Genomic DNA, 72,089 nt, shown 5'->3' on the forward strand with positions numbered 1-72,089 from the left:
TTACCATGAGGTCACTTACACTTCCCGTGAGACCACTTGCACTTGCCATGAGGCCACTTGCACTTGCCATGAGGTTACTTACACTTCCCATGAGACCACTTGCACTTGCCATGAGGCCACTTACACTTGCCATGAGGCCACTTGCACTTGCCATGAGGCCACTTGCACTTGTCATGAGGTCACTTACACTTCCCGTGAGGCTACTTGCACTTACCATGAGGCCACTTGCACTTTCCACGAGGCCACTTGAACTTGCCATGAGGCCACTTGCACTTGGCATGAGGCCACTTACACTTGCCATGAGGTCACTTACACTTCCCATGAGACCACTTGCACTTACCATGAGGCCACTTACACTTACCATGAGGCCACTTGCACTTGCCATGAGGCCATTTACACTTGCCATAGCCATTTACACTCACCATGGGGCCACATGCACTTGGAGGCCACATATACTTTCTATGTATGAGTCGACATAAGCTTGAAATGAGCGGACATACACTTACCCGAATACCTTGACACGGGCTATTAAGGGACAAGTGCTGCATCTTGCCTCCTGTTGTGGTATTGGAGGGACGGTGTCTTGAGAGACGTGCAGCTGACGTTGCATCCTCTGGTAACGAAATTGAATACATCAGCAGGGTGCTGCCACCCTGTTCTATATTACAGTTACACAGAGGGAACAATACGCAAATAGCCTGCACACAGGAGACTGAAACTTATGGCCACATTTCGGCCCGACTTGAACCGAAACGTCAATGGTCCCAGTCGGCCGAAACGTCGTCATAGGTGCAGGTTATCTGTGTATTGTTCCAGTCACTGTATCGTGTCTTTGTGTTCTCTGAAGGAGCAAGACCTAATTGTTGTAGTCACGATGTTGTGCCTTTTTATTATTCAAAGGAACAACCTAATTGTTCCAGTCACTGAATTGTACCTTTTTTTTATTCCTTGAAGGAATAAAAGCTAACTTTGTTTGTGTCACATTCCTTCACGCAGGATAAAAGGCTCACGAGAGGTGTGGCGTTCCAGTATTCCAGTAAGGGTTCATCAGCTACGGAAGCTTCGCTGGTTTCGCCCCAGAGGAGCTAGAACAGGCTGAGGCTTCCTCTCTATTGTAACCAGCACGGCCCCATGAATGCGCTTACGATTCCCACACACAAAGCCTCGGGTTCGATTCCCTTCCAGCTTCACGTGAATTTAGTGACCGTCATTTATTATGACTTATTGGAATAGATAACAAATCCTTGTTATTAATCATGCCGAGGAGCCAGTGGTATATCCTCTCTGATCCCTAGAAGCTGTTAAATCTCAGCTCGGGATAAAATTCCTCTCGCCTGTGAGTGCTAATGTATGACAGTCTTATGCTAAGATGTAGCCCAGGCAGCCAGTTACTGAGATGTGGCGCAGGAGACAGCCAGTTACTGAGATGTGGCTCAGGAGGCAGCCAGTTACTGAGATGTGGCGCAGGAGGCAGTCAGTTACTGAGATGTGGCCCAGGAGGCAGTCAGTTACTGAGATGTGGCCCAGGAGGCAGCCAGTTACTGAGATGTGACGCAGGAGGCAGTCAGTTACTGAGATGTGGCCCAGGAGGCAGCCAGTTACTGAGATGTGGCGCAGGAGACAGCCAGTTACTGAGATGTGGCTCAGGAGGCAGCCAGTTACTGCGATGTGGCCCAGGAGGCAGTCAGTTACTGAGATGTGGCCCAGGAGGCAGACAGTTACTGAGATGTGGCCCAGGAGGCAGCCAGTTACTGAGATGTGGCCCAGGAGGCAGTCAGTTACTGAGATGTGGCCCAGGAGGCAGACAGTTACTGAGATGTGGCCCAGGAGGCAGCCAGTTACTGAGATGTGGCTCTGGAGGCAGCCAGTTACTGTGATGTGGCTCAGGAGGCAGCCAGGTACTGAGATGTGGCTCAGGAGGCAGCCAGTTACTGCGATGTGGCCCAAGAGGCAGCCAGTTACTGAGATGTGGCGCAGGAGGCAGTCAGTTACTGAGATGTGGCCCAGGAGGCAGACAGTTACTGAGATGTGGCCCAGGAGGCAGCCAGTTACTGAGATGTGGCTCTGGAGGCAGCCAGTTACTGCGATGTGGCTCAGGAGGCAGCCAGTTACTGAGATGTGGCTCAGAAGGCAGCCAATTACTGCGATGTGGCCCAAGAGGCAGACAGTTACTGAGATGTGGCCCAGGAGGCAGCCAGTTACTGAGATGTGGCTCTGGAGGCAGTCAGTTACTGAGATGTGGCCCAAGAGGCAATCAGTTATTGAGATGTGGTTCAGGAAGCAGCCAGTTACTGAACTGTGGCCCAGGAAGCAGCCAGCACTGAGATGTGGCCCAGGAGGCAGCCAGTTACTGAGATGTGGCCCACCCAGGCAGCTAGATACGAAGCACTGGCCCACAAATTTCACCCCTTTGCACAAAGTCTCACAACACTGCCAGTAGTGATAAGTATGGTAAACATACTCACTCTTCCCCTTGAAGTTTTTCTTTCAGTATATTACTTCATCATGACTTAATAAAGCCCTCAACACAGCGAAACATTGTCAACATGAAAGTCTTGCTCGGTATACCCTTTAACTTTAGCATACAGAAGTGACGGAAGTATGTCGTCCCTCACGAAAAGTTAGTAATTTTTAATATGTATTCGTAGAGGTTCGCCGGAGCCATCCATTGAGCTTGTGTGGTATTAGTTCTCTTGTCCAGACATGGCTTAGTTTACGCACACACACACACACACACACACACACACACACACACACACACTGCCCTGTCTATTATGTCTTTGTCTATTATGTTGTCCTATTATATACTGCCCACGTTGTTATTCCCATTTAGATGAAGGAGCAGTTCAGAAGGGGATTTGGAGGGAGACATAGAGAGAGAAAGACAGAAAGACAGGCAGACCGAGACAGAGATTAGTTTCTTGTTGCAAGACACAACACAACAATTTAAGCCAACAAAGGGAATCGGAGGCACTCAACTGCTATCATACGAAGGCTGGTGTAAACAAAGAGATCCCTTTATCAGCTGATCCTGATCCTCGTACCAGCTGATCCTTGCATCAGCTGATCCTCGTATCAGCTGAGCCTCGTATCTGCTGAGCCTCGTATCAGCTGATCGTTTTTACCGATAATGATCATGGCAAAATATGTAAAACAGAGTTACGACGACGACGACGACGACGACGACGACGAAGAAGAAGAAGAAGAAGAAGAAGAAGAAGAAGAAGAAGAAGAAGAAGAAGAAGAAGAAGAAGAAGAAGAAGAAGAAGAAGAAGAAGAAGAAGAAGAAGAAGAAGAAGAAGAAGAAGAAGAAGAAAAAAAAAAAAAAAAGTACAACAACAGCTTCCTTTGGCTGCACAGCATTTCTGAACCTGCTATCTGCCTGTGGTGTTGCCGACAACATACCCGGGTACGTAGGTACACACACACTCACGTCTTCCCTGTCGGGGTTCACTGGTTTGAGCCTAAAGCGTTAACAAGCAATTTTTTTTGTAATTTATCAAAAAAAAAAAAAGTATATTCACATATACCAGGAATCGGGCCAAAATTTTGTCTAAGCACTTTGTCTCGCGTTATATCTCTCACAACAATTCAATACTCCGTATCTAATCTCGGGGGAAAGGGAGTGTGATCTGTGTACTTGTGTGTGTCTGAGAGTAACAGTACGCCACCACCAGCAGTTTGTTGTGATGACAGTTACTTGACAGTCAATCTTCCCTGTCTGTCATCTTCCCCGTCACTGTCACCCTCAGGAGGAAATGTCAGTCAGTAACTGATTGACCTTGTATACCTTCCCTGGAGGTCAAGCCAACCTTGAGGTAAGGTCTTCAGAGAGAAAAAAGAAATGAACTGGATGAGGGAGGATGATAGAATGCTTGGGAAAAGAGCGGGAGTGGAATAATAATAATAATGATGATGATGATAATGATGATGATAATAATAATAATAATAATAATAATAATAATAATAATAATAATAATAATAATAATAATAATAATATCAAGGAGCTTAAAGAGAAGAGAAAAAGGATCTTATTGGGAGAGGAAAAAGGGAAGGAAGGATGGGGAGTTTACAGGGAGGGAAGGATGGGGAGTTTACAGGGAAGGGAGGCTGGTGAGTATACAGGGAAGGAAGGATAGGGAGTTTACAAGGGAGGAAGGCTGGGGAGTTTGCAGGGAAGGAAGGATGGGGAGTTTACAGGGAAGGAAGGATGGGGAATTTACAGGGGAAGGAAGGATGGGGAGTTTACAGGAAGGGAAGGATGGGGAGTTTACAGGGAGGGAAGGCTGGGGAGTTTACAGCTAAGGAAGGCTGGGGAGTATACAGGGAATGAAGGATGGGGAGTTTACATGGGAGAAAGGATGGGGAGTTCACAGGGAAGGAAGGATGGGGAGTTTACAGGGAAGGAAGGATGGGGAGTTTACAGGGAATGAATGATGGGGAGTTGACATTGAGGGAATGCTGGGGAGTTTACAGGGAGGGAAGGCTGGAAAGTTTACAGGGAAGGAAGGTTGGGGAGTTTAGAGGGAAGGAATAATGGCGAGTTTACAGGGAAGGAAGGCTGGGGAGTTTACAGGGAGGGAAGGCTGGGGAGTTTACAAGGAAGAAAGAATGGTGAGTTTACAGGGAAGGAAGGCTGGGGAGTTTACAGGGAGGGAAGGCTGGGGAGTTTACAAGGAAGAAAGAATGGTGAGTTTACAGGGAAGGAAGGCTGGGGAGTTTACAGGGAAGGAAGGATGGGAAGTTTTGCAGGGAGGTAGGATGGGGAGTTTACAGGGAAGGAAGAATGGGGAGCTTACATGAACGATACATATTAGAAGTCACCTATGGTACATTCAAAGCAAGAATATTATCTTATGTTTCAGAAGAAGATAAAGAATACTGAGAATATAAACTTTTGAGTGACTCTACGTAAGAATATATAAACATCATAATGATTCTTATTAAGAGAAGAATATTAGACATTATTAGCAGTCCACTGCATCAATAGACTCTTTTAATAGATGTCATCAACACGACAGTATTAATCTATTTTAACAATATATTATGAAAATACATTTATCGATAGACTATATCAATAATTTGTATTAATAAAATTCAATGGATTTTATTAATAGATTGAATTCATTCGTTTCTCAGTAAATTATCTCAGTAGACTGTGTAAACAGGTTATATTACTTGTTATCAATAGACTATGCCAGTCTATCGATCGTCAATAGATCGTATTAGTAGATTCCATCAATAGATTTCGTCAGTAAATTCTGTCAATAGATTGCATCCCAGTCATTTTAAATGCAAGTTTCTTTTTGTGGATAAATTGTTGCTGTTGTTGTTTCGCTAACAACTGAATACTATACTTTCAGATGTGCTGAAAACGAGGCTAATTTGCAGGCGAGGAGAGATGCAATGAATATGGGGTAACAGTGGGAGTAAGGCAAGTAGCAGGACAAGGAACAGTAGGAAGAGCAACAGCAGCAGGAGAGGAACAGCAAGGTAATCAGCAACAGTAATTTGAGCAGGAGATCATGCTTCTTGTAGCAGCTTGACAGGTGAAGCAACAGGAGGTACACGGTAGATAAAATTAAAAAAAGACAAGAACAAAAGAAGCAGAACTCAAAGCTGCAACAGAAACGACAACAGCAGCAGGTTCTTAGAAACAGAGAGTCGTAGAATAGCAACAATACCAAGAATAGCATCAGGTCCAAGAGCAGAAACAGGACCAAGAACAGCAGTAGACCAATAACAGCAGCATCAACATAAAACAGTAGCAGGATGGACGCTGTTAACTTGGTTGTGGAGGGTTCACCAATGGTTGCTACACTACTTCTGGCAGTACTGATGCCCCTGACTCCAGCTTTCACTGATTACTCTGGCTCTCTCGCTCCCACACACCTCAGCAAACTGCACAATTGCTTACGGAAGGCAGCTCAGGTAACCATGTGCAACATTGTGAGAGAAATTTATTCCGATGAACGTATGTTCTCTGCAAGTGGAACGATGTCTCTTACAGAGTACTGTAAACGAATGGGTATCATTCCGGCGTTTGCGGAGGCTCACCAGCATCTCTTGTTCTGTAACCTGATGATGGCAGAGTTCGATTTTTCCTTTGGTTATGATGTTCTGACGAAAGTGTGTGCTAAGGTGTATGAGACACTGGGCGAGGAATGTCGAGGAAAAATTAACGATCTTCGTAAGATGGTGAATGAGGAGGTGTTTGATGAGGACGCTGCTGCAGTGGTTGAGACATTCAGAAGGACCCAGGCAGCCATATACAGAGGCCTCGGTCAAGTTATACAAAGGGATTTTAGTCAAAATATAGCTACAGTGGAAGAGATTTTGAAAAGTTGTTTAGATTCAGAAATTCGATGCGAAGAAGGACAAGTAATATGCGAAAGTGATGTTACAACATCAGGTAGAAAGTCACAGCTGATCATGAAGGGACGCAGTGAGCTATCAGAACGCTATGAGAAGCTGAGAGACCTCAATCCTCGCACTTGGGCGAAAAGAGACGGCGCTAATGATATCCAATATTTCCACATTGAGAGAACCTTCACTCAACTGAAAATTCGAGAAAGCAAGAAAGTAACTGAAGTGAAGGATCTCTTAAAGTTGAGAAACGTGTCTGGGGAGGTTCCTTCAACGCTGTTGCTCTGTGGGTTGGCTGGCTCAGGCAAGACTTCGCTGTGTCGTTACCTCGTCTTCGACTGGCAAAGAGGAGGCACTGAAGTGGACACTCTTAACCTCTTCCATCTCGTTTTCCTCATCGAAGTTCGGAGAGTTCGTTCGAGTCGCCTCAGAGAGTTTCTGCTAGATGAAGTAATGCCAAACACCAGCGCTGGGGTGGAGATGGATCACATCATTCCTGCTTTGAAAGAATTACAAGTTCTCTTTATCATCGATGGCTACGATGAGACAGACAAAATATCATCTGAGCTTCTGGAAGATATATTCGCCAAATTTGGAGATAAACGCATCATCATAACCACACGTCCTGAGCTTCACAGAGATGCTGTCTGTCTGGCCACAAGGCATGAGGTCGATTACCTCTCTCTTGAAACACGGGGATTTGATACCGAAAGACGTAACGAATTTACGAGGAAAGTCTTCAGTACCATGGAGCAAGACGTGATGGAGAACCAAAAACAGACCAAAGAGTTCTTGCTGTATATCCACGAGCGAAGGACTACGTTGGGCAGCTACCTAAATCTTCCTCTCACTAGTGCTCTCCTTATGCTAAGTTGGAGACACAATCCTGAGGTGGTGAACCAGTCGACCACAGCTACTCGCCTCTACCAGGAGTTCTACCACCTTCTCCAAAACAAGCTCGCCGAGCGTTTGAGTAAAGATTACATAGGCGTCAATGAGCTGCCGGATGTGCTGGACAGTTTACTGCTCTGTCTGGGTGAGCAAGCCTGGACAATGCTTAATGAAAGCACTGTTTTAATTTCAGATGACTTTAAAAGAAAGATTGAGGAAGAATGTGAGAGAAAGAGAATCAAATTAATCGAGTTATTATCAGGGTTTCACATGTGTCACCTTCATGAAGACCCTGATGAGTGGAAGTTGAAAATATCCTTCCTCCACGACGCTCAGGCCAGCTACCTGGCAGCGACCTTCCTCGCCGAATGTCTACGAAAAGGCAAGATGAAGATGCAAGACATCGGAAACCAAGTGGGAGCCTCTCCGGGGCTTGAACAAGTCCTCCTTTTCCTGATGGGTCACCTAGCTTTCCAAAATGCTCTGACTAGTTCGACAGTGAATGACATTTTTAGCATCATGAAGAAATTAGACATTGATCCCACAAACTACGATTTTTGGTGGAATATATTTGTGGAGAGTCACAGGCACCCTCAGGTCGGTACACTTCTCGCCCGAGACAAACTTTCGCACAAACACTGGCAGCTGAACGACACGAATGCTGTCTCAGCTCTTAGACTTCTCAGCTTCACCCCAGTTAAGTTGGCGAGTTTAACCCTCGATATCTCCGCACTAACGGAGCCCTATGATATACCTAGCTTCATCCAGGCGCTGCAGGAAGTAGGCCAGAACTTAAAAAAACGACAGAAGAAACCTGTGAAGGTGGAACTGCATCTCCGGCGCCATAATACTTGCGACATCAAAACCTCCAATATTTTCCTGAAGGCGGTATGTTCGTGGGGCGACCTAACCAGCTTCACAGGTTTCCTGGGAGAACAGCCTGATGGGGAGGAACTGCTGGCGGGATGCTGCAACCTTAAGACAATACGGGTCAGAATATCTACCGTCGAAGCCTTTACGTCTCTCAGTAATAGTCTCAAGAAAATTCACAAGAGTGTCAAGAGCCTGCATGTAACACTGGCTCTCCCCGGCGAGTGCCCAGTCGAGGCACTTTCAGAGCTAAGGCACAACGGCAATCTCGAAATCAGTGTTGTAGCCACGAAGGATGGACAGAAGGAGTGGATGGAGTCTATCGTCAAGACAATAGGCGGAAGGTAAGAAAGACAACAGAGATTGCGAAAACTGTTGTCATATTACTGTCTGTTATAGCTGCATAACCCATACGGATTTAGCGCTTGTTTTCTTGTTTAGTATAATAATGGTATACTATATTTTAAGCGGTAAATATATAATTTCAGATAAAACAATTACGTAAGTGAGATAAGTATTGCATTATTATTATTATTATTATTATTATTATTATTATTATTATTATTATTATTATTATTATTATTATTATTATTATTATTATTATTATTATTATTATTATTATTATGATAATCGTTGGGAATTACAGAACTCCTAGTGATCATACAGCACCATGGTAATAGGAGGTAATCAGGTTTGATCCGAGAAAAAGGAGGGCAGCTCCAATTCTTTGAATCAAAATCCTCTCGCCAGTTAAGGCAGCACATGGAGGCGCTAAGTATCTGACGATAAAATATTATCTAAAATAACTCTTAAGCAATCTATGGCCTCCCGACAGCATCATCCAAGAGAACAGCCTCCATGCTGTCACTAGAAAGTTATTCTTAAAGTGGGGACCAAAATGAACTTTCGCTATATATATACTGAGAGATGAGGATTTAAAAGTAAGTTTGGTAATATCAATTTTAATGTGCATTTTTCTGAGTAGAATTTTTCAAACGCTGCTGAACCCCAAAAATTCAAAGGATCGAGATTAATGTACTGTACTATGGGTCAAGATTTTAAAAGACACCTTGATAAATAAAATATAAGGATTTGAAAGAATTTAGATAAATAGAAATTGAGTCGAATTTCAGTATGTGGATAAAGACGTATTTGCACTTTTTTAGTAACCAATAATGGCTATAATTATAGCTATAATTTTTAAAGAGGTGGAGAGTAAGCCAGCGGAAGGCCTCAGTCAGATGACCAAGAGCTCCAGCTTCTGGTCATCATATGACTAAAACCCGCGTCAGGAAGTACTTGTCCTGTTTCCTGACAAACATTATACCTACCTCCCTTCCTTTGAGGAAACGTATCGCCACAAATGACGAACATAGAAGCAGACAGAGCCACCTCACGAAATTCGGAGAGGCTAGCTACTTATAGGTGAAAATAACCAGCTCCGTCGATGGAGGTTAGAGGCCGCCATGATACCAGTAGCTAACACCTTCACACAAAAAATCTGCTTTCTATAGCATTTCTAAAGTCCTAGCAAACCACTTACTACCTATGTGATGAATGGTTTTGAAAACCGACAAGTTGAAGAATTGAGACACTTATGCAACACATGGGAATCTTTATTGAAGAAACGTTTCGCCACACAGTGGCTTCATCAGTCCAATACAAAGTAGAAATGGGTAAGGAGAGTAGAAGTTTGAGATAATCAGTCCCTCAACCTGGAATCGATGTGTTCAGTCCATCACTCTTGTAGGAAGTGCAGCACAGGGCCAGAGAGGTGGCTTATATACTGCGGTGAGATGAGTCCAAGCAGGAAGAGGCGGGATCACAGTGGGACCTGCCACTAGTGTAAGTAGGTCGTCGTCCAAAGGTTGGGCAAGCCTTGAAGTCTTTGTACCAAGATCCCATGATGTTGCAGTGTCTGACAGATGTGATGAATGGTTTTGAAAACCGACAAGTTGAAGAATTGAGACACTTATGCAACACATGGGAATCTTTATTGAAGAAACGTTTCGCCACACAGTGGCTTCATCAGTCCAATACAAAGTAGAAATGGGTAAGGAGAGTAGAAGTTTGAGGTAATCAGTCCCTCAACCTGGAATCGATGTGTTCAGTCCATCACTCTTGTGATGGACTGTGTTGTGTGTTGCATAACTGTCTCAATTCTTCCACTTACTACCTAACCAAGATACTCCCGTGTGATGACACTAGCTAGCAACGTCATGTCTGCACCAGGAAGCACTTCAGTGTGCTACTCCAATGCTGACAGGTCCTTAAATTCGCCAGATCTCACCTCAGTTGTACTACTACCACAGCTTGCCTCTCACAGCTTGCCACTTGGCTCCCGCCAACATATATACCAGTTTCTTAGTTGTCACTGTATTAGGACTAAATAAATAAATAAATAATCATGCTAAGAGCTAAGCCCATGCGGATCATTCAGTGCAAGACGTGGTGGAGGCTCGATCCTCCATCCGTCTGCTGAGCCCCTGACAGACGCGCTTCCTATTTGTACTCGCCTAGATGTCCTGTATTAGGGCTGAAGAAACCACATGCGGCGAAACGGTTCCTTAACAAATACCATGAAACTGCATATGTGTATGTATATACAAACTGTCAGTATCACAATACATGTCAGTCAAATTTCAATAGTTTACCCATAAGATGGTTCATTTTCTTTGCACTCGCCCAAGTATATTTTCTTTGATAATATGCCAACATAAACTCTAATGTTGTGATTGAATCATTGTTTAAGATTAGTTAGATTTATTTGAGTTTAAACCATCATTACGTAAAAAAATATATTAATGTATGTTATATATAAAGAGTATAGACATACATCAGTGACAGATAATAACTGTTTAGTTATCAGGTTAACATATATCGTAGAAGTGCTACAATACAATACTGTAGTCGATACCCTATAAATCTCATTAACCAACTCATTTAAGGCATACTTACCTGACTCACCCCAGGATGCCATCTACAACAGTCTGATAACACACAGGTACCTGTTTAATGCTAGGTGAACAGCGTCAACAGGTGTATGGAGGCCTATTGTGACCTTATGAGTGGTTATTGTGACCTTATGACTGGTTAGAGAATTGAATGACCCATGATATCAGTGCACTGTAATTACAACAAGAATACAGTGCCTGGGGAATAGGGGGGTAATGACGTTTGATCCAATGAAAGGGTAGCTCTAATTCCAAGGATCGAAAAACCTAATGACATCATCAAGGGACCTCTCTTCAAAAGCTAGGGACATAAATTTTAACAGACTTCTGTTTTGGTGGGCAGAGGCGGGTGTTGGCGTCTGAGTCTGCCAGACTGTGACATGACCTACGATGGCTTGGAGTGGCTGGTCACGCACCTCAAAGGACACGTCCACGACAAGATATCCATCGAAACCGTAGGATGATAATATTAAAGACATGACCCCACGGCTCCAGGGACTCTCCAAGCTACGAGGACTATGGGTGGTGACCATGGGTGGTGACCATGGGTGGTGACCATGGGTGGTGACCATGGGTGGTGACCATGGGTGGTGACCATGGGTGGTGACCATGGGTGGTGACCATGGGTGGTGACCATGAGTGGTGACCATGGGTGGTGACCATGAGTAGTGACCATGGGTGGTGACCATGGGTGGTGACCATGGGTGGTGATCACGGCAAGGATGAACAGTTTAATTAATCATGCTGTGGCTATAAACTCATTATTCTGAAACAAGCTTTCAGTGGAACAACGTTACGCTCACGGAAGAGCTTCATCGATACTTAATAAAGCTCTGCACACAGCGAAACGTTGTACGAATGAAAGCGTGTTCTTTATTGTATCCTCAGAGACACACCCAGCGTGGGTATCATGGCTGTACATCCAGTCAAGCTGTAAAAATACATTAAAAAATAAATCAAACCCACATGTAACTTCTTTGTAATAGAAAGCTTATTCGAAAGTAAATCTGTAACTGTGTAAATTGGTTACTATTGCTCTGAATAATTCATTACCAGTGTAAGTTGCTTAGCAAACACAGTTGTTGGGGAAAAAGCCTCATGACGCATTAAATGTTTGTTTAACTTAATACCTCCGACCGGATGGACATCTGGTGAGTAATAAAGAAGTCAAACTGCCTCTATATAACTATCACTTATTCTTATGTAATCTATTTTCCGATCTATGTTTCCCAGATATAGTACACTAAAGGGCCTCTGCCTGCAAATCAATTCAAGGCTCTACTTTGAAATCATCTCATCACCCAAAATTAACCAGACAAACCATACTCAATACCTTCCAGTTACTCAAAAACTATACAAAAAACTCCTAAAAAAATTAAGATTCCTCGACTTAAACTAAATTTAACTTTATTATTGTATATTGTGTTAAGGATTGCTCAACCATGTACTCATAACTTCAGAATTAGGATGCTTAAATTCCACTGTCTTAAATAAATATTAAATTGTAATAGTTTCATATTGTAAATTGTTTTAAATTGTTCCATTGTAATATTTCCCTATTGTAAATTAATTAAAATTATACCATTGTTTGTAATAATGTAATTTTTATAAACTAATTTTAAAACTGTAATTATTGACTAGAGAACTTCTGTACTCAACTTATTAAAGCCTGTTAGCATTATCTATAACAACTTAATTCTCTTGCACTCACTGTAACTCATCAAATATCCATACAATTACCAGTTATTGCTTAACTAATTTTAAGTTAATATTAAGGTTGACCGAAATGCTCTGCATACAAACGGGGTTTAACGCTTCCCCATTAATATTGTTTACACTTGCGCTGCATTGTTGCGTCTGGCAAAGATGCAATGTGGCGTTGCCAGTGCATGAGCGGTGATGAGGGAAGTGATGACGCACTTTCAAGGTGACTTTATTAGTTAGATTTTTCGTGGTAATTAAAAATTTGAAATGCTGACGCAAGAATACAAAACATTCATCAACAGCTTCAGGTAAGACTGTGCTAGTTCATGTATCGTGACTTTAAGGGTGAAGGATGTGAGAGAGAGAGAGAGAGAGAGGGAAAGTGGGAGGGAGGGAGGCGAAGCATGGTGCAAACAGTAGAAATGTTGGTTGCTTTTCCCTGATGAACACAGTTTGTCACTAACAAACAAGACTAGATCACCTTCCATACCCTAGGTACTACAACACCCTTTAACAAAGTGTACTATATATATATATATATATATATATATATATATATATATATATATATATATATATATATATATATATATATATATATATATATATATATATATATATATATATATGGTAAGACATATGCAACAGTTAGACAACTTTATTCCGAAACGTTTCGCCTACACTGTAGGCTTCTTCAGTCGAATACAGAAAGTAGGCCTACTTTCTGTATTCGACTGAAGAAGCCTACTGTGTAGGCGAAACGTTTCGGAATAAAGTTGTCTAACTGTTGCATATGTGTCTTACCTAACAACCTGTCGGTATTGTATACCATTTTGATGTTCATATATATATATATATATATATATATATATATATATATATATATATATATATATATATATGGAAAAATGTCATAATGGTTTACTTTATTAGGCTATCCTACATTAAATTACATTACGTATAATTTAAGTGACCATATCTGTGCCCTCTAAAACCACTATTTTTTTTTTGTTATATACCCAGAGCTTTCATAAAAATTTAGCACACTGCTAGTGTATCAAATTTTGCTAAATAGTAAAAAAAAAAATCCTATAAATGCCTCTTTTTTCAATCAAGACTCCTCAAGGGAGTTGCCCCGATGCCGGTGAAGGGTTCTTGATCCAAGGAATTGAATCTCACTGCCTCCCCAGGTGCAGTTTAGCTCCTACGTTTTTAGAGCATCCCACTCATTAAACAAAAATTAAATCAAGCGATGGTATGGTTTGGTCTTTTGTTTATCGATATAGAGTAAATTTTGTTCGATAAATTTTCTCTCTGAGAAATATATATTATCCGGGCAGCTTGTACAACATTTTGGTAAATGTCATCTAGATAGTTTTGGTCACTATCGCTGGTCAGGTTCCTGTCTAGAACTCCCATTAAAAAATTACCCCAGTTAACAATAGTTCAGTGTTGAATATGTCCCCCCTCATCAATTTCAAAGAAATTTCCATAAGGGGTAAAAACAAAATTCTTAGAACTCCAGATGAAACTCTAACGTGTAAATTTCACTGAAAGTAGAACCTCCACGATGATTACATTTTGTCAACGGTGGTTCATATCAAAGATAGTAAGTAACCTTGGATACATTTTATGTATGAAGGACATAGGCAATGAAATCTGCATCATGTTTCGAGAGAATGGCAGCCGAGCAAATGCCGCCACGTTTTAATATATATAAACTATCACAAAATAAATATTCATTAATATAAGCGTGGCATTTAATCCAAGGGTGTTTGTACAGCTTAGTAATACTATACAGGTAATGTACAAGACTGAGACGCGTACACTCAAGCTTTAGTTCACTCAGAATTTAATCAAATAACATTCGGATTTTTAACCCGGATGATTAGCCACTCGAAATAACCCAATGAAATCAGTGCATAATCGAGGACTTAGATAAGAGTCGTCAGGAAACAGGACAAGTGTTTCCTGACGCGGGTCTTAGTTATGCGATGACCCGCCACTAGAGCTTTTGGTCAACTGATCGATGCCTTCCACTGGCTAATCCGTCCATCCCATTGAAGATTAAGGGCATAATTATAAAAAGGAAGTTCCCTGGGACTTCCTTGTCTCATTTTCCACTGGTTTAGTTTAACATGTTTATTATGCACCCCATACCCATGGTGTGGGCGGTAGCCAAAAGGTAGTCAGAGGTACATAATGGGTCCAGGGACTGGTCCCCAAAGTTTTGATAGCTGAGTAAGTTACAAAGGTAATGAACTCCAGGTGGATCTAATGGGATGTGATCCACAACAGTCGAGTAATACCCAGGTACCTACTTACTGCTAGGTGAACAGATACAGCAGGTATAAAGAAATATGCTTCACATATCATCCATAACGAGTATAGGAGACTCAGTGTGAGCTGAGGACGCTACCAACTAAGCCACGACACCACCACTATGCTACAACACAGTATCTCCTATGTAGCTAAGATAAAAAATAAATCGTAAGATTAAACCAGTGAGTCAGTCCTCATAGATACAAAGAAATTATCTCTTATCGTACACACTACTGACACCAGAAAATCAATATCAGTGAGTACAATACTTCTACTTGCCATAGCAAGGTAACTTTTATTCGTGCAAATAAATACAGTTGGAATTTCACATTAAAATAAGGCAGAATTAATAAACTTTGAATTAAAAAGAAAATACAACGAGCCTGGTAATAAGGATGACAGAACACTAAGGACATACATGTGAGCTACATTTCTGTCCTGGGACCTTGGACACTCATTTAGAAGTGACACATATGGAGTGACCAACGTCCCAGCAGCGAAACGTGTATAATAAAAATGTGTTCGGTGCATGTAGTGGTGTTCTTCCATCCATAATACCCTCTTATCTGTGGATATATTCTTGTGTCTGGCAATGATGCAGGCGGCGTTGCCAGAGCAGCAACAGTGATGGCGGAGGAGAGACACTCTCACCTTGTGTCTTCATTATTTACATTTTCGTTGTAACTAAACATATTTGTGCACTGACACACGAATGTGCGCATTCGTCAACCACTCCAGGTAAGCCAGTGCCACATACTAAGTCGTGACGTGAAGGGTGGAGGATGTGAGAGCGAGGTAGATGATACAGGGTGATGTGTTCTCAAAGCAACAGTCCTCAGCAAGCAATATTTGAGAGGCTTCTGATCCGAGGAAATGGAGAGGCTCTGCTTCCTCATATCAAGGCTGAGGACCTTTCATGCCCACTTCCCTACGTGCTGTAGTACTACCAGCACACACTATAGGATGCTCTTGATCCCTAGCCCCTCAAGGTAGGTTCCTTGATGTTGGTGAGGGGCTCTTAATTTAGGGAATTGGATCTGTGCTCCAGTTCCCCGAATTAAGCCTGAATGCCTTCCACATCCCCCCCCCCGGGTGCTGTATAATCCTCCGGGCTTAGCGCTTCCCCCTTGATTATAATAATTATTATTATTATTATAATCAAGGGGGAAGCGCTAAACCCGGAGGATTATACAGCGCCTGGGGGGGGATGTGGAAGGCATTCAGGCTTAATTCGGGGAACTGGAGCACAGATCCAATTCCCTAAATCAAGAGCCCCTCACCAACATCAAGGAACCTTCCTTGAGGGGTTGATTATAATAATAATAATCTTGATCCCTAGGAATTGGAGCTGTCCTCTTCCTCGGATCAGAGCTTTAAATTCAAATTTTTATTTATTTATGGGGTACAAAAAGTAATGCAGTTTACATGTAGTAGAGCATTGATTGGCACAGAAGAAAACCACCCACTAATATACAGTGCAATCCATTTCCCAGGACATAACCCAAACTAGCGATACATCTTATGATGATGATGATGATGATGATAATAATAATAATAACGATAATAATAATGATAATGACAATGTAGTTATTTGTTACAATAAATGGCTGGAACATCCAACTAAATAGTGCACAGTTTTCATTGCACGGAGACAGAGTTAGCTTTACTAATGATATTACCTACGGGTGGGAGGTTATTTTGCAGCAAGGAATTCAGTTTTTTTTTAACAGATATGGGTTTAGCGCTTCCCCATGATAATAATAATAATTTAAACAAATATTTATCTGTTTTAGCCAAGTTCTTACTACAATTTCTACAAGCATCAGGGCTGTAGAAAACAACAGGGCAGAGGTTCTACACTGTTTTAGTGTTCGAGTTGTACTTAATAATAATAATATCTTTATTTCTACAAGTACATGTACAAGGTATACAGGCCTAGCTGACATCAATAATAATATCTTTATTTCTACAAGTACATGTACAAGGTATACAGACCTAGCTGACATCAGTGACATACTACTATATAGAAAGCCACTTTTTATGCAGAGCATTTCTAGCAGATTAGATAAATTTTTGTTCCAGGATGCGACCCACGCCAGTCGACTGACATCCAGGTTCCCATTTTACTGATGGGTGAACAGGAACAGCAGGTGTTATGGAAACACGTCCTAATGTTTTCCAGTCGTACCGCTGGATCGATCCCTGGACCTCTGTGTGAGCTTGGTGCGCTAGCGATTGAGCTACGGTACGGGACTTGATTTATGGGAAGTATTACATGAAATTTTAAACCGTATTTCGGAGCATTTAATGTATTTTTCCGTACTGACCTTCCTCTGCCTAAAGCCTCTTAACTCTGTGATCAGAGAACACTGTGACTTAACCATTGACCCGTGGCTTGGTTGGCAACGCTCTCGGCTCACACGCGATCCGTGGTTCGATCTCCGATACGGATGGAAATGCTGGGTGTTTCCTTACACATGCTGTCCCTATTCACCTACCAGTAAGTAGGTACCTGGGTGTTAGTCGACTGGTGTGGGTCGCATACTGGTGGACAAGATTGAATGACCCCAAAGAAGTAAGAGAGAGAGTCCTCGACAACTGACTTTCTTGTCTAACCCTCTGGGTTAAAAATCCCAACAAATCTTTTATACTATCTTGTTCTCTCATATCAGGGGACTTGACAATCCTAACTGTAGCACCACAGAGAATGAGGCTTCAGCTGAACACTTCCACCCCTTCTGTTCAGTTGTTCACATGTTAGTTACCACTTTTATACATGAGTTGAATTGCAATTTTATAAGGCTGGTTAGTTCAGTCCCCTCAAGGGAGGTTCCTTGACGCTAGTGAGGGGCTCTTGATTTAGGGAATTGGATCTGTGTTCCAGTTCCCTGAAGTGAGCCTAAATACCTTCCATCCCTCCACACGCTGTATAATCCTACGGGTTTAGCCCTCCCCGTGATTATATCTTTAAACGTATAAGATAAAATTTTAGAAAGGACTTAATTTTAAATGAGTTTTTGCTAATTGACCAGTTTTACATATTCGGCACTATATATATATATATATATATATATATATATATATATATATATATATATATATATATATATATATATATATATATATATATATATATATACATGTATATATATATATATATATATATATATATATATATATATATATATATATATATTATATATATATATATATATTATATATATATATATATATATATATATATATATATATATATATATATATATCTATATATATATATATATATATATATATATATATATATATATATATATATATATATATATATATATATATATATTGCCGAATATGTAAAACTGGTCAATTAGCAAAAACTCATTTAAAATTAAGTCCTTTCTAAAATTTTATCTTATACGTTTAAAGATATATATTTTTTTCATTAATGTTGATGTAAAAATTTATAATTTTGCACCAAAGGAAAATTAGAAAACTTACCTAACCTTATTATAACAAGAACAATTTATTTTAGATTAACCCAACTAAATATATTTTAGATTTGTTTACAATAATTTAATACTAAACAAACAGTGAAATATGTTTTTTTCGTTAGATTCAGAATGATTTTGGCGAAATTATTGCATACACAAAATTTCGCTTGTCCTATATGGCAAGATGAGCGTTGCTGTTTAAGCCAACATCGCAAGTTCTGCCTATTCGGCACGATATATATATATATATATATATATATATATATATATATATATATATATATATATATATATATATATATATATATATATATATATATGTATATAAAATCCTACGGGTTTAACCCTCCCCGTGATTATATCTTTAAACGTATAAGAGGCAATTTTAGAAAGGACTTAATTTTAAATGAGTTCTTGCTAATTGACCAGTTTTACATATTCGGCACTATGTGTATATATATATATATATATATATATATATATATATATATATATATATATATATATATATATATATATATATATATATATATATATATATGTCGTGCCGAATAGGCAGAACTTGCGATCTTGGCTTAAATAGCAACGCTCATCTTGCCACATAGGACAAGCGAAAATTTGTGTATGCAATAATTTCGCCAAAATTATTCTGAGCCTAACGAAAAAAATATATTTCAATGTGTTTGTTTAATATTAAATTATTGTAAACAAATCTAAAATATACATATAGTTTGGTTAGTCTAAAATAAATTGTTCTTGTTATAATAAGGTTAGGTAAGTTCTCTAAGATTCCTTTGGTGCAAAATTAAAAAAATTTACATTAACATTAATGAAAAAAATATATCTTTAAACGTATAAGAGAAATTTTTACAAAGGACTTAATTTTAAATGAGTTCTTGCTAATTGACCAGTTTAACATATTCGGCACGACATATATATATATATATATATATATATATATATATATATATATATATATATATATATATATATATATATATATATATATATAAGGATTATGTGGAGTAAAATAAAGATTGGATGTGAAAAGTGGGTTATAGTAAGCGTGTATGCACCTGGAGAAGAGAAGTGTAGAGGAGAGAGAGAGAGAGATTCTGGGAAATGTTGAGTGAATGCGTGGGGAGTTTTGAATCAAGTGTGAGAGTAATGGTGGCTGGGGATTTCAATGCTAAAGTGGGTAAAAATGTTATGGAGGGAGTAGTAGGTAAATTTGGGGTGCCAGGGGTAAATGTAAATGGGGAGCCTTTAATTGAGCTATGTGTAGAAAGAAATTTGGTAATAAGTAATACATATTTTATGAAAAAGAGGATAAATAAATATACAAGGTATGATGTAGCACGTAATGAAAGTAGTTTGTTAGATTATGCATTGGTGGATAAAAGGTTGATGGGTAGGCTCCAGGATGTACATGTTTATAGAGGGGCAACTGATATATCGGATCATTATTTAGTTGTAGCTAAAGTTAGAGTAAGAGGTAGATGGGAAAAGAGGAAGGTGGCAACAACAAGTAAGAGGGAGGTGAAAGTGTATAAACTAAGGGAGGAGGAAGTTCGGGCGAGATATAAGCGACTATTGGCAGAAAGGTGGGCTAGTGCAAAGATGAGTAGTGGGGGGGGGGGGTTGAAGAGGGTTGGAATAGTTTTAAAAATGCAGTATTAGAATGTGGGGCAGAAGTTTGTGGTTATAGGAGGGTGGGGGCAGGAGGAAAAAGGAGTGATTGGTGGAATGATGAAGTAAAGGGTGTGATAAAACAGAAAAAGGTAGCTTACGAGAGGTTTTTACAAAGCAGAAGTGTTATAAGAAGAGCAGAGTATATGGAGAGTAAAAGAAAGGTGAAGAGAGTGGTGAGAGAGTGCAAAATGAGAGCAGATGAAAGAGTGGGAGAGGCACTGTCAAGAAATTTTAATGAAAATAAGAAGAAAATTTGGAGTGAGTTAAACAAGTTAAGAAAGCCTAGGGAAAGTATGGATTTTTCAGTTAAAAACAGAGTAGGGGAGTTAGTAGATGGGGAGAGGGAGGTATTAGGTAGATGGCGAGAATATTTTGAGGAACGTTTAAATGTTGAGGAAGAAAGGGAGGCGGTAATTTCATGCACTGGCCAGGGAGGTATACCATCTTTTAGGAGTGAAGAAGAACAGAATGTAAGTGTGGTGGAGGTACGTGAGGCATTACGTAGAATGAAAGGGGGTAAAGCAGCTGGAACTGATGGGATCATGACAGAAATGTTAAAAGCAGGGGGGGATATAGTGTTGGAGTGGTTGGTACTTTTGTTTAATAAATGTATGAAAGAGGGGAAGGTACCTAGGGATTGGCGGAGAGCATGTATAGTCCCTTTATATAAAGGGAAAGAGGACAAAAGAGATTGTAAAAATTATAGAGGAATAAGTTTACTGAGTATACCAGGAAAAGTATACGGTAGGGTTATAATTGAAAGAATTAGAGGTAAGACAGAATGTAGGATTGCGGATGAGCAGGGAGGCTTCAGAGTGGGTAGGGGATGTGTAGATCAAGTGTTTACATTGAAGCATATATGTGAACAGTATTTAGATAAAGGTAGGGAAGTTTTTATTGCATTTATGGATTTAGAAAAGGCATATGATAGAGTGGATAGAGGAGCAATGTGGCAGATGTTGCAAGTATATGGAATAGGTGGTAAGTTAATAAATGCTGTTAAGAGTTTTTATGAGGATAGTGAGGCTCAGGTTAGGGTATGTAGAAGAGAGGGAGAATACTTCCCGGTAAAAGTAGGTCTTAGACAGGGATGTGTAATGTCACCATGGTTGTTTAATATATTTATAGATGGAGTTGTAAAAGAAGTAAATGCTAGGGTGTTCGGGAGAGGGGTGGGATTAAATTATGGGGAATCAAATTCAAAATGGGAACTGACACAGTTACCTTTTGCTGATGATACTGTGCCTATGGGAGATTCTAAAGAAAAATTGCAAAGGTTAGTGGATGAATTTGAGAATGTGTGTAAAGGTAGAAAGTTGAAAGTGAACATAGAAAAGAGTAAGGTGATGAGGGTATCAAATGATTTAGATAAAGAAAAATTGGATATCAAATTGGGGAGGAGGAGTATGGAAGAAGTGAATGTTTTCAGATACTTGGGAGTTGACGTGTCGGCGGATGGGTTTATGAAGGATGAGGTTAATCATAGAATTGATGAGGGAAAAAAGGTGAGTGGTGCGTTGAGGTATATGTGGAGTCAAAAAGCGTTATCTATGGAGGCAAAGAAGGGAATGTATGAAAGTATAGTAGTACCAACACTCTTATATGGATGTGAAGCATGGGTGGTAAATGCAGCAGCGAGGAGACGGTTGGAGGCAGTGGAGATGTCCTGTCTATGGGCAATGTGTGGTGTAAATATTATGCAGAAAATTCGGAGTGTGGAAATTAGGAGAAGGTGTGGAGTTAATAAAAGTATTAGTCAAAGGGCAGAAGAGGGGTTGTTGAGGTGGTTTGGTCATTTAGAGAGAATGGATCAAAGTAGAATGACATGGAAAGCCTATAAATCTATAGGGGAAGGAAGGCGGGGTAGGGGTCGTCCTCGAAAGGGTTGGAAAGAGGGGGTAAAGGAGGTTTTGTGGGCGAGGGGCTTGAACTTCCAGCAAGCGTGCATGAGCGTGTTAGATAGGAGTGAATGGAGACGAATGATACTTGGGACCTGACGATCTGTTGGAGTGTGAGCAGGGTAATATTTAGTGAAGGGATTCAGGGAAACTGGTTATTTTCATATAGTCGGACTTGAGTCCTGGAAATGGGAAGTACAATGCCTGCACTTTAAAGGAGGGGTTTGGGATATTGGCAATTTGGAAGGATATGTTGTGTATCTTTATACGTATATGCTTCTAAACTGTTGTATTCTGAGCACCTCTGCAAAAGCAGTGATAATGTGAGTGTGGTGAAAGTGTTGAATGATGATGAAAGTATTTTCTTTTTGGGGATTTTCTTTCTTTTTTGGGTCACCCTGCCTCGGTGGGAGACGACCGACTTGTTGAAAAAAAATATATATATAGATATATTAAGACAGATTGTTTTTAAATGTATTAATAGTTTTGTTTACTTTACAGGTTCCCCACACAACGCTTGGAATGAAACACTACAGATTAGCTTATAAATGTCTCATCTGAGGGCAAGGATACTCTTACTCTTTATTCTTGCAAATATTTCCAAGGGCTCAAGATGTCTGAGATTTACACAACGGAAGACTTTATTTTTAGTAAACTCTATAAATGTGTTCACGTTCCTGGGAAAATGGTTATGCAAGATATAGCAAAGGCTATGTACGCAGACCCTGGCATGAACACACAAAACGGAACTCTGTCACTCAGAGATTATTGCACACAGAAGGGCATTAGGCCAGAAGACCACTTCCATGGAGACAATGCGAGCTTTCTGGACTGTGATCTCATGAACGAAGACTTTGACATTTCTTTCGCATATTTGCTGATGAAAGAGGTATGTGACGCACTCTGCTCAAAACTGAGGTGTCAGCAGAAAATTGTCGACCTGAAAAACCTCAGAAACCGTATTAATCATTGTTATTCAGACGCTGAGGACAATATGAAGGAAACATGCAGAAAGCTGAAAGCCATCATTGAAGATATTTATGTAGATGGGAGCTCGGTACTGAACAGGAATTTTGACGCAGAGGCATCACGTACATTACAGATCTTTGAGGACATTATAGCTGCAGAGATACAGACAGATAATATGGACGTCTCTCATGACATAGAGAAATTTAAGAATGATAATTTATTTAAAATGATTCATCATGGAAGAAGGGAACTTGGGGAGCGCTTAGATAATTGGAAGATTCTGAATCCTTTCATCGTATTGTTAAATGACGATCACAAAGTCGAACACTTTCGAGTTGAGAAGATATTTACACCATTGGAAATTGAGGACAGAATGGGGAATATTGATGTGAACGAAATTTTGACCGTGACAGTGAAAGTAGAAAAGATTTTACCAAGGGTGTTACTGTTTCATGGCGTGTCTGGTTGCGGAAAAACATCACTATGCCGACACCTTTTTGATAGGTGGCTGATGAAAAATTCAGACATACAAGGACTTGACGAATTTGATCTCGTTTTTCTTGTGGAAGTCCGGACAGTGCGTTCAGACACTGTTTTAGAATACTTAAGTGAGCAGCTGATGCAAGAAACGTGTGGTTATTTTAAAAGGGAAGATATTCCTTTCTTACTGAGTGAGCTAAGGCTTTTATTCATCATTGATGGCTTTGATGAAAAAACAGATAGAGCCAGTAAACTTGTGAAAGACATTTTTCAAAACTTCAATGACCATCGCATAATAATCACAACCCGTCATGAGAAACTGAAGGATGCTATAACATTAGCCAAAACACACAATGTTGAATTTCTTTGCATTAAGGTGTGTGGCTTCAGTGATGATAAAGTTGAGGAGTTCTCCAGGAAACTATTCGGAGAAATAATGGATGAAAGTGAACGTGATAGAGAGCTAAATAAGTTTTTAAAGTATATTGATGGGCCAGGAAGAGTGTTAGATGAACACCTGAGGCTTCCATTAACTATTTCCCTCTTGATCATTCTTTGGAAACATGACTCAAAAATAGTAAATAATGTGACCACTCTTACGCGTCTTTATCAAGAGATTTTTGGACTCAGCAAAGAAAGGTTAGCCAGGCGGATGGCCAATAGAGGTGCTTTGCCATTTAAGGCCCTGAAAAGAGTCCTAAGTGAGATGCTGCTGCTTCTAGGAGAACAAGCATGGAGTATGCTACAGAAGGATGAATACACACTGAATGAAGAAAATTTAAAAAAAATTAATGAAATGTGTCGAAGCAAAAAAATAGAGAATCCAGAGGACATTTTATCAGCGTTTTTAATGTGTGAGACTGATAAGAATTCTAGAATGAAAAATTATGTGTTTAAGTTCTTCCACAAAAGTCAGATGGAATATTTTGCTGCAAGATGGCTGGGGGAATGTATCAGTCAAGAGAGAAGCTTAAAGAATGTAGCAAACCAGCACGAGAGTTGGATCAAGTATCGAGAGGTTATAAAGTATATAACAGGTGAGTTGGCAAGCAAAAAACATCTGAAGGACAAAATTGATGACTTGTTTAGCCTCATTGATAAAGCAGATATAGAAAATCTGGATTATAACTTCTGGTGGAATATCATCAACGAATGTAATCCAATTATAAGAGTCAATGAAGATATATTTGAGCATGTGAAGCATGATCAAGTAAACAACCGCATTGGTGAACAAAAAATAAACCTCAGAGACTGGGACCTGAATCACGAAAATGTTGTTTCAGCATTGAAACTTCTTTGCTGCACTCCAGTCAATCCTTCAAGCCTTAAGATAGATATTATGGGGAGTAAAAATCCTCACAAAATCCCCATGTTTCTGGACACAATGAATGGTGAAAGTCTGAAAAAGCTATCCCGCAAGATTGACGTGAATCTGGCTTTATCTTGCCATGGACGATATGATTGCCAAGACACTTCTGATGCATTCATAGATGCACTCAAACCATGGGCAAATTTGACGCATTTTATTGGCGGTCTTAAGGAGCCAAAAAACTTTTGGGATTACACTAACCTGAGGACCATCGACGTGAGAGTGATAACTGTCGAGGCTCTAGAAACCTTGAAAAAAATTCGTAAATCTGTGAGGACTCTTCGTCTTAAACTCCAATTGTCCCCAGAAGAGTGCCCAGCAAAACTTTTGCCTGATCTACAGTACACGGGAAACCTTGAAATCAGCCTGGATAATATGGAAGATAAGCACAAAAACTGGATACTGGACGTTGTAAAACAACTGGCTGGCAGGTAATTTATTTTTGTTTGATACCCTTCAACAGGGGCGTGTTGATGCTGGTGAAGGGTCTTCGATCAAAGGAATTTGAGCCACCCTCCCCTTGGATTAAACCTTATTAACGCTCAACGACCCATACGGTTTTAGAATTTGTGTAATATTATAGTGCCTACCGAAGTTTCCCCTCAAGGAATGCAGCGCTTCTTTTTGATTATAATAATAATAATCCCCTCAAGGAAGGTTCCTTGATGCTGGTGAGGGGCTCTTGATCTTGGGAACTGGATCTGTGCTCCAGTTCCCTGAATTAAGCCTGAATACCTTCTATCCCCCCACAGGCGCTGTATAATCCTACGGGTTTAGCGCTTCCTCTGTTTTTAATTTTCTTTGGAACAGCGCCCCTGGGGGAATGGAAGGCATTCAAGTCCAGTCCAAGGAAAGGGAGAACAGGTCTATTTCCTTGGATCAAGAACCCCTCACAGGCAGACATGACCATATCCAAGCCTAAACGTCTCTTGCATTACGTATTGACATTTTTTTTCTAATTTTGAATGTCTGTAACCCCATGTGTGGATACACATATATTCTGCTAATTATTCTTATTATTAGTGGAGTTGTGATTCAAATAATAGTTACCCCTGTGCTAATTACTCATTATTAGTGGAGTTGATACTAACAATAATTATCCTGTGTTAATTACTCTTATTAGTGAAGTTGTCAGGCTAACAATAAACTAACAATAATTATCCTGTGTTAATTACTCTTATTAGTGAAGTTGTCAGGCTAACAATAATTACCCTATGTTAAATACTCAGTGACGCTAATAATAGTTACCCCTGTGTTAATTGCACTTCAGCTGCTCTTTATACAGGATATCTACACCGAGAGTGCTTCTTTCAGCGTATGTATGCTGAAAGACCTTTGTGGGTTTAACGCTTTGTTTTAATTGATTATAACAATAGCAATAAAAAATAACACTAATAATGGTAATAATATATTTTAGGGATTGAAACATTCTTGTCTGGAGTAAAGAGATTACGTGCAGCCTTAATGACTGCAGTATAGTTGATAGGCTTTAAGCCCCGTTAACAAACCAGTTTGTTATATGCTGTGAAAAAGTTTTTGATTTAAGGAAATGAGGTTACCCTTTCGTTCCTTGAATCAAACCGTATTATCTTCCATTTATCAGTGCTGTTTTGACCTTACTAGTTCATTTCTCCCCTGATGAATATATTCACAAGCAGTTGGAAAAGACAAATTGGAAATGTTCGGGTCAGGGATCTTCGACACTCCAAATATGGACCTTAACCTGATCAAGTTCCCTAGAGCGAAACGTTTCCGATAAAAATGTGTTTGCGTTTTGTGTCTTTTTTCCAACGGCATGTCGGTATCACTTACCGTTTTTAAGAATCTAGATTGTTTTCGTGGCAGCAAGGGATGCTGGCGCCTGGTAATACACTTCTCCACGGTGACGAGGAAGGATCTGGAGTGGTTACTGAGGAGACTTAGTAAAGGCGTGTTGTACGACAAGCTCACCATTAGAAGCAACATATCAATCACAGAAGAAGACAAAGAGGTTCTCAATAAGGAAGCAAAATTCGATATTGTATGGCTCGATTAACACGAAGATTTGGAAAGCAGGTAAGACAGTGTATCGTTTTAAATTGGATCAGTCTTTTGTCTCTCGCTTTATATAGGCTGAGTTTACTTTAATCCCCATTTTAGGGATTAAAGAATTATTCAGTGGTGATTAACAGGTAACAGTTAGTTAACCTACTATTTCCTCTGGCATTTTATTACCCCTATGGTTTTAACTTTCCTTCATGAACATAATATAATCATTAGTGCTATTGCGGTTCTTAAATTCGTACATTTTGATTTGGCTACTCAAAAGTTGGAAACAAGAAAATGTCTGTATTAGAAATATAAGGATAACGTATTTATTAATGGCAAAAATAGCTGGGGAAGGATTGGAGTAGGTCTGAGCAGTGGAAAAGGTTGTGGGGAAAGGGTAAGAGAGGTAAGAAACCTTAAGTAGTGTGGCCCGGTGGCCTGGTGGCTAAAGCTCCCGCTTCACACACGGAGGGCCCGGGTTCGATTCCCGGCGGGTGGAAACATTCCGACACGTTTCCTTACACCTGTTGTCCTGTTCACCTAGCAGCAAATAGGTACCTGGGTGTTAGTCGACTGGTGTGGGTCGCATCCTGGGGGACAAGATTAAGGACCCCAATGGAAATAAGTTAGACAGTCCTCGATGACGCACTGACTTTCTTGGGTTATCCTGGGTGGCTAACTCTCCGGGGTTAAAAATCCGAACGAAATCTTATCTTATCTCTTATCTGACCACTCTGGGTGGGTTTTAGGAGAGGGTTTTTGTCAGTATTGCGTTCGTTAAAATTTCCGAAGGGCTTCCATTACAGCTCTTGAATCATAGTTATGAACTATTGAGATTACTTACATAAGAGAGTTTAATAGCTGGATTAAATTGTGTGATGCTGATGAGTTACTGCCTTTGAATTTTGTGATGCAGTTGATTTGTTGTCGTGAAATTGTGTGATACAGGGGATTTATTGTCTTGGAACTGTATGATCCAGGGTATTTATTTTCTTGGAATTGTATGATCCAGGGGATTTATTGTCTTGGGATTGTATGATTCAGGGGATTTATTGTCTCGGAATTGTATGATTCAGAGAATTTATTGTCTTGGAATTGTATGATTCAGGGGATTTATTGTCTTGGAATTGTATGATTCAGGGGATTTATTGTCTCGGAATTGTATGATTCAGAGAATTTATTGTCTTGGAATTGTATGATTCAGGGGATTTATTGTCTTGGAATTGTATGATTCAGAGGATTTATTGTCTTGGAATTGTATGATTCAGGTATTATACAGATGGCCATTATTTATATTAACTATTTTGTTTTTCTTAGCGGATAGTGACCCTTCACAGAGTCTTGATGTTTGTGAAGAGCTCTTGTTCCAAGTAATTGTAGCCACCCTTCCTTCCTTAGACCAAACATGATTACTGCCCATTCCCCAGGCACTGTATGACCAATATGGGTTAATGCATAGAGTGAACCTAATACTTAACATGGTGAATAGGAATTACTTTGTGATTCCTTGCAATGTTGTACGACCCATAATACTAATAATAATAATAATAATAATGAAAAGATATTCCAAGTTCAAAACATTCTCTGTTTTTTTCAGTCTCCTGATAAGTTGATGCTGGGAATATGGAGCTTCTGCTCTCCGTAAAGCAACCAACAACCTCATGGAGATTTACGTGAATATCAGTAGTGATGATATTTGTGGCTATATGAGGAATTGGTTAAGAGTTCTGTCTGATTACCTTCTGTTTCTCAGGAGTTGAACACTTTAAAATGAATATATACGTACATTACAGTGTGGGGACTAATGTTCTCTTGGTGGAGAGGGGAGAGAAATTACCTATTCACCATCACCAGTGAAAAAGAAAAATTCTGATGATTTTTATGAATTAAGTCTGTGATTTTCTTTGTTATTTTCTACCAAAAATGCTGTAAGTAAAGTTACTTTTATGTAAACTCAAGTTTATAGGAAGTAAAAGAGGTTTTGTGTGCAAGGGACTTGGACATCCAGCACATGTGTGAGCGTGTTAGAAGTGAGTGCAGCCAAATAGTTTTTATGATGAAGTGCTGTTGAAGTGTGAGTAAGATAACATTTATGAAGGGATTCAGGGAAGCTGATTAGAGGGATTTGAGTCCTGAAGGTGGGAAGTACAGTACCTGCCCTCTGAAGGAGGGGTGGGGATATTTCTATTTTGGAGAGGCGTCTGAACTAGTATCGGCGCACCTCTGGCAAGATGGTGATAAGAGTGATGTTGAAAGTGTTACTCTGGAGAGAGTCGTTTCCCTGAATGAATCTGCTTGGATTTCCTACTTTATATCTGTAATATTGCAGGTTCCTGATGATGTGTAGATTGCAACACGAAAGGCCTAGAGCTATCATTCAACTCCCCCTGTGGTGTGTGTGTGTGTATGTATTATACACTTTACTACAAAACACATTATGCTGTGTAAAAGAGTACTTTTATGTGCCAGTTTATATTGCACTTAATGTTTTTTTACGATTGATATCAGTATTATCCCATTTATTTTGCTAATCTTTCTGGAGAAGCAGTATGTACAAGTAAGTTGTTGTACTCTACCAAAATACACAATTCTGTAAGAAAAATTAATTTATTTAACTTAAAGTTTGTAATGAATCTTATTGTGAATTATATCCTATCTTGGCATAGTTAATAGCCATTCTGAAGAAACAGTGTTGTATGACCTTTTTATATCATCTTTTGTATCAAACCATGTACAATGTTGCCTTATATACAGTGTTATATAAACAATGTTATTTTATATACAGTGTTACCTTGTATGCAATGCTACCTTAATATACAATATTGTTTTCACTTGATGCCTTTCACTTCCCTGCGTCTGCCTTGTGGTGATTCCTCAAATCATCTTCCTCAGTGACTGGTCTCAACTGTATCTCTTGGTTAATAGACCAGCCAGACTGTTGTTGCTTACACGTCGTTTACTATCGACCCACAGCCCGACTAATTAAGAACGTTTGGAAAATATATAAGAAGAATAGTTCATTCAAGTAAGCCCTGTACAAGACCGGTCTTAGTGATACTCTAACCAAAACTGCTGTATAGCCCTTGTGGCTTAGCGCTTCTTTTTGATTATAATAATAATAATCTAATCAAAACTTGATTGCATTCTACCTCTAAATGGATTATCATTTCCCAAAGAATAATAATAATAATAATAATAATAATAATAATAATAATAAAATCATTAGTAAAAATAATAGCAAGAATAATAATAAACCAATAATTTAAACTTATGTGAGTGTCTTCAAAATTTTGGCTTCCCCTGACAGTGTCTCAGATTAGTTATGAAAGAATTTCTTGTGTTTTAACATCATTAGTCTCGTCTTTTGTAATCGGATCCTCTCTAGAGAGGTTCCTTGATGCCGGTGAGAAACTTTTGATCTAAATAATTCAACCTATGTTCCCCTCAAGGGAGGTTCCTTGACGCTGGTGAGGGGTTCTTGATCTAGGGAATTGGATCTGTGCTCCAGTTCCCTAAACTGAGCCTAAATGCCTTCCATAATCCTCCCACATGTGCTGTATAATCCTATGGGTTTAGCGTTCCCCCATGATTATAATATAATCAACCTATGGTACCCTTCCCTGGATCGAATCCGAATCCTTCCTATTAACCCAGGTGCTGTACAATCCCTAGGGGTTTAGCACGCCTCCCTGTAAGTGCTGTAGGTGCCTTCATGCTGATAAGAGCTTTTAATTCAATGAATTGGCTTGTCTTCCCTGTGAGTTGAACCTGATTGTCTCCATTTCCCAAGGTATTTGTGACTTAAGAGTTTAGTGCTTCCTCTTAAATATATTTAATAATAAAAATAATAATAATAACACTAATAATAATAATAATAATAATAATAATAATAATAATAATAATAATAATAATAATAATAATAATAATAATAATAATACTATTGCACAAAGGCAACAGATGTGAAGAGCCATGCCCAAGGTCTGCCTCGTCCCAGAAACAAACCCGGGCCATGAACCACAGTGCAGGTATATCAATCCAGTTATCAATTCTGCATTTAGTATACCACAAAGTGCTTCGTAAGAAGAATGTTTTCCTCGGATTATTAACCCAGGATAACCCAGTAAAGCAAAGTAGTGTGGCTTATTGCCACTGAGCCCCTCAAGGGAGGTTCCTTGACTCTGGTGAAGGGCTCTTGATCTAGGGAATTAGACTTGTGCTCCGGTTCCCTGAATTGAGCCTGAATACCTTCCACCCCCCCCCCCCCACATGCGCTGTAAAATCCTACGGGCTTAGTACTCCCCCATGATTATAATTACCACTGAGGTCCTTAGGTCCTGCCCCAGGACGCGTTTCACGACAATTGACTAACTAATTAGATACATGTTTATTGTTGCAGCGTCTGGTAGTATAGAAGCATTCAGTTTCGGTTCGTGGAATTCGAGCACAGGTCCAGTTATTTGGATTAAAAAGCCCCTCACCAGGAATCTCCCTCGTGGAGTAACAGCAATATATTAGGAGACTTGCCCGTACGTCATTAACAGTCATGTGCTTAGCGCAACTAGTATAGGATAAGCTTTTCCGGGAAATGTCTAGGCTGATGCTCCGGCTGGCCGGATACCCAAACCCACGCAACTCCTGAGCCACTTTGCTTGACGAGTCAAGGTAGTTTATCTTCAGTTTGCTTATCTGGGATTAAATATACGTATTTCTAAGGTTTATATAACTTTATCTATAAATTGGTAGCAATAACACTGCTGCGTCTCTCTCTTTTTTTTTTTTTTACACAGGGTTTGACAAGGTTAAGGATCCCTAGCTTTATTGAGAAGCTATTTACAGGTTAAGGATTCCTAACTTTATTGGCAAGCTAAGAGCTGCTACCTACATCAGCTCATTTGAAAGCATTTTTATTGTTATGAGCCATACAAGTAGGGAACAGGGTGAAGTTGGAGCCATCTGTGGGCCAGCATTTTCATTTGATCAACTGACTTTATCTCGTTGACATCATTATGCTGTACGAATGTGTTCCATACTCGAGTCATCCTGGGTATATATGACCTCAGATGGAGTGATGTTCTGGAGAAGGGTAGAGCCAGAGTGAAGTTGCTGCTTTCTGCCCGTCTTGTGGCATGAAAGCTTGTTTCACGCTGTCCTCGAAGTGGATCCAAGTGTGGTACTTTGAAAATATTGGCCTTGTACATAACAGTAAGGCCACCCACATCCCTCTGTGTTGAAGGTTCTGCTGAAATGACAGATCTATCCAGGATGGGTCCAGGCGAGAGATGAGACGTCTTGTTCTATTCTCTACTCTGTCAAGCAGTCGCAGATGAGAGGGAGGGGGGAGGCAGGCAAACCAAGAAAGTGGAGCATACTCAAGGTGTGAGCGTACTTGCGCCTCGTAAAGAATCTTGCAACCCCTACTGTCAAGCAGATGCGAGATACGGCGAAGTGCTGTAAGCTTCCTGGCTGCCTTGTTTGCAAGATTTACAACATGGTTCTTCATGGTTAGTTTGGAGTCAAATTTCACCCCAAGGATATCAACTTCTTCTCCAGGTGCCAACACCCTCCCATTCATCCTTACTACTGCACCAGCATTACCATCATGGTGCCTGGAGACCATCATCATTTGCGTTTTCTCAGGTGCAAATGTTACTTGCCATCTATTTCCCCAAGCTGATATAGCTCTCAGCTGGTGATTGATGTAGCTTAGAGCAGCTGGCATGTCTTCTCTCTCTCTCTCTCTCTCTCTCTCTCTCTCTCTCTCTCTCTCTCTCTCTCTCTCATGACTGTAAATTAATAACTAGAAAGATGGACACGGGAGATTGAACCAATGAAAACAATTAACATTGCCCTTATCAGATTATTGTAAGTTCAATTCTGCATAATTTATTATTTATGTACCCTTAAACTGTATACCCCCAAGGCCATTATAAATGTTTTATATATTATGTACGTAAAACCTTAAAATAAACTTACTTGCCTATTCATTTATGTAGACTTGATCCAGGGTAGCCCAATGAAGTCTGACTGACTGATTCCCACTGGGGTCCTCAAAATGAAATTCTACAAAAATACTTATACATTAAACTTGAAGCTTAATTTGACTACAGATGGCAAGGTAAATGATTCGTATCTTTGTTTCCACTTTAATTTTTAGGCAGACAATCGGTCTTGAGAAGGTTGGTCTTGATGCTGATGCAGGTCTCTTGATCCTTGTAACTGAAACAATTTCCCATTGACGTAATCAAACCTAATTATTTCCCATTCTCCAGTCGCTGTATAACCCCTACGGGTTTAGCTCTTCCTTGTGAATATATGGCAATAATAAAGGCTAATTACTTATCGTAAGGTTCAGATAAGTCTCATGACACCTGTTGCTTCTGTCACCTAGCAGAAAATAGGTGCGAAGGAAATTTTCTGATTGTTGTGGGCGGCATCCTGGGGAAGGACCTGAAGACCACAGTCAAACAAACTTTATTTCTTTATGCAGTAATATAAAATGTAGTTTATGTGTAACGCTGAAGGAAGCCACCAGCATGCGGTGCTTGACTTTCCTGGGTTATCCTTTCTTAGTTGATCCTCCTGGGCTACTAACCCGTGTGAAGTCTTGTTTATCTTAACCCTGAGTAAAGTTTATCTTAAACAAGCGTACAGTTTATATTCATATTACATGGTTCGCTCATGTGGTTTAAACACTATCTACTACACGATGGTCATGAAGAGTATTTAAGTCTCCGCACTGTCGCTTGATCTTCAGATAGTTCCTGACCCTACAGACTTAAACAACTATAGGCCAATATCAAACTTACCATTGCTATCCAAAATCTTTGAGAAACTCGTGCACAGGAGACTATTCATTTATAACGGCACAAAACATACTCAACCCCTGCCAATTTGGATTCAGGAAAAATAAAAGCACTAATGATGCTATCATAAAAATGCTAGATCTGCTTTACACAGCATTGGAAAATAAGGAATATCCACTAGGAATTTTTATTGACCTAAGAAAAGCTTTTGACACAGTAGACCACGACATCCTACTCCACAAACTTGACCATTACGGTATAAGAGGCCATGCTCTTGCTTATTTCAAATCTTACCTTACTAATAGGTATCAGTATGTCACCATTAAAGACACAGCATCAACAACACGGCCACTTGATACTGGAGTTCCGCAGGGAAGTGTCCTTGGTCCCCTGCTCTTCCTCATATACATCAATGATCTTCCAAACGTATCCCAACACCTGAAACCCATTCTCTTTGCTGACGACACTACTTATGTCATCTCTCACCCTAATCTTGCCACCATTGTGAATGAGGAGCTGATCAAAATATCGACTTGGATGACAGCCAATAAACTTACGCTTAACACTGACAAAACCTACTATATTATGTTTGGTAGCAGAGTAGGAGATGCACAAATTAACATTAAGATCGACAACACTCTAATTATCAGACATAATGAGGACAAATTCCTAGGCCTATACCTTTACAACAACCTGAATTTCAGCACCCATATCCAACACATAACAAAAAAGTATCCAAAACGGTTGGGATCCTCTCCAAGATACGATACTACGTGCCGCAAAATGCCCTTCTCACACTATACCACTCATTTATCCATACCTCACCTATGCTATTTGTGCTTGGGGATCAACTGTAGCAACACACCTAAAGCCAATAATAACCCAACAAAAAGCTGCAGTAAGAATAATCACTAAATCCCATCCCTGGCAACACCCCCTCCCCCACTCTTCATAGATCTAAACTTACTCCCTGTTCAGTACATCCACACTTACTACTGTGCAATCTACATCTACAGGACCTTAAACTCCAATATCAACCTTGACCTAAAACGCTTTCTTGATAGTTGTGACAGAACCCACAGGCATAACACCAGACACAAACATCTCTACGACATTCCCCGTGTCCGACTAAACCTTTACAAAAATTCAATGTATGTCAAAGGCCCTAAAATCTGGAACACCCTACCTGAGAACTCTAGAACTGCAGACACATTCATCACCTTCAAAACTACCATTAGAAAACATCTTATCTCCCTGATACACCCCGTCGACTAACTACACGAATACCACCTGGTGGTTCACACTTACACTCACTCACTCATTTGACCATAAACAGAAACATTAATCTCAATCTTAAAATAATGAATCCTGTGATACTCCAATACTGAAACTATGTACTGTGCCAAAACAAAAGCATTCACATTGCTAAACTCACAAACTAGTATATAGTCACTTGGCCATAATACCAACTTACCTCATAATTTGTAATATTTTAAAATTAAGAATTAAACTAAGTCTGCCCGAAATGCCAAGCCATGTTAGGTGTTCTAGTGGTACACTCTGTAATCATTATTTTACTACATGTAAACCACACAATAACCAAATTCTGTAAACTCAGCATTGTAATCCTTATAGAGAATAAACTTTGAATTGAATTGAATTGACTATGGAACTGAACTTCTCCAGGCTGAGGGACTGACAACCTCAAATTCTACGACTTCAAGGGTGATGGACTGATTACATCGTCTTCACATCTCTACTGTTCCTGCCTGCTTTCTGTATTCGACTGAAGAAGTCTACTGTGTAGGCGAAACGTTTCGGAATGAAGTTGCCTAACTGTTGCCTATGTGTCTTATCTACCAAGAGTGCATGTCACCTCGACACTACACCAATTAGGAATGTCTTAAAGGAATTACGTTCACAGTGCATGTATACTGAGATGTATGCCTCTTTTGGGATACACACTGTCGCTCTCAATGTATACATATCAAGAGAAACATGTTCTTCGATATATAAATGAATTTCTTACTAAATATTCTTTGTACTCACTATGTAAGTACTGGAAAAATACATGTTGTGATGAGTTGGTTTGTTGGTTAATGGGAGGTTTAAAGCCAATCGACTACACTAAGGCCATTAAAGCTACACACGGTACAATAATACTTCAATCTCTACAACAGAGATGTAACTCTCAGCATATATAAGCTGAAAGAAATACACCTCTCGTTGTATATATTCTGTGAAGATGTGATGGTTGTTTTAGGGTTACCTTTGGTTAAATCTACATAATCTAGAGTTGTTCTCGGCCTATAAACCTTGCACACGTACTTGTAGTAAATAAAGATATTATTATGTTATATTATTTTTAACCTGGAGAGTTAATGAACTAGGACAACCTAATATATGCCTATAGCTATGTTGTGTCTGTTGCAACCAATGTATAACAGCACTACACTACACAACACTACACTACGCAACACAGCACTACACTATATAATACAGCACTACACTACACAACACTATAGCCACGTGTATCAAGTTGTATATGTCCTACGTGAAAAGAGCAATATTTAATTTAGTTAATCCTAAATAATTTTCGTTTTCTGCTTTTTCAAAGTTTTCTATGATTCTTAACGTAAACTAAACTGCCTTACTCCGCTAGTATTCTTAGCCAGACGCTTATTATTGCACACTGAGCACTACACAAATAACAAAAAAAGGCACAATACCGTGACTGGAACGATACACAAATAACACAATGGTCCAAGTCGGACCGAAACGTCGTCGTAAGCTTCTCTCTTTTATGTGCGGGTTATTTGAGCGCTACACATTCAGAATTCAATGTTCCTTATTCTTCCTCGGCCACCAGTGGTGGTTTTGATAAGGACTTGCCTTGTATGGGCCAGTAGGCCTTCTGCAGTGTTCCTTCAATCTTATGTTAAGAACATAAGAAAGAGGAACACTGCAGCAGTCCTGTTGGCCCATACTAGACAGGCCCTTCACAATCCATCCCACTTACACCTGGTGTCCCTGTTCACCTAGCAGTAAGTAGGTACCTGGGTGTTAGTATCTTACACTTGCTGTCTCTGTCCACCTAGCAACAAGTAGGTACCTGGGTGTCAGTCGCCTGTTGTGGGTCACATCCCTGGATGGTGTGGTATGTTTTAAATAATGCCGAGCTTTGAAATGAGCTGAGGTAAGATAAGATAAGATTTCGTTCGGATTTTTAACCCCGGAGGGTTAGCCACCCAGGATAACCCAAGAAAGTCAATGCGTCATCGAGAACTAACTTATTTCCATTGTGGTCCTCAATCTTGTCCCCCAGGATGCGACCCACACCAGTCGACTAATACCCAGGTACCTATTTGCTGCTAGGTGAACAGAACAACAGGTGTAAGGAAACACGTCGAAATGTTTCCACCCGCCGGGAATCGAGCCCGGGCCTTCGGTGTGTGAAGCGAGAGCTTCAGCCACCAGGCCTAGCCTGTAAACATCCAGGGTTTCACGAAATCGTAATAATATGCTTAGGCCTGCGAGTTTGAGGACTTCCTTGCCACAAGTTCGAATCCCACCAGTACTGTCATTTATTTACATTGTATAATAATAATAATAATAATAATAATAATAATAATAATAATAATAATAATAATAATAATAATCTTTATTTCTACCAGTACATGTACAAGGTATACAGACCATAGCTGATATCAATGACATACTACTATATAGAAAGCCCCTTGTTATGCAGAGCATTTCGAGCATATTAGGTAAATTTTTGTCCCCAAACCATAACCCCGGCCGGGATTGAATCCGCGGTCATAGAGTCTCAAAACTCCAGCCCTTCGCGTTAGCCACTAGACCAGCTAGCCACAATAAGATTCATCCAACTAGGTATATTTGAGTCATGTTCAGTGAAGGGACTTGAGCTAGAGTTCGTCACGGCCACGCTAGCTGGAGATTCGTCTGTAAAAACTTGCATTTGTGGTCACAGTGGTGCCTGTGCTAACCTTCCTATGGTGTAGAAATATACCTAGTTGGATAAATCATATTGTGGCTAGCTGGTCTAGTGGCTAACGCGACGGGCTGGAGTTTTGAGACTCTATGACCGCGGGTTCAATCCCGGCGGGGGGTATGGTTTGTTTGCAATCGTGTCATTACGATTTCTTGAGTTTTGTCCCCAAGATGCAATCCACACCAGTCGACTAACACCCAGGTATCTATCATACTGTTAGGTGATCATGGACAGCAGGTGTAATAAGGAAACACGTCCTAACGTTTCCACCCGTACCGGGATCGAACCACGGACCAAGGGCGTTACCACCCAACTTCTATTCACATCACCAGGGGTAGAGGATAAGACGGCATGTTTATATTAATCTGTGTAAAGTATAAAGGCGCAATACTGTGATTGGAACACAATTTTCGGTCTTTTATGGGACGATTATTTGTGTATCACTCTGTTAAGGTAGAGTTGTGTACCTGTATGACACGCAAACCCCAGTGAAAATTAGTCACAATACATGACTTCTATTGGGTTATCCTGGGAACCATTTCTACTTTCTTAACTCTGGCTACAGTAATGGTGTTCAGCACCGACAAGAGATGAATAAGACACATGTGCACTAGCTGGGTAAGTATATTTATGAAAACGCTTTCCGACCAGTGGCGTTTTTTTCCCGTTCCAGTACAAAGATTATATGTTTGAAACTGTGAGTAGAGGAATCGGAGAGGTTATTTTGAAATGTTCGATCCTCAGCTTTGATAGAAGGTGTTTAATCCCTTAGTCTTGATAACAACAAAATAGTGGTAGTGGTAGTGGTAGTAGTAGTAGTAGTAGTAGTAGTAGTAGTAGTAGTAGTAGTAGTAGTAGTAGTAGTAGTAGTAGTAATGGCACATACATATATGAAATATACATTCATGGATATATACACAGTGGTATATGTAGATGATGTATAGCCGAGCAACATTGGGTGTATATATGGAAGAGCGTATATATGTATTAAAGTTTGCTTCAATCCCATTGGCCCATATCTGGAATTACATTATTCTTGAGCGGTGGTGATCATGACAAAATACAGATCTACACAGAAAAAAAAAAATACTTCAATAAAAGCGTGTCTTGCAGTCTGTGTATTCTCGGCAGTATGAGTTGTGGATTTGGTATACGAAATTGCCTGAGTGTATTAGGGGGGTATCTGGCCGGGGGGTATCTGGCCATCCACGGGCAACTATTCACGTACAGATGTCAAGTGTCCTTGTGTTCCCCTCTGCGTCTGTGTCCTGAGATATGTCCTTCCTCACCTGCGTCTCGACCTACCACCAGTGTGTCTTCGGCAAGTATTTTAAAAACTTGTGAGCCGCTGAAGATAAAGTTTCTGGGATGTATAGTTGAGACAAATGAGCGGAGTTACTCGAGGTCCTTCACGAGTTGATTGATCTTTCGTGTTACCTGGCATTTTCAGGTCACCTGGCATTTTCAGGTCATCTGGCACTTTCATGTCACCAGACATTCTCGAAGTCTTCCATATTTTCAACAATGTGAGACAATGGAAGGAACTCAGTCTTGAGTCTCAACCAACTATGCAACATTAGGATTCTGAGTTTGGCTTGCTATATTTGTGCTTCCAGTTATATAGCTTTCTCAGGTGCTAGAGATTTAATCTCTAATGGAGAATTATATATTACTATTGGTGCTGCTACTGCTGCTGCTGCTTCGACTACTACTGTTACTACTACACTACTGCTACTATATACTACTATCACTTTGTAGATGAATGGTTCAGAGAACCGACATGTTGATAAATTAGACACATGTGCAACTCTTGGGTATCTTTATTGAGGAAACGTTTCGCCACACAGTGGCTTCATCAGTCCATACATAGGAGAAACTTGAAGAACAGGAGGAGAATGAGGTAATCAGTCCCTCAACCTTGAGTCGATGTGTTCAGTCCATCAATCTTGAGTAGAATACGGTTTATAAGCTGCTTCTCCGCTCATCTGCCGTATTCTACTCAAGATTGATGGACTGAACACATCGACTCAAGGTTGAGGGACTGATTACCTCATTCTCCTCCTGTTCTTCAAGTTTCTCCTATGTATGGACTGATGAAGCCACTGTGTGGCGAAACGTTTCCTCAATAAAGATACCCAAGAGTTGCACATGTGTCTAATTTATCAACATGTCGGTTCTCTGAACCATTCATCTACAAACCTGTCAGACACTGCAACTTCTTGGGATCTTAATACTTAGGAATTCTTCGCTTGCCTAATTCTTGGGCACAACCTACTTCCACATTGAACAAATGTGACACTACCTATGACTGCTCCACCTCTCCTGCCATACGGTTTATAAGCTGCTTCTCCGCTCTTCTGCCGTATTCTACTCAAGATTGATGGACTGAACACATCGACTCAAGGTTGAGGGACTGATTACCTCATTCTCCTCCTGTTCTTCAAGTTTCTCCTATGTATGGACTGATGAAGCCACTGTGTGGCGAAACGTTTCCTCAATAAAGATACCCAAGAGTTGCACATGTGTCTAATTTATCCACTACTATTACTATACACTAATACTACTATCGCTGCTGCTGCTGCTGCTAGTACTGGAACATACACCCCAAGTGTATAATCTGCAATCCAGTTATGTAATATTAACTTCTAGAGTGAAACCTATACACTAGGCGTGTAATCTAGACTAAGGTGAGCGTGGGGTGGGAAAGCTCTCGTTTTCTAAAGATTTTTAAAACTTTTTCTATAAGAGGAGCAGATTAAGAATGAAAGTTCAGACTTAAGTAAGTCAGTGTGATGTGATGAGGGTAGAAATTGGGAAGGGAGAGAGAGAGAGAGAGAGAGAGAGAGAGAGAGAGAGAGAGAGAGAGAGAGAGAGAGAGAGAGAGAGAGAGAGAGAGAGAGAGAGAGAGAGAGCTAGCATCAGGTAGGGTAGGCTCCAAAACCTGGTGGTCCCTGGTCAAGGACAGACAAGGTTATCTGCCTGATGATCTCATTCCACCACTAAATCGACAGGATGGGACCACCTCTACTAGTAGTCAAGAGAAGGCGGACCTCCTTGCTGAACACTTTGCTACCAAAATGCAAGTTCCTGATCCAGCAAGGGACCCTCCTTGGCTAGCTGCAAGAACTGTGTCAAAACTGTCAGTGGTGACAATAAGGCAGGAGGAGGTGCATTTCCTTCTTAAATCGCTTGACCAAGAAAAGGCTGTGGGCCCAGACAAGTTGAGCCCAAGATTGTTGAGAAGATGTGCAGACCAGCTAGCAGCACCTCTAACTCGCACCTTTCAGCACTGCCTAGTACAGTGTAAATGGCCCTCTCTATGGAAAGAGGCAAATGTAGTCCCTGTTCACAAAAAGAAGAGCAGAGCAGAAATCAGCAACTACAGACCAGTGTCACTCCTGTCAATCACTGGTAAGATCCTTGAGACAATAATCTCAAGACAAATGACAGAGTTTTTTGACTACCACTCACTACTTTGTGATCGTCAATATGGCTTCAGGAAAGGTTACTCTGCTGCTGATCTGTTGCTAAACCTCTCCACTAAGTGGCACCAGTCACTGGATGAATCCAAAGTCAGCTGTGTGGTAGCACTGGACATTGCTGGCGCTTTCGACCGGGTGTGGCACCAGGGCCTCTTAGCAAAACTTCAAGCACTGGGAATTGCAGGCTCTACGCTATGTCTCCTCAGTGATTACCTTCATGGTAGATCTCTAAGTGTAGTTCTCAATGGAACGGAATCAGCAAGACATCCTATTGGGGCAAGTGTTCCACAAGGAAGCGTGCTGGGTCCATTGTTATGGAATGTCTACTTCAACGACCGTCTTCATCTCATCCCAGAATCACATGCATATGCAGACGACTGTACACCGACATTCACTTATCCAAGAGAAGAAATGCCAGCTGCTCTAAGCTACATCAATCACCAGCTGAGAGCTATATCAGCTTGGGGAAATAGATGGCAAGTAACATTTGCACCTGAGAAAACGCAAATGATGATTGTCTCTAGGCACCATGATGGTAATGCTGGTGCAATAGTAAGGATGAATGAGAGGGTGTTGGCACCTGGAGAAGACGTTGATATCCTTGGGGTGAAATTTGACTCCAAACTAACCATGAAGAACCATGTTGTAAATCTTGCAAACAAGGCAGTCAGGAAGCTTACAGCACTTCGCCGTATCTCGCATCTGCTTGACAGTAGAGGTTGCAAGATCCTGTACGAGGCACAAGTACGCTCACACCTTGACTATGCTCCACTTTCTTGGTTTGCCTGCCCCCCCCCTGTCATCTGTGACTGCTTGACAGAGTAGAGAACAGAGCAAGACGTCTCATCTCTCGCCTGGACCCATCCTGGATAGATCTGTCATTTCAGCAGAGCCTTCAACATAGGAGGGATGTGAGTGGCCTTACTGTTATGTATAAGGCCAATATTGTCAAAATACCACACTTGGATCCACTTCGAGGACAGCGTGAAACAAGCTTTTATGCCACAAGACGGGCAGAAAGCAGCAACTTCACTCTGGCTGTACCCTTCTCCAGAACATCACTCCATCTGAGATCATACATACCCAGGATGACTCGAGTATGGAACACATTCGTACAGCATAATGATGTCAACGAGATAAAGTCAGTTGATCAAATGAAATTGCTGGCCCACAGATGGCTCCAACTTCATCCTGTTCCCTACTTGTATGTCTCATAACAATAAAAATGCTTTCAAATGAGCTGATGTAGGTAACAGCTCTTAGCTTGCCAATAAAGTTAGGAATCCTTAACCTGTAAATAGCTTGTCAATAAAGCTAGGGATCCTTAACCTTGTCAAACCCTGCGTAAAAAAGAGAGAGAGAGAGAGAGAGAGAGAGAGAGAGAGAGAGAGAGAGAGAGAGAGAGAGAGAGAGAGAGAGAGAGAGCGTAACCCATGTCTAAATAATGTTCAGTACTTCCTTCAGTCCTTTTATTAATTCCATTTATCCTCCATTCCTTCCTTTGAACTTCCTCACTAGGCATCACCCTTATTTTTCCCTCCTTCTCCTCTTTCTCCTCCTCCTCCAATCCATGATCAACATCAACCTACGTCACTGCGTCAATATAACGTGAGGAATCATCAATTAAATCTCCTCCGTCAACGTCCCAGCGGATATACACAACCGCCCCCCTAAAAAAACGTAAGTCAATTAGCATCTCAAAGTATTTTTTTTTGCTAAGGCATAAAAAAAGTGAAACTGGTTTATTCATCAAGGTATTGGCTGGAAGATGGTTTAACCAGAGGAGTTCCTCGTATTGAACCAACTTAAAAGGGGATTAATTAAGATTGTGACGTCACTAGCACAAGGAATTTATAAACAGGTGTTTATGTAATTTACACTATGGATTTACAGTGTAAATTTGTATTGATAATTTCACGGTAGAGGGAGGATAAGTTGCAGGGAAGAAGGGAGGGTAGAGCTCTGAGGAGAAGGAACTGGTGGAGATGAAGCTCTTAGTTGCGACAAGGTTTCGCTCTGTCACGTTATGTTTCGCTCTGTGTGTCGGGGGGAGGAGGGCTATCAAGTCATGATTTGCTCTGTGTAGAATTTATCAAGTCATTTATCAAGCTCTACACAAAGTGTTGTGTAGAGCTTTATTAAGTCATGTTTCGCATGTGTCTATAAGAAATAAAACACCTAAAGACAAAGAAGAAACAGACGAAGGCAACAAAGACAATTAAACAACACACACAAACACACACACACACACACACACACACACACACACACACACAATAAGGAATCGTTCAGGACCCTGTACACCGTGTACGTTAGGCCCATATTGGAGTATGCGGCACCAGTTTGGAACCCACACCTAGCCAAGCACGTAAAGAAACTAGAGAAAGTGCAAAGGTTTGCAACAAGACTAGTCTCAGAGCTAAGAGGTATGTCCTACGAGGAGAGGTTAAGGGAAGTCAACCTGACGACACTGGAGGACAGGAGAGGTAGGGGGGATATGATAACGACATACAAAATACTGAGAAGAATTGACGAGGTGGACAAAGACAGGATGTTCCAGAGATGGGACACAGCAACAAGAGGACACAGTTGGAAGTTGAAGACACAGATGAATCAGTCACAGAGCAGTCAGGAAGTGGAATAGTTTGGGAAGGGATGTAGTGTAGGCAGGATCCATACATAGCTTTAAGCAGAGGTATGATAAAGCTCATAGTGCAGGGAGAGTGACCCAGTAGCGACCAATGACGAGGCGGGGCCAGGAGCTGTGAATCGACCCCTGCAACCACAACTAGGTTATTACACACACACAAATACAAACAAAACTGGACTCCAGTTGAAGAGGTCACAAAGCATGGCGTACTGGCAGCTGTCATACATACGTCACTGACAGCTGTCATTCATAAGTCACTGACAGCTGTCATTCATAAGTCACTGACAGCTGTCATTCATAAGTCACTGACAGCTGTCATTCATAACGTAAATTACATTTTCTTCCCTCTGGTTGGTGTGGATAAACATTAAAATTACTCTAGCATTTAACAAGCAAAATAAAATGCGAAGATGATAAGTTTTTAAATCTAAAATGATTATATATACATTAATTAAAAAAAATAGCAGCTAAGAAAAAATTAATCCGGGCTTAGCTAGTTTAGATTAAAGAAGGGATCAACTGACTGAAGAATATTTGAGGGAAGTAACTCAGTCTTAACTTGTCAAGCTGGGGATGACTGTGGTGAACAAGAAGTGTGGAAACAAGAAGTGTGGAAACAAGAAGTGTGGAAACAAGAAGTGTGGAAACAAGAAGTGTGGAAACAAGAAGTGTGGAGAACAAGAAGTGTGGAGAACAAGAAGTGTGGAGAACAAGAAGTGTGGAGAACAAGAAGTGTGGAGAACAAGAAGTGTGGAGAACAAGAAGTGTGGAGAACAAGAAGTGTGGAGAACAAGAAGTGTGGAGAACAAGAAGTGTGGAGAACAAGAAGTGTGGAGAACAAGAAGTGTGGAGAACAAGAAGCGTGGAAACAAGAAGCGTGGAAACAAGAAGCGTGGAAACAAGAAGTGTGGAGAACAAGAAGTGTGGAGAACAAGAAGTGTGGAAAACAAGAAGTGTGGAAACAAGAAGTGTGGAGAACAAGAAGTGTGGAAACAAGAAGTGTGGAAACAAGAAGTGAGGAGAACAGGAAGTGTGGAGAACAAGAAGTGTGGAGAACAAGAAGTGTGGAAACAAGAAGTGTGGAGAACAAGAAGTGTGGAGAACAAGAAGTGTGGAGAACAAGAAGTGTGGAAACAAGAAGTGAGGAGAACAAGAGGTGTGGAGAACAAGAATTGTGGAAACAAGAAGAGTGGAGAACAAGAAGTGTGGAAACAAGAAGTGTGGAGAACAAGAAGTGTGGAGAACAAGAAGTGTGGAGAACAAGAAGTGTGGAGAACAAGAAGTGTGGGGAACGAGAAGTGTGGAGAACAAGAAGTGTGGAGAACAAGAAGTGTGGAGAACAGGAAGTATGGAGAACAGGAAGTGTGGAGAACAAGAAGTGTGGAAACAAGAAGTGTGGAGAACAAGAAGTGTGGAGAACAAGAAGTGTGGAGAACAAGAAGTGTGGAGAACAAGAAGTGTGGAAACAAGAAGTGTGGAAACAAGAAGTGTGGAAACAAGAAGTGTGGAAACAAGAAGTGTGGAAACAAGAAGTGTGGAGAACAGGAAGTGTGGAGAACAAGAAGTGTGGAGAACAAGAATTGTGGAGAACAAGAAGTGTGGAGAACAAGAAGTGTGGAGAACAAGAAGTGTGGAGAACAAGAAGTGTGGAGAACAAGAAGTGTGGGAAACAAGAAGTGTGGAGAACAAGAAGTGTGGAGAACAAGAAGTGTGGAGAACAAGAAGTGTGGAAACAAGAAGTGTGGAGAACAAGAAGTGTGGAGAACAAGAAGTGTGGAGAACAAGAAGTGTGGAGAACAAGAAGTGTGGAAACAAGAAGTGTGGAAACAAGAAGTGTGGAAACAAGAAGTGTGGATATTACAACCTAGGATTTCAAATGGCCTGTTATCCCAGGTGTAATGGGAGCAAATAAACACAGTAGAAAAAGTTTAGACTTATATTATCCTTCACCAATTATAACAGCAATATGTACACTATGTACAGTGATAAATATAGTGCACTCCACGGTAAGCAAGGCAGAAATAGAAGCCACAAGATAGCAGACCGTGCTTCAACCAGCTCTAGAGTGGGAATGACAAGGGCAGACAGGAGAGCGGTATCCACATAACCTCTGCGATTGTCAATCCCACCTTCTTATTGGCTAGAACCTGGTCACTAGTTGAACGATGGGGCCCCATCATCAACTCTTAGCAACCTGGTTCGCTGGTTGGGGGAGATAGCCTGTAAATGAGGGTGTGTCCATGCGCCGAATAAAGGTTACGTACTCTTTGCATGCCACACCCCCACCCCCGAGAAGGCTCAGGATTAGGCTGCCACCTCCCAGTGGTAACCGTGCCGCCATGGCACAAAATAATGGGACCGCCTATCCTCTCCACCATCCAACTCTTAGATAGAGCTCAGCTTTCCTAGTGCCTGAAAGCCAAACCCTAAACTCAGAGTGAGACAGCAGTCAGATAAGCCAACATAGGTCCAAGATACAAGCGGACGGTAGCCCGTATCCCCTCACTAAAAAAAAAACCCCACATCAGGGGATAAAAAAAAAAGAGCTTGAAAGGGGGGTTACCACAAATACATCCTAACCTAAATAAAATATTAAACTAGACTCTTGACAAAGAGTCTGCCAACACATTTTCTTTGCCGGCAATATATTTAATAAAAATATTGTAGGGCTGCAGCCTGAGAGTCCAACGCATAAGCCTTGTGTTGTGATTCTTCATGGCTTGGAGATAGACTAACGGGTTGTGATCACTGTAGACTGTGACCACCTGCGATGTTTGGCCCACATAAACATCGAAATGCTCCAAAGCCATTACCAGCGCGAGGGCTTCTTTTTCAATGGTAGAGTAAGCTCTCTGATGTGGCTGGAACTTGGCTGAAAAGTATGCGATTGGCTGCAGCTCCTTGTTCCCGATTTGTAATAGTACCGCCCCAACCCCAGACTCACAAGCATCAACCTGTAATGAAAAAGGTTTGGAGAAGTCTGGAGACAAGAGAATGGGTGCAGAGCACAATAATCTTTTTTGCTTTATTAAAAGCAGTGTTACAATCTGACGTCCAATTAAAGGGAACTTTATGACTGGTAAGAGAGGTAAGAGGGGCTACAATATCTGAGAAATTCTTACAGAATCTTCTGTAAAATCCTATCATGCCTAGGAAACGTTGAAGAGATTTCCTATCATGAGGAACTGGATATTCTTTAATCGAAAGAACTTTAGCAAGTTTAGGTGCAACTTTACCACTACCTACTTCATGGCCTAGAAAAGTGACAGTGGCCTGGCCAAAGGAAGATTTAGACAAATTAACTGTTAATTGGGAATTCTTAAAGGTCTCAAACAGAGCTTTAAGTCTAAGTAGGTGTTGATCCCAAGTATCAGACACCACAACAATATCATCTAGGTATGCTGCCGTGCCTTCAAGTCCTTTAATAGCCTGATGGACGAGTTTCTGGAATGAAGAGGGGGAATTTTTCATTCCGAAGGGGGTAACTGTATACTGATAATGACCTCCTGGAATCACGAAGGCAGAGATTTCCTTCGCCTTATCTGTCAAAGGTACCTGATAGTAACCTTTAAGGAGATCTAATTTGGACACAAAAGTAGCCTTACCCACAAAGTCAATTACGTCATCCAGACGAGGAAGAGGGTAAGCATCTGTAATTGTGACCTCGTTCACTTTACGGTAGTCTGTGCACATACGAAACCCTCCATCAGCCTTTTTTACTAGGATGCACGGTGAAGCCCATGGACTAGACGACTCCACTAAACCATGTTCTAACAAGAAGTCTACTTCCTGCTGAAGTAACCTTTGCTTTTCAGGATTAGCTCTGTAGGGGGAGAGTTTAATTGGTTTAGATTTTCCCACATCTACATCATGGTAACCTAACGTACATTTTTTCGGCACATCCGAAAAAATATTAGGATATGACTGTAGAAGCTCAGTTAAATTGGTTGCTTGTATTTCAGATAATCCATCCATTAACGGGCTAGGATCCTTGAGGAGGACAGAATTTGAAAGTTTAGTATTAATTTCAGAGATAGAGTGCAAAGAGTCAGAGTCGTCCTCAGAGGTAGAGGACAGAGTCATTACTGGGACTTTATCTGGTGTATGAAAGGCCTTGATTTGATTTATGTGGTAAGTTTTTGTTTTTGAGGTCTTATCAATGGGAGCTACCACATAATTTAAATCAGATAATCTACTTACTATCTGCATAGGTCCCGTAAATCTAGCTTTCAAGGTGTGGCCAGGTATAGGTTCCTGCACCAACACCTTGTCTCCTGGATGGAAGGAGCGGAATTGTGCACTTCTGTCATACCTCTGTTTCATCTTACTTTGAGCTGTCTTTAGCTTAGCCGTGGCTAACTCACGTGCCACCTGCAACCTTGAAGACGGGTTGTAGAGTGCTGAGCTTACGTCTTCTCCCATCCATCCTTCTTTGAGCACCCGAAGAGGACCTCGTACATTGTGCCCAAAGATCAGCTCAAACGGACTATACCCTGTAGACTCTTGCACCGTCTCTCGTACTGAGAACAGCAACAATGGTAGAGATTCATCCCAATCTGTCGGAAAGTGCATGCAAAAACTTCTCATCATTGTTTTTAATGATTGGTGGAATCTTTCCAAGGCGCCTTGGGACTGAGGGTGATAGGCAGTGGATAAGTTGTGAATTATCCCTAACCTAGTTAATACTTCCCTAAATGCTTTGGCAGTGAAGTTAGTACCTTGATCACTTTGTATAGTTTTAGGAATGCCAAAACAAGAAATGAATTTTGTTAAAGCTTTGAGAATAGCTTTAGTATTGATACTACGCATTGGGATCGCTTCAGGATATCTGGTTACTTTATCCATAATTGTAAATAAATACTGATTTCCAGACTTTGACTTAGGTAGTGGACCTACACAATCTATAATTAAATCTGCAAAAGGTTCTCCATCAGCAGGTATGGGTTGGAGAGGTGCAGGTTTAATAGAATGTCCAGGTTTTCCAACTTGCTGACATTCTCGGCAACACCTAATATGATTCTTCACATCTTTCTTTAATGTTGGCCAATAAAATTCTTTTGCGATTCTATACAAGGTTTTTGTAATTCCTAAGTGACCTCCTGATGACGTATTATGAGCTATATTTAATATCTGAGGTCTATACTTGGTTGGAACCACTAACCTGTCGTATAATTGCCGGCCCTCTGTCTCCTTACCAGTCTCAGTGCATACCAAATAATCATTTTTAACTTCATACTTGACTGGATGACCCAAAGAGGATTTACCCATGGCTGCCTCAAAAGCGAATTTTAACGAAGGGTCCTTACGTTGTTCCTCCCGGAAGGACAGTCCCTCGGGCATGGAAACAGAGACATCTGGCAATCCTGCAACCTGGGAATAGGAAGGCTTGATCGGGGTCTGTTCACTTGATTTACGAGACTCCGGCCGGTGTGTCTCATAAAACAACGTGGCTATTCCGAGATCGGAGTCGTCCAAGGATAGGTCAACATTCTCCCCAGACAGCCCTTGGGATGTTGCCCGAGTTATGGCCAACACTGGAGAAGCATTAATCATTATAGGTTCAGGACACGAAGTAACAGTAGTAATGTTATTACCCAGTAATAACATGGCATTTTTCATGGGAAATCCTTTTGAGATACCTACAGTCAAGTACCCAGTGTAATATTTGCACTGTACATAAATTTTATGCAAAGGAACAGAATATATAGTTCCTCCATAGGCTTCCAATAAAACTGATGAATTCAAGGAAGTATTCTCTGAAAGGGGTAATATTCCTTCTCTGACAAGTGAGCAATATGCTCCAGTATCTCTAAAGGTATTTACTTTAGTTGGTTCTGAGTTTTCCTGAAGGGAAATAAGACTTTCGCAATAATAAGGGGCCATACCTTTTTCTACTTCTCTAGGGGACATGTTACTAGGGATATTAGAGATTTTCCCGATGGGTTGAGGTTTTTGGGGGCAGTTGGAACTGATATGACCTACTTTATTACACCTGAAGCAGACGACAGGCTTGCCCTTTACTCCCTGATGACGTTGCAAGTGGTGTCGTTCTGGCTGGTGCCTCTCTGGATATTGTTGTCGAGATGCTCCATAAGTAGTTTGCCTCTCCGCAGGGGGACCATATGTTGAGAAGCGTGGCTCACCAGGTGACTTGGTTGGATGTCGTAGACGCTCTCCCTCCGGCTGGCACTTCATTCTCCAATGTTGTCGATCTCTGCTCACGCCAGACTGTTGAAAAGAGAGACGGGACCGCTCGGACAAGGAGCGGTTCGTTTCGAAGGTATCAGCCAACCTGGCCGCCTCCAATGCAGTGGTTAAGTCACGATCCTGCAGAAAGACACGAACCTCTGGTCCCACAGACTCCAGCAGGTTATCAATCAGAATAAGCTGCACCAGCTCCTCAAAGTTAGAGACACCACTCGCTTTATACCAGCTGGTAAAAGCTTTGGTTTGCTGTCTCACAAAGTCCACCAGGGATTGACCAAGCTGCCGCCTGTTCAATTTGAAGGTCTTACGATATTTAGCTGGGATACATGTATATGCTCCCAACACTGGTCTTCACTACTTGATAATCAGAGAATTCAGCGTCAGTTAATACCGACGTAAATTCCTGTGCCTTACCCAATAATGCTGTATGAACCAACGCTGCCCAGTGCTGTTCCGGCCACCTCAAGGCTCGAGCCTGATTTTCGAAGCTTTCGAAAAATTGCTCTGGTTCGGCCTCATTGAAGCGGGGAACAAGCTGTACTGCTTTTTGTAAACTGAAATCGTTTACAGAATGCGAAAACTGCCTCCTTTCTCTTTCCCTATCAAATTCTTCCCTTGCGAATGCTCTCTGTTCCCTAGTTTGCTCAAGATTGATTTTTGCCAGCTGAAGTGCCAACGACGCTGATTCACCCTGAGACAACCCAGCTGCACTATACTGACCATTTTGCTCCGTAGGTGTATCATCTTCCTCCTGCGAGAACATAGTAGTTTTTGCCCTAGCTCCCGTAGAGGGAGGAGTCTGATGTGCCATCTCTTCTTCAATAAGTATGTCAGCAATAAGTGAACGCAGTTGCGCAGCTGTAAGAGTGCGTTTATAGGGAATGCCAATGGAACGAGCAATTTGCCAACAACGCTGTAGGGACAATTTAGGTAGGTTATGCAAAGTATATGCCGACACCAGACGTCTGACTCGTCTAGGTGGCATAAGTTATTCGCTATGCACAGTACGAATACCCCAACGTAACACGTTAATTTGCAGAACACGCTTAGCTATGCACAGTACGATTGCAGAATACGCATACAAGCAAAGCCGACTGCACACAAGATTGACCGTAGCGAAGCGAGCACACTGAACAAGCTAGTAGCGAGCTGTTGAACGATCACACAATAGCAAGGCTGATCATAAGCAACTGACACGCAAAATTTGTAAAGCGAAGCGAAACAGCAAGCTACACAATGTTCCTGCTACAAGCTTCACCCTAAGCTCAACCGTTTCTCTAAGTCCAGCTCTCGGACAGGCTACCCATATTACAACCTAGGATTTCAAATGGCCTGTTATCCCAGGTGTAATGGGAGCAAATAAACACAGTAGAAAAAGTTTAGACTTATATTATCCTTCACCAATTATAACAGCAATATGTACACTATGTACAGTGATAAATATAGTGCACTCCACGGTAAGCAAGGCAGAAATAGAAGCCACAAGATAGCAGACCGTGCTTCAACCAGCTCTAGAGTGGGAATGACAAGGGCAGACAGGAGAGCGGTATCCACATAACCTCTGCGATTGTCAATCCCACCTTCTTATTGGCTAGAACCTGGTCACTAGTTGAACGATGGGGCCCCATCATCAACTCTTAGCAACCTGGTTCGCTGGTTGGGGGAGATAGCCTGTAAATGAGGGTGTGTCCATGCGCCGAATAAAGGTTACGTACTCTTTGCATGCCACAGTGGAGAACAAGATGTGTGGAAACAAGAAGTGTGGAGAACAAGAAGTGTGGAGAACAAGAAGTGTGGAGAACAAGAAGTGTGGAAACAAGAAGTATGGAGAACAAGAAGTGTGGAGAACAAGAAGTGTGGAAACAAGAAGCGCGGAGAACAAGAAGTGTGGAGAACAAGAAGTGTGGAGAGCAAGAAGTGTGGATAACAAGAAGTGTGGAGAACAAGAAATGTGGAGAACAAGAAGTGTGGAGAACAAGAAGTGTGGAAACAAGAAGTATGGAGAGCAAGAAGTGTGGATAACAAGAAGTGTGGAGAACAAGAAGTGTGGATAACAAGAAGTGTGGAGAACAAGAAGTGTGGATAACAAGAAGTGTGGATAGGAGCAAGAAGTGTGGATAACAAGAGGTGTGGAGAACAGGAAGTGTGGAGAACAGGAAGTGTGGAGAACAGGAAGTGTGGATAACAAGATATGTGGAGAACAAGAAGTGTGGAGAACAGGAAGTGTGGAGAACAAGAAGTGTGGAGAACAGGAAGTGTGGATAACAAGAGGTGTGGAGAACAGGAAGTGTGGAGAACAGGAAGTGTGGATAACAAGATGTGTGGAGAACAGGAAGTGTGGAGAACAGGAAGTGTGGAGAACAAGAAGTGTGGAGAACAAGAAGTGTGGATAACAAGAAGTGTGGAGAACAGGAAGTGTGGAGAACAGGAAGTGTGGAGAACAAGAAGTGTGGAGAACAAGAAGTGTGGAGAACAGGAAGTGTGGAGAACAAGAAGTGTGAAGAGCCAGAAGTGTGGGGAGCAAGAAGTGTGGAGAACAAGAAGTGTGGGATAACAATAACTGTGGACAACTAGATCTAGGTAATATTCTGGCCAGATCTGTCTATTCCTTGACTCAAAGTTGTTTCTAAATATTTGTCAACGAGCCAAAATTACACATCCCGCTCTCCTGACGAGTCACACACTACCTATTTAATACCCCATCATTTCAGCATGGATTTTTTTTCATAATACCGAAACATTCTGAAAATTTAAATACCTCTATTTTTTTTATTTTACATGGTGGTTGAGACCCTGGGTTTTGTAACACCCCCCTTCCCTCCCCCATAGTTTAGTGGGGTGTTATGGCTAAACATTTGGAGTACTGGTCAAGGGATCTGAAAATTGAGAATTGATATGTTTTTATATATAACTGACGTTACCTGCTGTTTTCTGGTAGATCGTCTGCATGTTTTGGAACTTTCGTCTCCAGTATTTCACATGTGTAAATTACAGTAAATGGGTCTGAATCACGTCCCTGAAAGTTCAATTAGATGAATTTTAGGTGTTCTAATTAGTTCCAACTTTTGGGGGCTGAATTGTAAAAGTTTTCTGTCTTTTCCAGAGTTGTAGTTTCGTCTGCCTTAAAATACGTTGCTAGTGAAAGCACAAGTGTCTTGTATGGCAAGTTGCCTCCCGGAGGCCTATGTCACTTCCCCCACAACACTTGCATGTTACGTCTCCTCCCAGACGCCTGTATTACTTCCTCCACAACACTTGCATGTTACGTCTCCTCCCAGACGCCTGTATTACTTCCTCCACAACACTTGCATGTTACGTCTCCTCCCAGACGCCTGTATTACTTCCTCCACAACACTTGCATGTTACGTCTCCTCCCAGACGCCTGTATTACTTCCTCCACAACACTTGCATGTTACGTCTCCTCCCAGAGGCCTGTATCACTTCCCCCACAACACTTGCATGTTACGTCTCCTCCCAGAGGCCTGTATCACTTCCCCCACAACACTTGCATGTTACGTCTCCTCCCAGAGGCCTGTATCACTTCCCCCACAACACTTGCATGTTACGTCTCCTCCCAGAGGCCTGTATCACTTCCCCCACAACACTTGCACGTTACGTTTCCTCCCAGACGCCTGTATCACTTCCTTCACATTTCACAAAATCCAACATGCTAAGTCTTATCCCCGAAGCCCGTAGGACATTAAAATTTTCTGCATGTAATTATCGGTAACCAATAGCATTGCCTGCACCCTGATGTATTCCTTCCTGGAATATCCAATTTGACGCCCTCATTACTCGCCACCCACCTGCATCCTCATGATGGCGCCCCCTCATACCTTCCTCCCCATTATCAAACTCTTTTTCCAAGAGGAACTTGCAATCTGTTATCCGTGTTGACACATGATAACCGGAAGCGTCGAATTGCAGCGAAGGAAACTCATCTGCGCTTTTTCCCATCCATTGCAAGGTTATTATGCTCGACCACGTCATCAGTTTGCAGTCACCATCGCCACTACTATCTAGATAAAACGCTGTCAACATTTTAATCATTCCTGTGACGTCTGCTGTCACCAGCACTGGCATTATACTCCTGTCACCATGACACTGCTACTCTCGCCGTCATTAGCACCACTTTTCTCACCACGAACAACTACCAATGACAACAACAGCGAACGCATTCAACCACTAATAATAGCAACAGTAAACATGACCACTACCTATAGCATGGGCCAGTTAGCCTACTGCAGTGATTATACACACACACACACACACACACACACACACACACACACACACACACACACATATATATATATATATATATATATATATATATATATATATATATATATATATATATATATATATATATATATATATATATATATATATATATATATATATATATATATATATATATATATATATATATATATATATATATATATATATATAAATATATATATATATATATATAAATATATATATATATATATATATATATATATATATATATATATATATATATATATATATATATATATATATATATATATATATATATATGTATATATATATGCAAAACAACCACTCTGAAAGAATAGAGAAATTCCAAGCGCTCTCGTAGACTACTCACATTATCCTTGATAATGTGAGTAGTCACGAAAGCGCTTGGAATTTCTCTATTCTTTCAGAGTGGTTGTTTTGCATATTCTGAAATCACCTGTTTACTGTGATCTTATTGCATATATATATATATATATATATATATATATATATATATATATATATATATATATATATATATATATATATATATATATATATGTATGTATGTATATGTATATATATGTATGTATATATATATATATATATATATATATATATATATATATATATATATATATATATATATATATATATATATATATATATATATATATATATATACATGTCGTGCCGAATATGTAAAACTGGTCAATTAGCAAGAACTCATTTAAAATTAAGTTCTTTCTGAAATTTTCTCTTATACGTTTAAAGATATATTTTTTTCATTAATGTTAATGTAAAAATTTTTAATTTTGCACCAAAAGAATCTTAGAAAACTTACCTAACCTTATTATAACAAGAACAATTTATTTTAACCTAACCCAACTAAATATATTTTAGATTTATTTACGATAATTTAATATTAGACAAACATAGTGAAATATATTTTTTTTTCGTTAGGTTCAGAATGATTTTGTCGAAATTATTGCATACACAAATTTTTGCTTGTCCTATATGGCAAGATGAGCGTTGCTATTTAAGCCAAGATCGCAAGTTCTGCCTATTCGGCACGACATATATATATATATATATATATATATATATATATATATATATATATATATATATATATATATATATATTTATATATATATATTATTTAAAGACAAAATACATTGACAAAACATTCACAAAAATATGGTACAAAGTAAAACAACATAGGTAACTCAGGGCTACATCTCGAATACTTCGTCCAGCTCCCCTGCGGTGGGACGCGTGCCCAGAATGCTGCAGGCATTTCCTCTCTGGATCGCAACACTGAGTCTCTGAAAGAGGAAGCTGGTCGCCCTGTGGTCCTTGGTTTCTATGATAAGCTTTTCACCCAGCTCTTTGAGGAACTTTAGAGCACACTTGCCCCATGCTCCAAGGGTCTCCGACCCTATTGGAATGAAGTTATAGCAAGGGGGAAGGTCTTCATATTTTCGGATCTTCTGGGTCTCCCTGTGGCTGGCAGCTCCACCCCCTTCCACTACAGAGTATGGCAAGTAGGTGTCTGCCAATGTGGCAGCACAGGTGTAGTCCCAGGCAATCTGCTTTCCATCCTTCCAGGGTAGCATAGTGGCTCCATCAGGACGCTTTTGACTTCCATCAGACCTCTGTACTTGGGGTTCCCGTTGAGCTGGGCAACGGGCTGTGGCGAGGCTTCTCTTTATTATGTCATTGATCTCCCCATGTCTGGCATACTTCCCTATGTTCGGTGAGGATGGGGGCGGCTAGGCGAAGAGCAACACCAATCCGAATGGCCTGTGGGTCGAGACGGGTGCCCAGGGAGGAATTGGGAACAGCTAACAGGAAATCTCCTGAGTGTGGTGCCTTCACTGCCAGGAGACGAGCTTTGTTCTTTCCTGAAGCATTGGAGAGCATTGTGTTGGCGATTTTTTCCATGATCGGTTTGTCCCAGTGGGACTGTTTGTGCTGTTTGGGAGGAGCTGGTCTACTGGAGGAGTCTGTAAGGGTGTCCCACCGAATTGCTGCTTCAGTAAACCTGGGGTCTTGAGCTCCTACAAAGTCTCTCAAGCGTTCGGGCACTATCTTCTTGACTAATGCACTGGAAGCCAAACACGAAGACAGAAAAGCAGGTAAAGCAACATGCGTTGCTTTACGCACCCCTATACCTCCCAGTCGCACTGGGAGGGTTGCCTGATCCCATTGCTCATCCTCTAGTGACAGGTTCAGTGCCTTCTTAAAAGTTGATCTCAGGTGTGCGTCATATTCATCGAGTGTTGGGTTGTCAAAAGAGGGTGCACACCTCAAGAAGTAAGTGAGTCTTGACATAGTAAGACACCTTGTGAGGAGATACAGAGCATCATGGGCATCAAGATCGCTTATTCTCTCCTCCATTCTCATAAGGTCATTCAATTTGTCCCTGAGGACAGTATCGATGGCCTGGTGACCCAGCGGTGCCCCCAAGAGGGTACTGTTGGACGGAGTTGTAGTTGAGATTTCCGGGAGGATTCTTCGCACAGCATTGATTATTCCCTGGTTCGCTGTGATGATTTCACACTTAGAGGGATTGAGGATGAGTCCCAAGCCTTCTCCCTGTGTTTTCACCAGTTGTAGGTCCCCCACGAGGGACTCTTCAGTACCTGCCAGAGTGCCGTCATCCAGGTACCAGATATTGAGCTCACTGCGTAGGCTGGAAGTTAGTTCTCATACTGCCAAGCAGAAGAGAAGTGGAGCAAGTGGGTCACCCTGCTGAACACCCTCTGATGATTGAATTTCATGTTCTCCAAACAAAAGAATTGAGGGGTTGCTGTAGCCGGCTGAAATGAAGGGAAAGAGACTGGGGAACCGAACCCGAACAGCTGGCAAAACAGCATATAAACTGACAGAAAACCAGCAAGTGAATAATGGAGGTAATCAACAGTGACAAGAAGATAGACATCAATATAAAGGGTCATTGATTCCTTGTGATGCCGAGCGCGAAATTAAATGATCACCGCTAATTAATTTCGTTATATATCTCATCAAATAAGAGAGAGAACGCTAATGAGGGGCTGTAATTTTTGGTGTATCAATGATAATAATGGTATTAGCCTCGACTAATTATGCGCTTAATTCTAGTTTTGTGTACTCCGACTGGTATTTTAAATACGGATTGGAGCGAGTACAGTCAGTGAGAGGACGGAGGATCGAACCTTCAGTACCTCTCTTCCAGCTGATTAAACCCACACGGATTTAGTGATTTATTATTATTATTATTATTATTATTATTATTATTATTTTTTTTTTTTTTTTTATTTTATTTAAAAAACACAATACACAACATACATTTGTGCTATATTTAGATTACATAAACAAAGAAACATTATCCATTAAATAATAAAAACAAACAACTCCACATTCCTTATCCCAGCACACACTCAACTATAAATGCTTGATTCCCCCTCCAAAATGCCCAACCAGCACACACAACATACATGTAACTAAAACCAGCCCACACCTGAACATACAGGTGCGTTTATTATATCCATAAACTACAGCCAGTCTCTTATAACACAAAAGACAATATAATCCAAAGAATGTCACACTTATTTACATTATATATGAAACTTTATAAACAAAGACATTCTCATATAATCCAATGCGTTACACTCTCATTAGTATTGTATATTAAACGTTATACACAAGGACATAATTACAATATAATAAAATTACAATATAATAAAGGTGACAAAATAGCCATTTCCACACCTTACCACAGAGAAACTAAACACTATTAAAATAACAAATATACACACTCATGTTACATAGCACATTATTATCATTGTGTTAACAATGCTTTGAGTGTTCCTTCTTGTAGTTGTCTCACTGACAAAGATCATTTACCTTATTAAAACTATGATCATCAATGACCTCTTGTCTTTCAACACATGGTAAAACTAAAACATTCACACACAAGAAAACTCTCCAGTTTCACCACATCTGACATGTCATCCCCTCCCATACAACTCTCATGACAATCCTACCACAATTACATATCCTTCATTATGGTCATAACTCGCTCTAGACAAGGAAAATGGTCCCTTAGTACTTAAGTAGCCAAATTACTGAGTCCCCTTACCGTTATATTTCTATATGCCTCCGGGAACGCAGTCGCCCACCTGTTACCATAAATGAGTTTATTTCTGCATACTGTGCGATAAATTCCTGCCGCAATTGCCCTTACCCTAATCCCCCCTCCTTTTTCCTTCAAGCCCCAGGAATAAAACAAGAAATCTGTCACAATGTACAGAATGGCTCTTTTTACAACCTCAGACACCCCTCTTACCTCTAAAGTTAGGGCACGCAGGAGCTCTACATTGCCCCCACCCATTAACTTGAAAACTCTAGCCAGCCACACCCTTACCTGCCCCAACTCTCTACAAAAATATACTGCATGAAAAGCTGTTTCCGATTCCTCACAATGTTCGCATTTCGCCTCCTTTACCAAACCCATCACACACAAAGCCTGCTTTGACGCTAAAATCCCCATTACAAACCTATAAACTAACTCCCTTACCCTAGGCATTAATTTAAGTTTCTGGAAATCATGCCAAATCGTACCCCAATCATACAAAGGGTATACCGCCACCCCTTGCATCACTTCTGGTTTCCTACTCATCTCTACTAACCTTCCCACCTTGAGCTTTTTTACCTCACCTATTACTAACATGACCCTTAGCATATTCTCACATTCCATCAAGTCCTTTCCTCCCCACCAACGACGTACATCCCTCATCACCCGCCCAACCCTCACCCCTTTTACCCCCCCCTCCCTTACGTACTTTTGTTTAACATACATTGCCTTAACCCTCGGCCCTAGCATCAAAAGCCCTACTCCCCCTCGGCGCACATTCGTCATAACCACCTCTTTACTTAGCCATGCTCGTCCAAAACCCCATATATAACGAAGCACCCTTCTCTGTATCTCCTTTATCTCCTGTTCCCGTAAAGGATACACCACTGCCACGTTCCACACCTTACTATAAACCAAAGAATTTATTATTATTGCCCTTTGCATTAGAGTAACATCCTTCGCTCTTAGATTCCTAATCCGTTGTACAACTTTCTCTCCCACTAATTCCGAATTCCTCCGTCTAGCCTCTTGCTCATCTGCCATATAGATAATCCCACAAATTTTCAGCTGTTCAGTCACATCCCATCCAAACTCCACCCCCATTCTACCCCCCACCCAATCTCCTATCTCTAATAATTTCGATTTAGCTCTGTTGACACGCATGCCTGACGCCTCTCCAAAAAACCTCATTACTCTCTCCACCTTTCGCAAACCTTCGACATCATAGATCAGTATTGTTGTGTCATCTACATAACCAACTACCTCTGTGAACCCCTTACCCTCCTCCTGTAACGTTGTTGCTTCCTCAACCATTCCATAAAACGGGTGTTGCATACATGCAAACAGAATTTGAGACATAGGACACCCTTGTCTCAAACCTTTCTCCATTTTCAACACGCTACCCAACCTACCATTAATTTGCACCTGAATCGTAGCTTCTGCATACAAGGTCTTCACCCATTTTACTATTCCCTCCCCAAAACCCATAAGCCTTAAAGTGTCAACCATGTACTCTCTATTCACACCGTCATAAGCATTCTCCCAATCAATGCCCAAAATTCCACCACTCTTACAACCCTGCAAAAATTCCCTAATACGACTATGTCCTTCCCTCATACTACGACCCGGAATTCCCAACTGACCCTTGTGCACCATACCACCTATTACCTTCTTCATCCTGTTCCCTAAAATCTTCGCAAAAATCTTATAATCTGTACACATTAAAGATATGGCCCTGTACGTGCTCAGTGTTCTCCCCTCGCTTTTTTTCTTTACAAGCACGACCACACCCGTCCTCTGTGACGTTCCCAATTTCCCTTCCTTCAGCATACAATTCAATACCTGAACCAAACAAACATTTATGGTTTCCCAATGCACTCTGTAAAAATCATTGGAAAGCCCATCAATTCCCGGTGCTTTCCCCTTACTTAAATTGAACACTGCCTCTTTCACTTCTTCCATACTTATTATTCCCTCCAATCCCCCTCTGTCCTCCCCACCTTTCCCCAAGACCTTCACCCCTCCTCTTTCTTTATTAACTATCCCCACATTACCTTTTTCCCATTTCCTTTTAAACCAATAGTCCGCATAATTACTTATTCCCTCAGTTGTCACCAACATTTGCCCCTTAGTATAACCTTCCAAATCGTCACTAACCTCTAAAAGTATTATAGTGGACTCCTGTTGTCTAATGCGAAAACTTCTTAACACACTACCCGACGGTTTATCTCCCCATAGCACGGCATCCATACCTGCCCTTACCCTTAATTCATCAAATCTTTCATTATGTATGTCCCTTAGTCTCCCTCTTAGCCCTGATATTTCTTCAAAAGTCTTCCCCTCATCTCTTGCGTAACACTCATTGAGCTGCTGTTCCAAATAATTCTGTAAACCGTACCTCCACCTCGCCTCCTCCCTTCCTTTATATTTATAAAACCCCGCGATACCAGGTTTAGCCCTATTTTCCCACCAATCCAAAATACTCCCTACCCCATCCCTTGCCCTCCACAATTGTCCCCACCAGTCTCTAAACTCTGCATTCACCACCTCACTCCTCACCAACCTCGCATTTAACTTCCAGAAACTTGAATATACCTTTACCACTCCCTCCCAATCCAGTTCTACCAAAACTGCCCTATGATCCGAAAACCCTACATCTACTGTTTTTACCCCTCCTACCCTAACTGCCTCCGTTATATAAATCCTATCTAACCTCGCTGAATAATTTCTCCTAACAAAAGTATAATCCACTCTCCAAGCCCCACTCCCCTCCACGTCCCTCACCCCTGCATCCTGTAAAACATTGCGTAACGACCGTAATACACAACCCGCCCCCCTTGGCTCCACGTCCCCCCCCCTTATAACACAGTTCCAGTCCCCCCCTATTACAGTTACTAGAGGTAAACCCCTTAAAAAATACACTAAAACGTCTCTCACAAAATCCTCTTTTACTTTGATTATATTCTCTGCTGGCATATAAACCCCAATGAAACATACTCTAGATGCTCCCCACTCACCATCCACCCTCACTACCCTCCCCCCCGCTTCTTCCCACTTTATAATACGTAAGGGACCATTTTCCTTCACAGCCACTGCCACTCCCCCTTTTAACCTAACAGACCCACTTACATACAATTTATAACCCTTTAATGCCAAAGCACAGCCTATCTTATAATTATGTTCTTGTATAAAGCATACATCCACATTATATCTCCTCAAAAACCATTCCATCCATACTCGTTTCACTTCATTCTTCAATCCATTTACATTTACAGTTACTATCGTGAATTATTTTAAAAGTGGTGGTTTACCCTTTCTTCTTGGCACACACCCTCCTATACCGTCCTGTTGTATGGCATCTTTCTTGACAGCTTGCTTATTCACCCCCCCTATCCCTTCATTATCCCTAGAACCATTGAACCCTACATTACCCCTTCCCTCTTTCCCCTTATGACATACATCCTTTCTCCAAGATTTTACTCCTGTTCTTTGTCCTGGAGTAAGAACATCGTCCATCTCAGACGTTCCTGCAGTTCTCTTACGAGAACTCCCCTCCCCACACACCTCGTCACCTGTCTTTTCCGCCCTATGGACCTCTGCCACAACGTTGTGCACATTAACATTAGTGCACACAGTATTCCTAACCTCTTGATCCTGCTGCACAGTTGCCTGCACCAGGTTACACCCTTCATCCACCTGTCCCTCCTCAACGTCATGCAAAAAGGAACTAAGTACTTCCTCCAGCAAGCCATCCTGTTGGCCCGTACCTTCCTCATCAGACGTCGATGTCGTCTGTCCCTTATCAACTGTTAGTGGTACACTTTCCTCCATAGTCGCCTCAGCCCTATCCACTTCGTCACTCCATCGGCAAGGAATCTTGTTTGGCCTTACTCCTTCCTCCGACACCCCCAGATCATTCCTCTGATGTAAGATCACTGGTACCTGTTCCCTCCGTCCAGCTTTTTTATAGCATTGGGCCGCCATATGTTCAAAAGAACCACATAATCTGCAAGTCTTCCGCTGCCCTGAGTAGTACACGTAGACCTGCGTTCGGAAGACCTCCATAAATACGTATGATGGAATCGGCTGCCTCAACGTCATTTTAAGCGAAAATGATCCTTCAGGTAACCCCTCATAAGGTCCATTTTGCCACACCCCCATCACTGCTGAGTGGATTTTCCCATAGCTGTTAAACACCGCCGTCACATCATGCTCCGTTGCCTCAAAAGGCACGTTTCGTACCTTCACCCACGTCACATAACTGGACACATCATGTAAGCAGACTTCCACCATAGTGTTCACTGCCAGCCTCTTCTCTTGATATTTGTTGACTATGCTTGTGTAGAATCCTGCGTCTTTAAACTTGATGAAAATTCTCGACACACCATTTACTGCTACTCCATATAATTCTTCGGTCGGTATTCCATATACCTCACTGATGATGGAATGCAGTAACACGTGCATGGTTGTTCCTGTAAGCGTGCCACGCACCAGTTCCACACAAACAGTGCTCACCCGGCGTGCAAAGCGATCCGCCATGTTGTATGCACAAAACAGGAAAACTGCGCAGTAAACCAGCTGTATCAGGAGCTACTGCGCAGCCTGTCCGCACGGCACAATAGCGATGCGAACAATGAATTATTATTATTACATTATTATTATTAATATTATTATTACTATTATTATTACTATAAATATTATTATTATTATTATTATTATTATTATTATTATTATTATTATTATTTTTTTTTTTTTTTTATTTTATTTAAAACAGTGCGATACAAATAGCAGAAATATATTAAAAGATACACGACAAAAGCTTACTGCACTAGAATTTTACTTAACCCGAAACCTAATATTGATACCATACTGCACAGTGGTAATATTGATACCATACTGCACAGTGGTAATATTGATACCATACTGCACAGTGGTAATATTGATACCATACTGCACAGTGGTAATATTGATACCATACTGCACAGTGGTAATATTGATACCATACTGCACAGTGGTACTATTGATACCATACTGCACCGTGGTAATATTGATACCATACTGCACAGTGGTAATATTGATACCATACTGCACAGTGGTAATATTGATACCATACTGCACAGTGGTAATATTGATACCATACTGCACAGTGGTAATATTGATACCATACTGCACAGTGGTAATATTGATACCATACTGCACAGTGGTAATATTGATACCATACTGCACAGTGGTAATATTGATACCATACTGCACAGTGGTAATATTGATACCATACTGCACAGTGGTAATATTGATACCATACTGCACAGTGGTAATATTGATACCATACTGCACAGTGGTAATATTGATACCATACTGCACAGTGGTAATATTGATACCATACTGCACAGTGGTAATATTGATACCATACTGCACAGTGGTAATATTGATACCATACTGCACAGTGGTAATATTGATACCATACTGTACAGTGGTAATATTGATACCATACTGCACAGTGGTAATATTGATACCATACTGTACAGTGGTAATATTGATACCATACTGCACAGTGGTAATATTGATACCATACTGCACAGTGGTAATATTGATACCATACTGCACAGTGGTAATATTGATACCATACTGCACAGTGGTAATATTGATACCATACTGCACAGTGGTAATATTGATACCATACTGCACAGTGGTAATATTGATACCATACTGCACAGTGGTAATATTGATACCATACTGCACAGTGGTAATATTGATACCATACTGCACAATGGTAATACACACACACCCAACACACTGTATATTACAATGGTAATACACTCTCACACACAACACACCGTATATTACAGTGAATACACACTCACACTCAACACTATACATTACAGTGATATTGTTTTATTTGTTAAAGAACATCTCTAACAAGGTTACTTATACAAAACATCAAACACTGGAAATTATAAAGATTGTACAATAAAAGAAGAGATATAAAAAAAAACTAAACACGCACAATGACACACATACACAAGCACACATAGGTGAGGTTTCTGCCTGTCAACACACACGTATGAGAGACTAAATCTAAGATCTCAGGTGCTTAACAGAGCACCACGATACTCAAACATTAATTTAGGCGATTATCACAAGATCTTAACATACATAGGTATTTAGGATACAAAGAAGGAAACGGGATAATACTAAAAGTCACAATAAAAACATCCAATATAACAAAACAAAACTACGATGTGAAATTTTACATCTCAGCGGAACTAAGAAAAAATGATGCAAGTAGTTACATGTAATATAATATTACTGAAAAGCACACTGTAACACAGCATAAAATATAACAAAATAAGAACCAGTAGCTTATGCTAGGAAAAACTTTTTTTTTTTTTATAAACATTACACTTGAATCAAAATCATTAAAGACACCTATAACATATTTGAGTCATTGAAAATTTTCATCATAAAGTCCTTGAAATGATTTATGCATGATAAATGATAATATGCAATCGTAGTACAACACATTTCTAAATGATAACTTTTTAGTTCCTGAAACCCTCGGGGCAATAACCATATTGCCCATAGATATCAAAACTCAATTATACATCCTTATAAACAGCACTCCATGCTCACACCCAAGTCTAGGAAAATAGCCCGTTGTGTCCCCTTACCCATTTTGCAAATCCCATAAATCCCTTAATGTGAAATTTCGATAACCCTCACTAAAATCTCTCTCCCATCTCCCTCCATACACCCCTTTATTCCTACACTGTGTCCTATAAAAAGTTGCTGCCAACGCATTAATTCTTGCACGCACGTCCGCCTCCCTCATAGCCCACATCATGTATATATAATCCGTAATCATATACCCAATCGCATTCTCAACCCTTTTATTCACCCCAGTTATATCTAAACTTAAAACCCTCAAGACCTGCAAACCCCCTCCCCCCACTAACCTTAAAACCTTACCCATCCAAACCCTTATAAGTTCAATACAATCGCAAAAATACACCGTATGATAAATAGTCGCCAATCCTCCACAATCCTTGCATTCACCATCCTCTCGTATTCTCTTATAGAATAAAACCATTCCTGACGGCAATATTCCATGTAAAAATCTATACATAACTTCTCTGACTTTAGGTTTTAAACGCAATTTGTTTAAACGCCCCCAAATATTACGCCAATCATACATCGGATATACTCCTTCTACCGCCGCTACCAAAGCCTTACCATCTGCCCTATCAAGATTTCTCAATTTAATATGTAAAGGATCCCTCACGTTTATAAATACCCGTAACATTGCCTCACCTATCATGAACTCCCTACCCCCCCACCACCGTCGCATATCCTGATGTATTCTATGAAGACCGTCTCCTTTCACCCCTCCCTCCCGCTTATAACTATGTTTTAAATACATACTTATTATCCTCTTTTCGACATCTATAAGACCCAGCCCTCCACGGCCAACCGGGAGTGTGACAACCGCTCTACTTAACCATTCGCTCCCTGTTCCCCAAATGAATCTAAAAACACTTTTTTGTAGCCTTTTTAACTCACAACGAAGTATCGGAAATATTACCGTAACATGCCATAGTTTACTATATAATAGCACATTCGTTGTAATCACCCTTTGTTGCAAACTTAAATTAGCAGCTCTTAAACCACTGAGGCGCTTCAGAACACTGTCAACGATACGCACGGAATTTATTTGCTGTGCTAACTTGAAATCATTTACATAAACGATCCCACATATCTTTATTTGGTCCACCCTTTTCCACCTTTCAGCAACCATTCCGTCCTCACGTGACCCTTTTCCAAGATTCATATACTTTGTTTTCCCCATGTTGATCGTCATGCCAGTAGCTTTTTCAAAAACTTTCACTAACGTTTCTACCCGAATCAAATCCATGTTTTCTCTCACCAAAATCGTCGTATCGTCGACATATCCAACAATGCCCGCTCCCCCATCCCTTACATTACCCATCCCCTTTGCTTCCAATAAAACCCTTATCCCTCTATAAAAGGGATCTTGAAAACAAGCAAAAAAAATTTGTGAAAGGGGACAACCTTGACGCAAACCCCTTCCCATCTGAATTCGATCTCCCAACCTCCCATTCACCTGCACACGCAAGGTTGCCTCCTGATACATTAATTTGGCCCATGATATAATTTCCGCACCAAACCCCTGCCATCTCATGATCTTCCATAACGTCTCCCGTTCCACACTATCATATGCCGCCTCCCAATCTATAGCCAATACCTGAACATCAAAATGGTATACAATACAGACAGGTTGTTAGGTAAGACACATATGCAACAGTTAGACAACTTAATTCCGAAACGTTTCGCCTACACAGTAGGCTTCTTCAGTCGAATACAGAAAGTAGGCAGGAACAGTAGAGATGTGAAGACGATGTAATCAGTCCATCACCCTTAAAGTCGTAGAATTTGAGGTTGTCAGTCCCTCGGCCTGGAGAAGTTCAGTTCCATAGTCAGGAACTATCTGAAGATCAAGCGACAGTGCGGAGACTTAAATACTGTCGGAAGGAGAGGTGCAGGGTAGTAGTAGTAGTAGTAGTAGTAGTAGCAGTAGTGAGAGGCCACTGAGAGGTCATGTCCCTCTCAGATCCAACACTTCTCACTTGAAAAGCTTGTCCAAGGTGTTTTCTGTACCAAGATGCCACGTGTTGCAGTGTCTGACAAGATGAACATCAAAATGGTATACAATACCGACAGGTTGTTAGGTAAGACACATATGCAACAGTTAGACAACTTTATTCCGAAACGTTTCGCCTACACAGTAGGCTTCTTCAGTCGAATACAGAAAGTAGGCAGGAACAGTAGAGATGTGAAGACGATGTAATCAGTCCATCACCCTTAAAGTCGTAGAATTTGAGGTTGTCAGTCCCTCGGCCTGGAGAAGTTCAGTTCCATAGTCAGGAACTATCTGAAGATCAAGCGACAGTGCAGAGACTTAAATACTGTCGGAAGGAGAGGTGCAGGGTAGTAGTAGTAGTAGTAGTAGTAGTAGTAGTAGTAGTAGTAGTAGTAGTAGTAAGAGGCCACTGAGAGGTCATGTCCCTCTCAGATCCAACACTTCTCACTTGAAAAGCTTCTCCAAGGTGTTTTCTGTACCAAGATGCCACGTGTTGCAGTGTCTGACAAGATGAACATCAAAATGGTATACAATACCGACAGGTTGTTAGGTAAGACACATATGCAACAGTTAGACAACTTTATTCCGAAACGTTTCGCCTACACAGTAGGCTTCTTCAGTCGAATACAGAAAGTAGGCAGGAACAGTAGAGATGTGAAGACGATGTAATCAGTCCAGGCCGAGGGACTGACAACCTCAAATTCTACGACTTTAAGGGTGATGGACTGATTACATCGTCTTCACATCTCTACTGTTCCTGCCTACTTTCTGTATTCGACTGAAGAAGCCTACTGTGTAGGCGAAACGTTTCGGAATAAAGTTGTCTAACTGTTGCATATGTGTCTTACCTTACAACCTGTCGGTATTGTATACCATTTTGATGTTCATCTTGTCAGACACTGCAACACGTGGCATCTTGGTACAGAAAACACCTTGGACAAGCTTTTCAAGTGAGAAGTGTTGGATCTGAGAGGGACATGACCTCTCAGTGGCCTCTCACTACTACTACTACTACTACTACTACTACCCTGCACCTCTCCTTCCGACAGTATTTAAGTCTCCGCACTGTCGCTTGATCTTCAGATAGTTCCTGACTATGGAACTGAACTTCTCCAGGCCGAGGGACTGACAACCTCAAATTCTACGACTTTAAGGGTGATGGACTGATTACATCGTCTTCACATCTCTACTGTTCCTGCCTACTTTCTGTATTCGACTGAAGAAGCCTACTGTGTAGGCGAAACGTTTCGGAATAAAGTTGTCTAACTGTTGCATATGTGTCTTACCTAACAACCTGTCGGTATTGTATACCATTTTGATGTTCATCTTGTCAGACACTGCAACACGTGGCATCTTGGTACAGAAAACACCTTGGACAAGCTTTTCAAGTGAGAAGTGTTGGATCTGAGAGGGACATGACCTCTCAGTGGCCTCTCACTACTACTACTACTACTACCCTGCACCTCTCCTTCCGACAGTATTTAAGTCTCCGCACTGTCGCTTGATCTTCAGATAGTTCCTGACTATGGAACTGAACTTCTCCAGGCCGAGGGACTGACAACCTCAAATTCTACGACTTTAAGGGTGATGGACTGATTACATCGTCTTCACATCTCTACTGTTCCTGCCTACTTTCTGTATTCGACTGAAGAAGCCTACTGTGTAGGCGAAACGTTTCGGAATAAAGTTGTCTAACTGTTGCATATGTGTCTTACCTAACAACCTGTCGGTATTGTATACCATTTTGATGTTCATCTTGTCAGACACTGCAACACGTGGCATCTTGGTACAGAAAACACCTTGGACAAGCTTTTCAAGTGAGAAGTGTTGGATCTGAGAGGGACATGACCTCTCAGTGGCCTCTCACTACTACTACTACTACTACTACTACTACTACTACCCTGCACCTATCCTTCCGACAGTATTTAAGTCTCCGCACTGTCGCTTGATCTTCAGATAGTTCCTGACTATGGAACTGAACTTCTCCAGGCCGAGGGACTGACAACCTCAAATTCTACGACTTTAAGGGTGATGGACTGATTACATCGTCTTCACATCTCTACTGTTCCTGCCTATTTTCTGTATTCGACTGAAGAAGCCTACTGTGTAGGCGAAACGTTTCGGAATAAAGTTGTCTAACTGTTGCATATGTGTCTTATCTAACAACCTGTCGGTATTGTATACCATTTTGATGTTCATCTTGTCAGACACTGCAACACGTGGCATCTTGGTACAGAAAACACCTTGGACAAGCTTTTCAAGTGAGAAGTGTTGGATCTGAGAGGGACATGACCTCTCAGTGGCCTCTCACTACTACTACTACTACTACTACTACAATGCACCTCTCCTTCCGACAGTATTTAAGTCTCCGCACTGTCGCTTGATCTTCAGATAGTTCCTGACTATGGAACTGAACTTCTCCAGGCCGAGGGACTGACAACCTCAAATTCTACGACTTTAAGGGTGATGGACTGATTACATCGTCTTCACATCTCTACTGTTCCTGCCTACTTTCTGTATTCGACTGAAGAAGCCTACTGTGTAGGCGAAACGTTTCGGAATAAAGTTGTCTAACTGTTGCATATGTGTCTTACCTAACAACCTGTCGGTATTGTATACCATTTTGATGTTCATCTTGTCAGACACTGCAACACGTGGCATCTTGGTACAGAAAACACCTTGGACAAGCTTTTCAAGTGAGAAGTGTTGGATCTGAGAGGGACATGACCTCTCAGTGGCCTCTCACTACTACTACTACTACTACTACTACTACTACTACCCTGCACCTCTCCTTCCGACAGTATTTAAGTCTCCGCACTGTCGCTTGATCTTCAGATAGTTCCTGACTATGGAACTGAACTTCTCCAGGCCGAGGGACTGACAACCTCAAATTCTACGACTTTAAGGGTGATGGACTGATTACATCGTCTTCACTTCTCTACTGTTCCTGCCTACTTTCTTTATTCGGCTGAAGAAGCCTACTGTGTAGGCGAAACGTTTCGGAATAAAGTTGTCTAACTGTTGCATATGTGTCTTACCTAACAAGTCGTCTGAGTCTGATGGGGTCGCAGTTCGCTTTCGCGTCCTACCCTCCACCTGCATTAGGATTTCTTTAGTACTATCGTGATGCACCTCCACTTCTGCTACATTTACCGTCATACCATGCGACACACTAGACTCAATGCTTCCATCCGTCGCCTCACCATGATGTTCAACCGACCCCAAAATTGCACCTGGATCCTCCACATGGTTGACGATCGACTCGTCCTAACAAAACATCCAGTGCCTTCACTAAAGACGCCGCTACATCCTCTTCCCCCATAGTGGGCAGAGTCTCTTCCAATACTTTATTTATGTCCAGTGACGGTGATTCTTCTCGCTGTTTTGCATCCTCCAAAGCATTCTCCTGCGCTTTTTCTACCTCTTCACTCCAAGATGTCCGTTGTCGAGACGGGTGAGCATAAGACTGTTCTCGTCCCTCAACTTCCTCGACTTCTTCCGGTTGTTGCTGTTGCGATATTTGGAGATTCCCACGACGCTTACCACACTGTGCCGCTATGTGGTCATACGACCCACACAGCCGACACGTACGACGTTGCCCCCGCATATGTCACACATACTTGAGTTCGAAATAAACTTGCAGCATAATATAGGACGGTATGGGGTGGCGTAAGGTCATTTTGACTGAATATGTTCCCTCCAAACTTCCAGCATAAGGTCCAGCGGCCCACCGACCTGCAGAGGCCATATGAACCGTACCATAATTACGTAGTTCATCTTTTATAACAAAATCAGTCGCTTCAAAAGGCACATTCTTGATTTTTACCCATGTGTAGTATCTTGATACATCATGAAGACGTACTGATACAGCTGAATTGACGGCTATAATGGTCTCTTGATACTTATCCACCACTGCTTCGTAGACATTTGCTGACGTCATTTTAACGAAAATCCGTGTCGTCCCATTAAGTGCTACACCACATATCTCTTCATTTGCGATACCGTAGGTATCACGGATAATCGCCGGTAGTAACAAATCCATCGTGGCTCCCGTGACAGCCCCACGGGTCAACTCAACGCAAACAGTGTTGATGCGCCTGTTGCTATGCAGCGCCATGTAGGAAAATGAGCAGCACACGTCCTCACTACTCAATGACTGTTGACGAACTGGTGTAGCTCGCCTGAAACAGCAGAGGGGTGCAGAGCACAACCGCACTCTACCGTGGTCAGGCAGCGAATGATTATTATTATTATTATTATTATCTAGAGGAAGTGCTAAACTCAAATTTCAATACATAATAAAAATTACGCTCATTACTTTTTGAAAAAAAAATTATCTTTGAAAATGATAATAACAGAAAACCATAGTTAAAAATTTTTAAAAAAATGATAATGGCAGAATAAATTGTTGTGGTAAAAAAAAAAATGAAGAAACAAATGGGTTTGGAAATGATTTATATATAAAAAAAAGTTGATGGGGAAAAAGTGACATAGACTAATTGGTACAGGGGGGAAAAAGGCATTAAAAGGCATTGACTTATATAAAGTATTTTTTTCCTCCGTGTTTTCATTTTAGTGGTTAAGGGGGAAGAGGATGCTGCTTGTTGCTAGTGGAAGGCTCTCGATCCGAGGGTTGGGAGCTACTTGGTTTGATGTAAATGGCTTAGAAAACACAGTTGCCACCCTTATTTGGGGGGGGGGGTTACATAGCCCTTACAGGTTTAACATCTAGTGGTTAATTTCAGAATGCTAATTAATAAGTTCAGAAAAAAATTAAAAGGCTCGTTGATAGTTGTAAGAGTTATGGTCCCTGCGACCCATCATGGTCCCTGCTACCCGTCATGGTCCCTGCTACCCGTCAT

The 72,089-nt window shown here is 41.0% G+C and overlaps 2 protein-coding genes across 3 annotated transcripts; both read left to right on the forward strand.

Moving 5' to 3' along the window:
- Positions 1-3,656: 3,656 nt before the first annotated feature.
- LOC128693222 (uncharacterized) lies at positions 3,657-12,836 on the forward strand. Its single transcript, XM_053782730.2, has 3 exons — positions 3,657-3,818; positions 5,364-8,471; positions 11,425-12,836. Exons 2-3 carry the CDS (start codon positions 5,773-5,775, stop codon positions 11,543-11,545), a joined length of 2,820 nt encoding a protein of 939 aa, XP_053638705.1. The 5' UTR covers positions 3,657-3,818; positions 5,364-5,772; the 3' UTR covers positions 11,546-12,836.
- Positions 12,837-12,968: 132 nt separating this feature from the next.
- On the forward strand, positions 12,969-29,862 carry LOC128693144 (uncharacterized). 2 transcript variants are annotated; one of them, XM_070089317.1, is made up of 4 exons: positions 12,969-13,093; positions 22,687-25,434; positions 26,849-27,058; positions 28,629-29,862. In XM_070089317.1, exons 2-3 carry the CDS (start codon positions 22,799-22,801, stop codon positions 27,036-27,038), a joined length of 2,826 nt encoding a protein of 941 aa, XP_069945418.1. In that variant the 5' UTR covers positions 12,969-13,093; positions 22,687-22,798; the 3' UTR covers positions 27,039-27,058; positions 28,629-29,862. The 2 variants fall into 2 exon arrangements, with proteins under 2 accessions (XP_069945418.1, XP_053638590.2); XM_053782615.2 differs by lacking the exon at positions 12,969-13,093 and adding an exon at positions 15,689-15,845.
- Positions 29,863-72,089: the final 42,227 nt, after the last annotated feature.

Source organism: Cherax quadricarinatus, chromosome 28 (genome assembly GCF_038502225.1).
Source record: "Cherax quadricarinatus isolate ZL_2023a chromosome 28, ASM3850222v1, whole genome shotgun sequence".
Taxonomy (NCBI): Eukaryota; Metazoa; Arthropoda; class Malacostraca; order Decapoda; family Parastacidae; genus Cherax; species Cherax quadricarinatus.

Coding starts and splice junctions, on each gene's coding strand:
- LOC128693222 (XM_053782730.2), top strand. CDS start 5,773: ATGGACGCTGTTAACTTGGTTGTGGAGGGTTCACCAATGGTTGCTACA. Junction 8,472..11,424: donor GTCAAGACAATAGGCGGAAG/GTAAGAAAGACA, acceptor TTTGGTGGGCAG/AGGCGGGTGTTGGCGTCTGA.
- LOC128693144 (XM_070089317.1), top strand. CDS start 22,799: ATGTCTGAGATTTACACAACGGAAGACTTTATTTTTAGTAAACTCTAT. Junction 25,435..26,848: donor GTAAAACAACTGGCTGGCAG/GTAATTTATTTT, acceptor TTTTCGTGGCAG/CAAGGGATGCTGGCGCCTGG.